The sequence below is a fragment of the Hyperolius riggenbachi genome, chromosome 3 (genome assembly GCF_040937935.1).
Source record: "Hyperolius riggenbachi isolate aHypRig1 chromosome 3, aHypRig1.pri, whole genome shotgun sequence".
NCBI lineage: Eukaryota > Metazoa > Chordata > Amphibia > Anura > Hyperoliidae > Hyperolius > Hyperolius riggenbachi.
The window spans coordinates 5,292,895-5,364,983 of NC_090648.1; the positions used below are offsets into that span (position 1 = coordinate 5,292,895).

General features: G+C 48.5%; 3 protein-coding genes across 7 annotated transcripts in view; 1 reads left to right on the forward strand and 2 right to left on the reverse strand.

The window, feature by feature from the left end:
* The window catches only part of LOC137562460 (phospholipid scramblase 3-like), a 50,125-nt gene extending 37,743 nt beyond the window's left edge, over window positions 1-12,382 (forward strand). For all 4 annotated transcript variants that reach the window (XM_068273823.1, XM_068273822.1, XM_068273824.1 and 1 more), the window contains exons 6-7: window positions 2,575-2,736; window positions 11,952-12,382. In XM_068273823.1, coding sequence (XP_068129924.1) covers window positions 2,575-2,736; window positions 11,952-12,002 — 213 coding nt within the window. In that variant the 3' untranslated portion in view covers window positions 12,003-12,382. The remainder of the gene's footprint in view (window positions 1-2,574; window positions 2,737-11,951) is intronic.
* A 42,386-nt stretch (window positions 12,383-54,768) lies between these two features.
* Window positions 54,769-57,074, reverse strand: LOC137560828 (C-reactive protein-like). The gene has a single exon (XM_068271964.1). It carries the CDS (start codon window positions 56,170-56,172, stop codon window positions 55,471-55,473), a length of 702 nt encoding a protein of 233 aa, XP_068128065.1. The 5' UTR covers window positions 56,173-57,074; the 3' UTR covers window positions 54,769-55,470.
* Window positions 57,075-60,116: 3,042 nt separating this feature from the next.
* On the reverse strand, window positions 60,117-64,843 carry LOC137562462 (C-reactive protein-like). Of its 2 annotated transcripts, none has more exons than XM_068273826.1 (3): window positions 64,263-64,843; window positions 63,467-63,534; window positions 60,117-61,274 (listed from the first exon to the last, which is right to left on the reverse strand). In XM_068273826.1, the coding sequence occupies exons 2-3, from the start codon at window positions 63,528-63,530 to the stop codon at window positions 60,628-60,630; spliced, it is 711 nt and encodes a 236-aa protein (XP_068129927.1). In that variant the 5' UTR covers window positions 63,531-63,534; window positions 64,263-64,843; the 3' UTR covers window positions 60,117-60,627. The 2 variants fall into 2 exon arrangements, with proteins under 2 accessions (XP_068129927.1, XP_068129929.1); XM_068273828.1 differs by having other exon boundaries at window positions 64,201-64,264.
* Window positions 64,844-72,089: the final 7,246 nt, after the last annotated feature.

Consider the following 72,089-nt stretch of genomic DNA (forward strand, 5'->3'; position numbering starts at 1 on the left):
TAATGTTTTGCTACCAAAAAACTTTGCCCATTTGTTCTGGTTATTACACCATTAAATTATGTCCCTATCACAATGTATGGCACCAATATTTTATTCGGAAATAAAGGTGCATTTTTTCAGTTTTGCATCCATCACTATTTACAAGCTTATAATTAAAAAAAATTATTAGTACTATTCCCCCTTGACATGCATTTTAAAAAAGTTCAGACACTTAGGTAACTATTTATGTTTTTGTTTTGTTTTTTAATTGTATGTTTTTTATTTTTTTTGTTACAAAATGTATTTGGGTATTTTTGGGGTGTGGGGGGTAAACAGTTAATTTTAAATGTAATTTATTGTGGTTTGTGTGAAAAAAAAATGTATGTACATGTAGTTTTACTATTTGGCCACAAGATGGCCACAGTCATTTTTATTTAAATTTCATCCTGTAAGCGAGCACTCTTCCTTACAGGAAGTATAAGGAGGATGTGATTTATTTATTTATTTATTTATTTTTTTGTTCAGAAAGACTGCAGCTTCTCATAAGAAGCTGTCGGTCTTTCTACCGGGGACTTAGATCAATGAATGGGAACTATGTTCCCATCCATTGATCTCTAGACTAACGAGAGAGAGTGCAGAGCATGCGCGCGATCGCAGGCAGGAGCGCGCAGCAGCAGCCTTTTGGACATAACATCAACGTCCAAAAGGCTTAAATGGTTAATTAAACATTTTCCAAAAATTACAAATTAGAATTTTTGTGTCATAATTTCAAATGACAATGAGAAGTTATGCAAATGCAACATTTCGGCTGATCACTAATCCTGTCAGATATAATTACCCTTACTGTTGAAGTTTTGGTGTGGCTTTACATAACCTGAACGGATTTTTGGTAACTCAGCGTGGTGGAAAGTGTTCTTCCATGTATTGCCTTCCTCAATAAGAACTAAATTGTGCGCTTCTCAAGGACCCAGTTTGGTAGCTGAGAAAGGTCTGGAATGAAAGAGAGACTAAAGTCTCTAAAAATACAGGGTTTACTTTAAAAAATCTCTTTAACCCATTCGCGTTCCGTCGTTTTCACTTGAGAAATGTTCACCTCCCATTCATTAGCCTATAACTTTATCACTACTTATCACAATTAACTGATCTATATCTTGTTTTTTCTGCCACCAATTAGGATTTCTTTGGGTGGTAAATTTTGCTAAGAGCCACTTTACTGTAAATGCAATTTAACAGGAAGAATAAAATGGAAAAAATTCATTATTTCTCAGTTTTCGGCCATTATAGTTTTAAAATAATACATGCCTCCATAATTAAAACTCATGTATTGTATTTGCTCGTATGTCCCGGTTATGAAACCGTTAAAATTATGTCCCTATCACAATGTATGGCGACAATATTTTATTTGGAAATAAAGGTGCATTTTTTCCGTTTTGCATCTATCACTATTTACAAGTTTAAAATAAAAAAAAATAGAAATATTTCATCTTTACATTGATATTTAAAAAGTTTAGACCCTTAGGTAAATATTTACATGTTTGTTTGTTTTTTTATTGTAATGTTGTTGTTTTTTTTATATTAAACATTTTATTTGGGTAGTTTTGGGAGGGTGGGATGTAAACAATAGATTTATAATGTAAATGTGTGTTTTAGTTTTAGTTTTTTTACTTTTAGTTGTAGTTTTACTTTTTGGCCACAAGATGGCGGCCATGAGTTTGTTTACATGACGTCACTCTAAGCGTAACATACGCTTAGAGAGACGCATGGGGGACGCAACAGCCAGAAAAAGCGCAGCTTCCGAGAGAAGCTGACACTTTTTCAGCGGGGGAGAGGAATCAGTGATCGGACACCATAGCCCGATTCACTGATTGCCTGGCTAACGAGCCGCGGCCGGGAGCACGCGTGCACGTGCGCGATCAGCCGCGGGAGCGCGCATGGTTCCTGGACGTAGTTTCTACGTCCTGGAACTAAAATATGTTAATATCAATGCCCTAACTGAAACGCCGCATCCCCGCGGCTGAACACCATCTAAATCACCCCAAACTCCCCGAGGCACATTGCGGGGAGCGTTTCCATGAAGAGGCAGAGCTTTCGGCCTCAGCTCTGCCTCTCAACGCACCCATCAGCGCGGATCACCATCTCCACCCGCCCCTCTCAGTCTTCTTTCACTGAGAGGGGCGGGGGAGAGGCGGAGACACGTGCGGATTGACGCACATGGAGGCGGAGCTACAGCCCAAAGCTCTGCCTCCTCAGGGCAGCAAAGTCCACGACCAAAAAAGTCGTGAATTTTGCTGGAGAGTTTGGGGTGATGTAGTAAGTGTGCAGCCGCGGGGATGCAGCGTTTCAGTTAGGGCATTGATGTTAAAGAGACTTTTAAAATAAAAACCTGTATTTTGAAAGACTTCAGAGTTTCTTTAAGGGAGTGTTCAATACATCAGAATACTCAGTGTCCAATATATTGGAGTACTCAGTGTCTAGTACATCAGAGTACTCAGGGGCCAATATATCAGGGTATGCAGTACCTCCTGGCAATGAAATCAGGATCCAACCATAAAATGTAATGCTTATCCATTATGTGGTCTCCTACTCTTCCAACAGGTGCTGTCTGTGGACAAAACAACACAAGTCGGGGTCATAACTCGTGTGTGGCGAGGACTAAAAAAAGAGATGTTCAGCATTAAAGACAATTACATTATGAGTTTCCCACTAGACCTCAGTGCCAACATGAAGGCCATGCTGTTGGCCTGCACCCTGTTCATTGTGAGTATGCGTGTCACCTAGAGAGGGTGTTAGGGTGTGGCTGTATGTCTGGAGAGAGAGTTGTGCTGGGAAGGGAAGCACGAAGGGGACACTAGTGTGAACACAGGCTTGGAAAAATATATTGTCAGCAGAACTGAAGAGGACATCCTGATGTCATTGCAGGCCAGGAGAGGAAGCTCTGATGCTAGTGTAGAGCTGCAGAATATATGCCTGGAAAGGACACTTTGGTATTAGTGCAGGCATGGAAAGGTTTCTCTAGTTTAAGTGTTGGCCTTCTGCAAGGATTTTGATGCCAGCGTAGGTCTGGAGAGGGAGAAGCGGCAGTTATTGTTAACCTAGAGATAAAAAAAAAACTGGTGTTAGGGTGGGTCAGGAAATTATGTTTGGGTCTTAGGGCTTGGCACCACAGGAAGGGGGGGGGGGGGGGGGGGGTCTTAGGAATTCTTCAGAAAAATCCGGCAGCCTGGGATTGGTCCAGTGCTTCTAAAGTATTTGGCCAATCAGATATTTGGTAATGTATGAAGGGTGTTCGCATAATAGTGGACACCCCCCAAAAACTGCATATTCCACAAAAACATTTTTTTTAAATTACAAAAATTACAAAAAGGCCCTCTCCGGGGAAATTGGTAATTGTAAATCCTGATTTCCATGGAAATACACAGAATCGATAATTGCCATTTGCAGTAATATCAATTTCTGTAGAAATAAAAATAGGCATATCCAAGGGCGTAGCAATAGGGGTTGCACAGGTTGCAACCGCATTGGGGCCCTTGCGCCTGAGAAGCCCCGAAGGGCCCTCCCTCAACTACAGTATTAGCTCTCTATTGGTCCTGTGCTCATAATAATCACTTCTATAGATACTTTGAATAGTGGTAATCATTAACAAGCTGTTCCCCATCCCCTTCTTGCATCTCTGACACTGTAGTTGCCATTGGCAGGTTTTGGTGCACCGTATCAATTGTTATACATAGTGTGCTTGGGGGGGGAGAGGGCATTGTAAAACTTGCATCGGGGGCCACAGTTCCTTAGCTACGCCACTGGGCATATCTGACCATCCCTGGTAGGTGGCGCCCTCTACTGGGCTATACAGGTAGAACTCGAAAAATGTTAATATTGTGCAAAACTCCATTTTTTTCAGTATATGAAATAGACTCATTACACGCAAAGCGAGATATTTCAAGCCTGTATTTGTTATAATGTTGATGATTATGGCTTACAGCTTATGGAAACCCCCAAATCACAATCTCAGCCCATTAGACTATTGTAAAAATGTTCAATACTCTTGGCCCAAAATCAGACTCTAATCAGCTAATTCCTCCCAAACACTTGCAAAGGGTTCCTATTTCATATATTAGTTTCACCTTTTAAGTTGAATTACTGAAATAAACGGATTCTTGCACGAGATTCTAATTTTCCAAGTTTCACCTGTACTGTGGACTTTGGTAGGAAATGGCAGTGAGTGTATATAGTATACTGTTGGACTCCCAGAGATATCTCAGCAGACATGGTGAGGAGCACACACACCAGAGATATCTCAGCAGACATGGTGGGGAGCAGACAGCCACACCAGACATATCTCGGCAGACATGGTGAGGAGCACACACACCAGAGACATCTCAGCAGGCATGGTGAGGAGCACACATACCAGAGATATCTCAGCAGACATAGTGAGGAGCACACAGTCACACCAGAGATATCTCAGCAGACATGGTGAGGAGCACACAGCCAAATCAGGTATATCTCAGTAGACATGGTGAGGAGCACGCAGCCACACCAGAGAGATCTCAGCAGACATGGTGTGGAGCACACAGCCACACCAGAGATATATCGGCAGACATGGTGAGGAGCACACAGCCACACCAGAGACATCTCAGCAGCCATGGTGAGGAGCACACACACCAGAGACATCTCAGCAGGCATGGTGAGGAGCACACAGCCATACCAGAGATATCTCAGCAGACATGGCGAGGAGCACACAGCCACACCAGAGATATCTCAGCAGGCATGGTAAGGAGCACACAGCCACACCAGAGATATCTCAGCAGACATGGTGAGGAGCACACAGCCACACCAGAGATATCTCAGCAGACATGGTGAGGAGCGCACACACCAGAGAGATCTCTAGCAGGCATGGTGAGGAGCACACAGCCACACCAGAGATATCTTGGTATACATGGTGTGGAGCACACAGCCACACCAGAGATATAATCTCAGCAGACATGGCGAGGAGCACACAGCCACACCAGAGATATCTCAGCAGGCATGGTGAGGAGCACACAGCTACACCAGAGACATCTCAGCAGACATGGTGAGGAGCACACAGTCACACCAGAGATATCTCAGCAGACATGGTGAGGAGCACACAGCCACACCAGAGATATCTCAGCAGACATGGTGAGGAGCACACACACCAGAGAGATCTCAGCAGGCATGGTGAGGAGCACACAGCCACACCAGAGAGATCTCAGCAGGCATGGTGAGGAGCACACAGCCACACCAGAGATATCTCATCAGACATGGTGAGGAGCACACAGGCACACCAGAGAGGTCTCAGCAGGCATGGTGGGGAGCACACAGACACACCAGAGAGATCTCGGTATACATGGTGGGGAGCACACAGCCACACCAGAGATATAATCTCAGCAGACATCGTGAGGAGCACACAGCTACACCAGAGATATCTCAGCAGACATGGTGAGGAGCACACACACCAGAGAGATCTCAGCAGACATGGTGAGGAGCACACAAGACACACCAGAGATATCTCAGCAGACATGGTGAGGAGCACACAGCCACACTAGAGAGATCTCAGCAGACATGGTGAGGAGCACACAGCCACACCAGAGATATCTCAGCAGGCATGGTGAGGAGCACACAGACACACCAGAGATATATCAGCAGACATGGTGAGGAGCACACAGACACACCAGAGATATAATCTCAGCAGACATGGTGAGGAGCACACAGTCACACCAGAGATATCTCAGCAGGCATGGTGAGGAGCACACAGGCACACCAGAGATATCTCAGCAGACATGGTGAGGAGCACACAGTCACACCAGAGATATCTCAGCAGACATGGTGAGGAGCACACAGACACACCAGAGATATCTCAGCAGACATAGTGAGGAGCACACAGACACACCAGAGTTATCTCAGCAGGCATGGTGAGGAGCACACAGTCACACCAGAGATATCTCAGCAGGCATGGTGAGGAGCACACAGCTACACCAGAGATATCTCAGCAGACATGGTGAGGAGCACACAGTCACACCAGAGATATCTCAGGAGATATGGTGAGGAGCACACAGACACACCAGAGATATCTCAGCAGGCATGGTGAGGAGCACACAGTCACACCAGAGATATCTCAGCAGGCATGGTGAGGAGCACACAGTCACACCAGAGATATCTCAGCAGACATGGTGAGGAGCACACACACCAGAGATATCTCAGCAGACATGGTGAGGAGCACACAAGACACACCAGAGATATCTCAGCAGACATGGTGAGGAGAACACAAGACACACCAGAGATATAATCTCAGTAGACATGGTGAGAAGGACACAGCCACACCAGAGATATCTCTGCAGGCATGGTGAGGAGCACACAGGCACACCAGAGATATCTCAGCAGACATGGTGAGGAGCACACAGTCACACCAGAGATATCTCAGCAGCCATGGTGAGGAGCACACAGCCACACCAGAGATATCTCAGCAGGCATGGTGAGGAGCACACAGACACACCAGAGATATCTCAGCAGACATGGTGAGGAGCACACAGCCACACCAGAGATATCCCAGCAGACATGGTGAGGAGCACACACACCAGAGATATCCCAGCAGACATGGTGAGGAGCACACAGTCACACCAGAGATATCTCAGCAGGCATGGTGAGGAGCACACAGACACACCAGAGATATCTCAGCAGGCATGGTGAGGAGCACACAGCCACACCAGAGACATCTCAGCAGACATGGTGAGGAGCACACAGTCACACCAGAGATATCTCAGCAGACATGGTGAGGAGCACACAGTCACACCAGAGATATCTCAGCAGACATGGTGAGGAGCACACACACCAGAGATATCTCAGCAGACATGGTGATGAGCACACAGCCACACCAGAGATATCTCAGCAGGCATGGTGAGGAGCACACAGTCACACCAGAGATATATCGGTATACATGGTGGGGAGCACACAGCCACACCAGAGATATCTCAGCAGACATGGTGAGGAGCACACACACCAGAGATATCTCAGCAGACATGGTGATGAGCACACAGACACACCAGAGAGATCTCAGCAGACATGGTGAGGAGCACACAGCCACACCAGAAATATCTCAGTAGACATGGTGAGGAGCACACAGACACACCAGAGATATATCGGTATACATGGTGGGGAGCACACAGCCACACCAGAGATATAATCTCAGCAGACATGGTGAGGAGCACACACACCAGAGATATCTCAGCAGGCATGGTGAGGAGCACACAGCCACACCAGAGATATCTCAGCAGACATGGTGAGGAGCACACACACCAGAGATATCTCAGCAGACATGGTGAGGAGCAGGGGCGTAGCAATAGGGGGTGCAGCGGTAGCGACCACATCGGGGCCCTTGGGCCAGAGGGGCCCCGAAGGGCCCTCCCTCAACTACAGTATTAGCTCTCTATTGGTCCTGTGCACATAATAATCACTTCTTTAGATACTTTGAATAGTGGTAATCATTAACAAGCTGTTTCCAATCCTCTTCTTCCACCTCTGACACTGTAGTTGCCATTGGCAGGTTTTGGTGCACCGTATCAATTGCTATGTATAGAGTGCTTCGGGGGGCCCCATTGTAAAACTTGCATCGGGGCCCACAGCTCCTTAGCTACGCCACTGGTGAGGAGCACACAGCCACACCAGAGATATATCAGCAGACATGGTGAGGAGCACACAGCCACACCAGACATATCTCGGCAGACATGGTGAGGAGCAGACAGCCACACCAGACATATCTCGGCAGCAGGGCCAGTTTAAGCAACAATGGGGCCCCAGGGCAAAATAAACCTGCCCCCCCCCCCCCCCCCAACATATACCCCGGAACAAAAATCGGCATTAGGGGACCTTTTTTGCAGCTGGTATAGTCAGGGTGTGAAGTCCCAATCGGTCGGAGCTCCACATTCTAGCTATCCCAGCCTGCATGGGGGACAAGGGGTTAAAAAGTTTCAGGAGGGGGGACCCCACATAATTTAAAAAAAAAAAATTCCCACACTCTAAACATAAAAAAAAATTTGTGAAAATAGGAAAAAATGCCAGGGATCTTTATACAGCCATATTGCGGCTGTATAGCGATCCCTGGCCAAAGCGCTGCGGCTGCGTATGGACCCCCTGGAAACCCCGTCAGGAAATGTATTGCTCTTTCTTTTGATACATGTAAAATTACACTACCGTTAGGCTTGCTACTAAAAGTGACATTTACCACATTTAAAAGTATACTTTTTTCCTTCGAAACTTTAAAATCTACTTTCTCAAAAACTATAAGGTCTTTTTGAAAAATTGTTTTTTCCTCTTATTCCTAATGATCTCCTTAACATATCCTGCAAATTTAGGGTTTCTAGCATTTAAGGTGGATTTGCTATTAACCATTAAAGTCGGCAGGTTTTTAAATGTGTATTTTTTTTCCTTTGAAACTTTAAAATCGATTTTCTCAAAAACTATAAGGCCGATTTGAAAAAAAATGTTTTCTTCTTGTAGCCACTGGGGGCCCCTACAAGCTCTGGGGCCCTGGGGCAGCTGCCTCCTTTGCCTCTATGGTAGCGCCGGCCCTGCTCGGCAGACATGGTGAGGAGCACACACACCAGAGATATCTCAGCAGACATGGTGAGGAGCACATAGCCACACCAGAGACATCTCAGCAGCCATGGTGAGGAGCACACAGCCACACCAGAGATATCTCAGCAGGCATGGTGAGGAGCACACAGCCACACCAGAGATATCTCAGCAGACATGGTGAGGAGCACACAGACACACCAGAGATATCTCAGCAGACATGGTGAGGAGCACACAGCTACACCAGAGATATATCGGTATACATGGTGGGGAGCACACAGCCACACCAGAGATATAATCTCAGCAGACATGGTGAGGAGCACACACACCAGAGACATCTCAGCAGGCATGGTGAGGAGCACACAGCCACACCAGAGAGATCTCAGCAGACATGGTGAGGAGCACACAGCCACACCAGAAATATCTCAGTAGACATGGTGAGGAGCACACACACCAGAGATATCTCAGCAGACATGGTGAGGAGCACACACACCAGAGATATCTCAGCAGGCATTGTGAGGAGCACACAGCCACACCAGAGACATCTCAGCAGGCATGGTGAGGAGCACACAGCCACACCAGAGAGATCTCAGCAGGCATAATGAGGAGCAGACAGCCACACCAGAGATATCTCAGCAGACATGGTGAGGAGCACACAGCCACACCAGAGATATCTCAGCAGACATGGTGAGGAGCACACAGACACACCAGAGATATCTCAGCAGACATGGTGAGGAGCACACAGACACACCAGAGATATATCGGTATACATGGTGGGGAGCACACAGCCACACCAGAGATATAATCTCAGCAGACATGGTGAGGAGCACACACACCAGAGACATCTCAGCAGGCATGGTGAGGAGCACACAGTCACACCAGAGATATCTCAGCAGGCATGGTGAGGAGCACATAGCCACACCAGAGATATCTCAGCAGGCATGGTGAGGAGCACACAGACACACCAGAGATATCTCAGCAGGCATGGTGAGGAGCACACAGCCACACCAGAGATATCTCAGCAGGCATGGTGAGGAGCACACAGACACACCAGAGATATCTCAGCAGACATGGTGAGGAGCACACAGCCACACCAGAGATATCTCAGCAGACATGGTGAGGAGCACACACACCAGAGATATCTCAGCAGGCATGGTGAGGAGCACACAGCCACACCAGAGACATCTCAGCAGGCATGGTGAGGAGCACACAGCCACACCAGAGAGATCTCAGCAGGCATAATGAGGAGCAGACAGCCACACCAGAGATATCTCAGCAGACATGGTGAGGAGCACACAGCCACACCAGAGATATCTCAGCAGACATGGTGAGGAGCACACAGCCACACCAGAGAGATCTCAGCAGGCATGGTGAGGAGCACACAGACATACCAGAGATATATCGGTATACATGGTGGGGAGCACACACACCAGAGATATAATCTCAGCAGACATGGTGAGGAGCACACACACCAGAGACATCTCAGCAGGCATGGTGAGGAGCACACAGACACACCAGAGAGATCTCAGCAGACATGGTGAGGAGCACACAGCCACACCAGAAATATCTCAGTAGACATGGTGAGGAGCACACACACCAGAGATATCTCAGCAGACATGGTGAGGAGCACACAGACACACCAGAGATATCTCGGTATACATGGTGAGGAGCACACAGCCACACCAGAGATATAATCTCAGCAGACATCGTGAGGAACACACAGACACACCAGAGATATCTCAGCAGACATGGTGAGGAGCACACAGCCACACCAGAGACATCTCAGCAGACATGGTGAGGAGCACACAGCCACACCAGAGATATCTCAGCAGACATGGTGAGGAGCACACACACCAGAGAGATCTCAGCAGACATGGTGAGGAGCACACAGACACACCAGAGATATCTCAGCAGACATGGTGAGGAGCACACAGCCACACCAGAGATATCTCAGCAGACATGGTGAGGAGCACACAGCCACACCAGAGATATCTCAGCAGACATGGTGAGGAGCACACAGCCACACCAGAGAGATCTCAGCAGGCATGGTGAGGAGCACACAGCCACACCAGAGATATCTCAGCAGACATGGTGGGGAGCACACACACCAGAGATATCTCAGCAGACATGGTGAGGAGCACACAGACACACCAGAGATATCTCAGCAGGCATGGTGAGGAGCACACAGCTACACCAGAGATATCTTAGCAGACATGGTGAGGAGCACACAGCCACACCAGAGATATCTCAGCAGACATGGTGAGGAGCACATAGCCACACCAGAGATATCTCAGCAGACATGCTGGGGAGCACACAGCCACACCAGAGATATCTCAGCAGGCATGGTGAGGAGCACACAGCCACACCAGAGATATCTCAGCAGACATGGTGAGGAGCACACACACCAGAGATATCTCAGCAGACATGGTGAGGAGCACACAGACACACCAGAGATATCTCAGCAGACATGGTGAGGAGCACACAGCCACACCAGAGATATCTCAGCAGACATGGTGAGGAGCACACAGCCACACCAGAGATATCTCAGCAGACATGGTGAGGAGCACACAGCCACACCAGAGAGATCTCAGCAGGCATGGTGAGGAGCACACAGCCACACCAGAGAGATCTCAGCAGGCATGGTGAGGAGCACACAGCCACACCAGAGATATCTCAGCAGACATGGTGGGGAGCACACACACCAGAGATATCTCAGCAGACATGGTGAGGAGCACACAGTCACACCAGAGATATCTCAGCAGACATGGTGAGGAGCACACAGCTGCACCAGAGATATCTTAGCAGACATGGTGAGGAGCACACAGCCACACCAGAGATATCTCAGCAGACATGGTGAGGAGCACATAGCCACACCAGAGATATCTCAGCAGGCATGGTGAGAAGGACACAGCCAGCCACACCAGAGATATAATCTCAGCAGACATGGTGAGGAGCACACAGACACACCAGAGATATCTCAACAGACATGGTGAGGAGCACACGGCCACACCAGTGTAGAGTCCAGGGGCGTAGCAATAGGGGGTGCAGCGGTAGCGACCGCATCGGGGCCCTTGGGCCAAAGGGGCCCCGAAGGGCCCTCCCTCAACTACAGTATTAGCTCTCTATTGGTCCTGTGCTCATAATAATCACTTCTATAGATAGCTTTGAATAGTGGTAATCATTAACAAACTGTTCCCCATCCCCTTCTTGCTCCTCAGACACTGTAGTTGCCATTGGCAGGCTTTGGTGCACCGTATCAATTGTTATGTATAGAGTGCTTGGGGGGCCCCATTGTAAAACTTGCATCGGGGCCCACAGCTCCTTAGCTACGCCACTGGTAGAGTCCATGCATCTGATCTGGTATTGATGAGCTCTCTCTTTGTCTTCCTCAGGATCTTCTTCAGGAAGAGGCGAATCGGAATAACTCTAACTCTTCATCTTAATAACCTGCAGAAGCCGCTTGTTTCAGAAGAGAAAATGGTCTGAGCCGTGTACAGAAGATGCACTGTTAATGAATAGTGGCAATGTGTAGACCCCACCTGACTGCTGGGCATGGTCAGCACAGAGCTCCACCTTACCATACACAAATGCAATGTGCAGAGACTTCTATTAGATTCAGGGGACAACAGGAATCCACACACACCTGATCTCTTGGGATACACATCTGGGAGGAACAATGATACAAATTCTAGATTCCACATTGTAGGTGTAATATGGACAAACTACCGACAAAGTAACAGGAAATGCTACTGGAGTGTACTGGTTATATTATACCCGGGCTTCATCTTGGTAAATGTGTAACAATGAATCATTTTTCAGATTATATTCGTGTTTTGTATCTATATGGGGGGGGAATGTGAGTGTATAACTATATTAGGAGTATACGACTTGTAAAAGAAAGTCAGTGGAAATGACCGGGATATTTAGAAACTATGGCCCATATGCAATCCATTTTGTCTCCCAGGTTACATCTTCACACCTTGTCATAAAATGCCCTTTAAACTATCAGCAAGATAGAAAATACTCAAAATAATTTTGATATGATTTTTTCACCAACTTTTGGGTACCTTTTAAATTGTAACATCAGGGCCGGATTTACCATAAGGCATTTTAGGCACGTTCCTATATGGAAAAGTGGCTCACTCCATTCCCCTAGGACCTCCCTCCTTCCCCTATGCAGAGTCCTGATGAGAGTGTAAATGAGAGTTACTTACCCTGCTGCATTCCACTGCTGAGATCTCCCTTCAGTCAGGGGCACCTCTGGCTACTGAATACTGAGGTTCCTCTAGCTACCGAATACTAAGGGCCACCTGTTGCTACTGAATACCGAGGGTACTTCTTGCTTCCTAATACTAAGGGGCACCTCTAGCTACTTATTATAGTATTAGGTAGCCAGACATAACCTCAATATAAGGGGCACCTACATATGATAGGTAAGGGAGAAGTGACAGCCGGGACAGCCAGCACACTTGCGGTGCAGTTTGGTGATTTGTGAGTTCACAGAGGGTGGAGTCTTGGGTGCCAGGACATCTGTGCCTATAGGCTGCTGTGATGTAAATCCGGGACTGCATGCATGGAGGGTGGAGTCTAGGGTGCCAGGACATCTGTGCCTATAGGCTCCTGTGAGGTAAATCTGGGCCTGGATGCATGGAGGGCGGAGTCTAGGGTGCCAGGACATCTGTGCCTATAGGCTCCTGTGATGTAAATCCGGGACTGCATGCATGGAGGGCGGAGTCTAGGGTGCCAGGACATCTGTGCCTATAGGCTCCTGTGATGTAAATCCAGGCCTGCATGCATGGAGGGCGTAGTCTAGGGTGCCAGGACATCTGTGCCTATAGGCTCCTGTGAGGTAAATCTGGGCCTGCATGCATGGAGGGCGTAGTCTAGGGTGCCAGGACATCTGTACCTATAGGCTCCTGTGATGTAAATCCAGGCCTGCATGCATGGAGGGCGTAGTCTTGGGTGCCAGGACATCTGTGCCTATAGGCTCCTGTGAGGTAAATCTGGGCCTGGATGCATGGAGGGCGGAGTCTAGGGTGTCAGGACATCTGTGCCTATAGGCTCCTGTGATGTAAATCCGGGACTGCATGCATGGAGGGCGGAGTCTAGGGTGCCAGGACATCTGTGCCTATAGGCTCCTGTGATGTAAATCCAGGCCTGCATGCATGGAGGGCGTAGTCTAGGGTGCCAGGACATCTGTGCCTATAGGCTCCTGTGAGGTAAATCTGGGCCTGCATGCATGGAGGGCGTAGTCTAGGGTGCCAGGACATCTGTACCTATAGGCTCCTGTGATGTAAATCCAGGCCTGCATGCATGGAGGGCGTAGTCTAGGGTGCCAGGACATCTGTGCCTATAGGCTCCTGTGAGGTAAATCTGGGCCTGCATGCATGGAGGGCGGAGTCTAGGGTGCCAGGACATCTGTGCCTATAGGCTCCTGTGAGGTAAATCTGGGCCTGGATGCATGGAGGGTGGAGTCTAGGGTGCCAGGACATCTGTGCCTATAGGCTCTTGTGATGTAAATCCGGGCCTGCATGCTTGAAAGGCGCATTCTAGGGTGCCAGGACATCTGTACCTATAGGCTCCTATGAGGTAAATCTGGGCCTGCATGCATGGAGGGCAGAGTCTAGGGTGCCAGGACACCTGTACCTATAGGCTCCTGTGATGTAAATCTGGGCCTGCATGCATGGAGGGCGGAGTCTAGGGTGCCAGGACATCTGTACCTATAGGCTCCTATAAGGTAAATCTGGGCCTGCATGCATGGAGGGCGGAGTCTAGGGTGCCAGGACATCTGTGCCTATTGGCTCCTGTGAGGTAAATCTGGGCCTGCATGCATGGAGGGCGGAGTCTAGGGTGCCAGGACATCTGTGCCTATAGGCTCCAGTGAGGTAAATCTGGGCCTGGATGCATGGAGGGTGGAGTCTAGGGTGCCAGGACATCTGTGCCTATAGGCTCTTGTGATGTAAATCCGGGCCTGCATGCTTGAAAGGCGCATTCTAGGGTGCCAGGACATCTGTACCTATAGGCTCCTATGAGGTAAATCTGGGCCTGCATGCATGGAGGGCAGAGTCTAGGGTGCCAGGACATCTGTGCCTATAGGCTCCTGTGATGTAAATCCAGGCCTGCATGCATGGAGGGCGTAGTCTAGGGTGCCAGGACACCTGTACCTATAGGCTCCTGTGATGTAAATCTGGGCCTGCATGCATGGAGGGCGGAGTCTAGGGTGCCAGGACATCTGTACCTATAGGCTCCTATAAGGTAAATCTGGGCCTGCATGCATGGAGGGCGGAGTCTAGGGTGCCAGGACATCTGTGCCTATTGGCTCCTGTGAGGTAAATCTGGGCCTGCATGCATGGAGGGCAGAGTCTAGGGTGCCAGGACATCTGTGCCTATAGGCTCCTGCAGGGGCGCCTTAAGCCACTGGCACTAAAGGCAGCTGCTTGGAGCGGCATGAAGGGGGGGGGGGGGCGCGCTGCTGTGGGGGAGACTGATCGGCGCTATTACAATCAGCTGCGGCTGCTCTGATCGTGGTTTATTTACACCACGTGCTCTGCTGCCTGTATCCACGCCCCCTGCCCAGGCCCAGCCAATAGACTTGCAGCCAGGAATTCACCTCCTCCTAATCACCTATCCCGCCCCTCTCCTAGCAGCAGCCGAACGATTTGTTTACTGCGTGCGGAGCCTTTAACTCCGCCCCCCCCCCCGCCAGCCAGAAGTTCGGGTCCCTGGGCTTCACGGTGTCTGACCCATTGAAGCTTCCCCTGTGTCCCAGTGTTTCGAGCAGGCAGAGGTGAGCTGCAGGGGGGAGACTGGGATCAGCGCAGCAATGCTGATCAGTACAGAGGAGAGGAGGACGAGGCAGCTGTGCACTGTGAGCCCAGAGCTGTGTATATCGGCAATGTAACGTGAGCAGAACGACGCTGGTATACACAGCTCTGAGCAGCTCACAGTGCACAGCTGCCCGTCTGGAGACTGACACTGACACACATCCCCTGACCCCTGCTCTTATCAGCTCTGCTGCTGCCAGGAGATCGTCACTCATGATAAGAACCCTCACTGACTTCAGGTGCTGGGGGGGGGGGGGGGGGGGAGAAGCTATATACAACTGCATACATGCTGACAGTGGGGGAGAAGGGTGGGGGAGATGAACAAGGGCACACAAAGTAAGAGCAATTATCTAGGACTTTGCTCTGGGTGCCCATACATCATGATAGGCTGATTAAACAAGTGACAGATTTCTCTCTGAACGAATCTGATCAGAGAGAGATCTGTCAGCTGCCCATACACCGCAGGCTGATTCCCGATCAATTTCATGCTGAAACTGATCAGGAATTGGGCTTGTGACGCCGCATCTCACCGCCTGACACTATCCCGTAATGTAAATTGTGTCCCCAGGTTCCCAGTGCAGTATAGGTTACCTGGCAGTGTCCGTCTCTGCCTCACATACATGTGCCCTACGTGGTTGCCGGCGTATACGTGCGTGTGCATGTGACATCACACAGGCACCCATATATACGCTGGTAAGCACCCGGGGCGTGTGTATGTGAGGCAGTGCGGAGACGGAGCCATTGGTGGACACAGACAGGTAACGTATACTGCACGTTACCATTATTTTTTGGTGAAAGATTGCTGCATTAAGATTATTTTCTGCTGAAACATTGCAGCATTATGATTATTTTATGGTGAAACATTGCTGCATTAATGTACGCCTGACGCCAGTATTTATAATATGGTTTCCTCCCTGGTGCTGTGCGACTAGCAAACAGCGTCATCCTCCCACCCCTAGCACTCCCTGCGGCCCCCGTTCTGACATCACATATGGGCAGGGAGGAAGTGGCAGTTCTTCCTCCCTGTGCCCATGCTCAACTCAGCCCCTTCCACCTGCCGCTTTAGTTCCCGTTATGATCTGCTGCAGACAGCGCTCAGGGGAGCTGCGCTGTGTGCGGTCTTGTGGTGATTGAGGTTGGAAGGATATCCGACCTCAATAATCACGTCCACACACAGCGCAGCTCCGCGGCTCGCTGCATGCAGTGTTTCATGAGCGGAACTAGAGCGTCAGGTGGAGGGGCTGCATTATGGATGGGCAGAGGGGACAAGGAACTGCCACTTTCTCCCTGTCCATATTTGACGTTCTGCTCAGTCGAAGATTACGACTGAGCAGAATGGGGTCTACAGGGAGCACAGGAGGGGGAGGATGGTGCTGTGTGCTGGTCACACAGCACCAATAACCTTAAACGATATTAAAAATATCGGGACCAAGGTCTGGGTCAGGGGTACTTTAAGATTATTTTCATGGGGGGGGGGGGGGGGGGGGCGCCACATGTTTTCTTGCCTGGAGTGACAAAATGGCTAGGGGCGCCCCTGGGCTCCTGTGATGTAAATCTGGGCCTGCATGCATGGAGGGCGGAGTCTAGGGTGCCAGGACATCTGTACCTATAGGCTCCTATAAGGTAAATCTGGGCCTGCATGCATGGAGGGCGGAGTCTAGGGTGCCAGGACATCTGTGCCTATTGGCTCCTGTGAGGTAAATCTGGGCCTGCATGCATGGAGGGCGTAGTCTAGGGTGCCAGGACATCTGTGCCTATAGGCTCCTGTGATGTAAATCCAGGCCTGCATGCATGGAGGGCGGAGTCTAGGGTGCCAGGACATCTGTGCCTATAGGCTCCTGTGATGTAAATCTGGGCCTGCATGCATGGAGGGCGGAGTCTAGGGTGCCAGGACATCTGTGCCTATAGGCTCCTGTAAGGTAAATCTGGGCCTGCATGCATGGAGGGCGGAGTCTAGGGTGCCAGGACATCTGTACCTATAGGCTCCTGTAAGGTAAATCTGGGCCTGCATGCATGGAGGGCGGAGTCTAGGGTGCCAGGACATCTGTGCCTATAGGCTCCTGTGATGTAAATCTGGGCCTGCATGCATTGAGGGCGGAGTCTAGGGTGCCAGGACATCTGTGCCTATAGGCTCCTGTAAGGTAAATCCGGGCCTGCATGCATGGAGGGCGGAGTCTAGGGTGCCAGGACATCTGTACCTATAGGCTCCTGTAAGGTAAATCTGGGCCTGCATGCATGGAGGGCGGAGTCTAGGGTGCCAGGACATCTGTGCCAATAGGCTCCTGTGATGTAAATCTGGGCCTGCATGCATTGAGGGCGGAGTCTAGGGTGCCAGGACATCTGTGCCTATAGGCTCCTGTGAGGTAAATCCGGGCCTGGGTAGAATGCTGAGACTTTATTTTAAAGAGAAGATGAAAATGTTCTCCTGGGAGATAACTCAGGAGAAGCAAGTCATTGCATGAGGGCCCATACCTCAGTACTGGAATGGACCAGTCAGTGTTGAAAGGTCTCCTCCCATCCTCCGGCTAGAAACCCCTCCCTAACACTCTGAGGCTCTATAAGGACCATCCCATCAACGCCAGAGATACCTTCCAATTGTAACATCACAAGGAATGGAGATAGTCTCAGGAAGAGTAAAGCAAGAACTTCATTCCAATCCACTTAAAGGACAACTGTAGTGAGAGGGATACGGAGGCTGCCATATTTGTTTCCTGTTAAACAATACCAGTTGCCTGGCAGCACTGCTGATCTATTTGGCTGCAGTAGTGTCTGAATCACACCAGAAACAAGCATGCGGCCAATCTTGTTAGATCTGTGAATTGTGCCAGAAACACCTGATCTGCTGCATGCTTGTTCAGGGGCCAGGACTAAAAGTATTAGAGGCTGAGGATCAGCAGGACAGCCAGGCAACTGGTATTGCTTAAAAGGAAACACATATGGCAGCCTCCATATACCTCTCTCTTCAGTTATCCTTTTAATGGATCCACAACGTCCACAGTAAGCCTAGAGATGGGACAGACAGACACTTAAAGAGGCCCTGTAGTGACACTTAGTAGAATGCAGCTTATTACTCAGGATACTCACGTTTACATGAATGATCCTGGTTTCATCATCGGAAACACTTCCTATAGCTGTATATTGCTGTATACTGCTATGTAGCCCCGCCCACCCAGTGATGTCACATCCTAGGCTATTTAGTTATGTGGCATTCTCCCCCCACTGCATTTTTTGGGAGACCAGTCATTATTTTCAGTGGATTAAGAATTTTCAGAAACAAACATTCCGCCCCGGATCCCCTGGCAGGACTAAGATGTCACCACTTGTGATAAACGTCAGAATGTAAATCAGGGAGAGGAAAGATTATGTTAGACTAGCACTGACTAAATAATCTATATATTAATATTGTAAAAGATAATAAGACATTGCATTCATTATGTTATTTTCACTACAGGTTCCCCTTAGGTAACTCCTTACATGTTTTTCTCTTATATTTACTGTGGACTATATTGTTGGTTTGTGTCTTTTTTATATGAACTTTTTATGCACTATTTTTACTTTCCTAAATAAATGACATAAAATCATTTTAGGCTCGTTTTCTGAGTATTCACAGCATTGACTCCGCCCCCGGCGCTGCTGTAGAAATAATGTGCTTTGCATAGAATGAAGGGTTAAAGTCACTGGGAACCTGTTTAGACAATAAAGCCAGATAGTCGTCTAAGGAGAGGGAGGGCTGCGGGTCCTATAAAGCCTCCCCGCTCCTCTCACAGATCCCTTGTTACAGCGCTGGCTCCTCCGCAGCAGTATTCCACCAATCTGGTCAAATGCTGTTATCACCGCCGCTGAAGGAGGCTTGGGAAAGTCTTTGGGAGCCCGAGTGCTCCAGAACATGGGCTGCTCCATATTACACACATGATCGCACACTCGCACATGCCCAGTATGGAGCCACCTGTCTTTGGGAGGACTAGGGATCCAGAAGACTTCCAAATTCCCCCACGGTGGGGGATTCAAATGGAGGAGCTTCTGCCGCTGCAACAAGGGCTCCGGGAGAGGAGAGGGGAGGCTCTGTAGGACCCAGAGACCTCCGTCTCCTTAGGTAAGTATCTGGCTTTTTTTACATTGAATCCCAATGACTTTAACCACTTGAGGACCACAGTTTTTCTACCCCTTAAGGACCAGGCACTTTTTTTTAATTCAGACCACTGCAGCTTTCACAATTAATTGCTCGGTCATACAACCTACTATCTAAATGAATTTTACCTCCTTTTCTTGTCACTAATACAGCTTTCTTTTGGTGCTATTTGATTGCTGCTGCGAGTTTTACTTTTTATTATATTCATCAAAAAAGACATGAATTTTGTCAAAAAAATGATTTTTTTAACTTTCTGTGCTGACATTTTTCAAATAAGGTAGAATTTCTGTATACATGCAGCACGAAAAATGTGGACAAACATGTTTTTGATTAAAAAAAAACCATTCAGCCTATATTTATTGGTTTGGGTAAAAGTTATAGCATTTACAAACTATGGTGCGAAAAGTGAATTTTCCCATTTTGAAGCATCTCTGACTTTTCTGACCACCTGACATGTTTCATGAGGGGCTAAAATTCCAGGATAGTATAAATACCCCCCAAATGACCCCATTTTGGAAAGAAGACATCCCAAAGTATTCACAAAGAGGCATGGTGAGTTCATAGAAGATTTTATTTTTTGTCACAAGTTAGCGGAAAATGACACAAAAAAAAATGAAATCTGCCACGGACTCACCATAGCCCTCTCTGAATTGTCTCTCTGAATCTCTGAAGTATCTACTTTACAAAATGGGGTCATTTGTGGGGTGTGTTTACTGTCCTGGCATTTTGGGGGTGCTAAATTGTAAGCACCCCTGTAAAGCCTAAAGGTGCTCATTGGACTTTGGGCCCCTTAGCGCAGTTAGGCTGCAAAAAAGTGCCACACATGTGGTATTGCCGTACTCAGGAGAAGTAGTATAATGTGTTTTGGGGTGGATTTTTACACATACCCATGCTGGGTGGGAGAAATACCTCTGTAAATGGCAATTTTTTTGATTTTTTTTACACACAATTGTCAATTTACAGAGATATTTCTCCCACTCAGCATGGGTATGTGTACAAATACACCCCAAAACACATTATACTACTTCTCCTGAGTACGGCGATACCACATGTGTGGCACTTTTTTGCACCCTAACTGCGCTAAGGGGCCCAAAGTCCAATGAGTACCTTTAGGATTTCACAGGTCATTTTGCGACATTTGGTTTAAAGACTACTCCTCACGGTTTAGGGCCCCTAAAATGCCAGGGCAGTATAGGAACCCCACAAATGACCCCATTTTAGAAAGAAGACACCCCAAGGTATTCCGTTAGGAGTATGGTGAGTTCATAGAAGATTTTATTTTTTGTCACAAGTAAGCGGAAATTGATTTTAATTGTTTTTTTTTTCACAAAGTGTCATTTTCCGCTAACTTGTGACAAAAAATAAAATCTTCTATGAACTCACCATACTCCTAACAGAATACCTTGGGGTGTCTTTTTTCTAAAATGGGGTCATTTGTGGGGTTCCTATACAGGCCCGGCCCGCTCATGAGGCGGGGTGAAACTTTTGCCTCAGGCGGCATCTTTCTAGGGGCGGCACCCGCCCGTCCTTGGGTGCGGGGAGCCGGCCGCCGAGCTGGAGGGGTAGCGGGCAGGACGGGGGTATTGGGCCTAGCGGCGGGGGTGGAGAGGGGTCGGACCCCCCCCCTCCCTCGCCTTGGTCCACCGATCTGCGCTCCCCTCCAGCCTTACATAGTGAAGCAGCCAGCCGCTACTCGTAAGAGGCACGGGCGGGGAGGACTCACCTCTTCCTCGTTCCAGCGTGCGCTCCACTGACGTCACTTCCTGCAACGCTGCAGGAAGTGACGTCAGTGGAGCGCACGCTGGGAAGAGGTAAGTCCTGAGTCCTCCCCGCCTGTGCATCGTACGAGTAGCGGCTGGCTGCTTCACTATGTAAGGCTGGAGGGGAGCGCAGATCGGGGGACCCAGGCGAGGGGGGGGGGTCCGACCCCCCTCCCCGCCGCTAGGCCCAATACCCCCATCCTGCCCGCTACCCCTCCAGCTCGGCGGCCCCTCTCCCCATTACGTTCGTTCAATCCTAAGGGGCCGCAAGCTCCAGTTTCAGAGATCAGCTTAGCTTCACATTGAAGCAACAGCTGTTCCTGATTACCCCCCCTGTTGGGTACAGGGACCTGTCTCAAGCCCAGAAACTGCAAAGAGTCAGTATCTCCATTATGGCTCTCGCGCATATGCTTGATAAATCTTCCTGCACCCACACCAGTCACAACGGAATGGACATGCTCCTGAAAGCGAGTGCAAATCATACGAGTGGTTTGCCCTATATAAAAGCGATTGCATGAGCAGACTATCGCATAGACGGTATTCCTAGATCGGCAGTGCAAAAATTGGTTAAATCTGATCGTCTTGGCTCCCAAACGGGCGCTCTTACCAGTTTTGAATTGTGTACAGTGATAACAATTACCACATTTAAAATTGCCAACTGGAATATGTCTCTGCAACCAATTCTGCTCAGGCATCAGTCTAAACTCACTATTAGTGACAATGTCACCAATTGTCCTTGCTCGTCTAAAGGATATAAGTGGTTTATGACTAACGACATCAAGTGACCCCATGCTAGTTTGAAACTCACACCAATGTTTTTGAATAATGGCTTTTATTCTCTCTGACATTGGTGAGTAATCAAACACACACGTGAACGGTTGTGCACCCTGCCTCTGATTTCTTTTGACCGATTTCCGGTTCGACATTAAGGATGACCTTTCAAGGGCATCTGCCCTGCGAAACGCCTGATTCAAATGGTTCATATCGTATCCCCTAACGGACAATCTAATGGCCAACTCTCTACTTTGAAGGATGAAATCCTCCCTTTTAAAGTTGTTTCTTTTGAGTCGGACAAACTGTCCATATGGGATAGATTGGATCGTGTGCGGAGGATGAAAGCTAGACTGGAGGAGCACGGAATTAGTGGCAGTGTCCTTGCGATGGCCCCTACTACGAATGCAACCCTCCTCAACATAAAAAAGTGCCACACATGTGGTACCGCCGTACTCAGGAGAAGTAGTATAATGTGCCATCGGCTGTGGGCGGTCGGCAAGTGGTTAATACGAGGTTGTTTTGTATAAGTGTTCCTTGTCGGGTCACATCACTGTATAGACACGAGGTGGCAAGTGATTGTATGTGTGGGAGTCTGGTTTTTCTGTTAGCCTGCTCTCAGCTGGTCCATAGATTGTGGTCCCGGATGGTGGATAATCTATGTGCATTTGGCCACTGCTGCAACCAAAGAGATCAGCAGGACTGCCAGGCAACTGGTATTGTTTAAAAGGAAACATCCATATCCCTCTGAGTTTAGGTTCCCTTTAAGGGCTTGGCAACCTTTGGTGTTAGAATCACATGATCTGAGCTCAGGGCCGGATTTACCATAAGGCTGTGTAGGCACGAGCCTAGAGGCGCCTCCCTTCTTCCCTATGCAGAGTCCTGAGTGGCGTGTAAATGAGAGGTTACTCACCCAGGTCTCAGCATTCCACTGACCAGATCTCCCTTCAGTCAGCGGCCACATCTAGCTATGTAATGCTGAAAGTACCTCGAGCTACCTAATACTAAGGGGCACCTGTAGCTTCCTATGAAGGGAAGGGGAAGGGAGAAGTGACAGTGTGTTGGCAGGGGGCTTTGCAGGTTCATGGAGGGCGGAGTCTAGGGTGTCGGGACATCTGTGCCTATAGGCTGCTGTGATGTAAATCCAGGCCTGTCTTGGGCTGTTGGTTTCTCATGGGTCACACTGTAGGTCTCACTCACATGGCAGGTGGCACGTAGCACTTGACACGTGCAAAGTGCCATGTGCAAACACGTGCAAAGTGCCACGTGCAAAGTACCACGTGCAAGGTGTCATGTGCAAACACGTGCAAAGTGCCAAGTGCCATGTGCTACTGCCAAGTGCCACGTCCGGCATGTTCCTGGCAGACGTTACACCTGCTGCTGCTGCATTGCCCTGCTCCTGCTGCCTGTGCTGCTCACGCTGCCAGGGTGCCACAGGCCACTGATACCACCTATATTTAACCCAAAACACAATTGCTGCATAATGTTTGGGAGGTGTCTGGGCTGAAAACTGTCATGTCCCAGTTGTGCGGTTGGACTTTGGACACAATGTGGGCTGCACGACCGCTGTCTGGAACCTAGGCATAATGTTAATTGACAGCCATTTTTTTTTTGGGGGGGGGGGATTTTAAGTCCCCACATCATCAATTAGTGTTCCCCTTTAAAAAATAATGATGCTACATGCCTCATTTACCCTAAAAAATGTTTTTAAAGCAATTTAAAGGCCACTTCTGGGTTTTCTATCCAGATGTCCGAATCCGGCCGGATCCCCCGGGTACTGAGGTCGGATAACCAAAAGTTCAAATCCAGAAATCCGATCTGGATCCGGATAACTGGGTATAAAAAAGGCACAAATACGAGAGAGGAATGTAAATCATTTTGAACTGATACAAAGAATTAGTAAGGTTTGATCTTTAGTGACAATTACAGAAAGGATATGTTGGACCTGAGAAGACTCCGTACATTAGGGGCATTGGTGGCGGATAGTATATAGTGACTGCACACTCCAAAACCGCCTCCAGTCGACGTGCCCGGCCAGCAATCCAGCAGCACTCAGGATCAGCAGACAATATAGCAAAGGAGAGGCCGGCACCGTCTGTAAATAGTTTTCTGCTCTTTTATTGCATAAAGGATACTCCAGCAGATTTCAGCAACGTTTTGAAGCTGCACGACTCTTTGTCAAGCTTGCTGGAAGTCAATTACACCTTATACACTAACACATGAGTATTTATACACAGCATGGTTAACAACAGCCAATGAATTTAAATATGTGTACACCAATCACAATAGTCCTGATATGTCGGACCTGATGGGGAACTTACATGCTGTTGCTTTGATAGGACGTAGTAAGTTGGATCCTCCCACCTGTCAGGCCCCTCTTAGCAGACAGCTAACACCCCCTGGGTCCGCCTATCATCACGGAAGCCCCCACCCTTCCGCCCACGGCGGACCTGAGTGAAGCTCCATGTGATGACTCACAGTAGGCGGCGCCAGAGCGCCGCCGCTGTGCGTCTCGGCGGATACTATGGAGACGCAAGCGGCAACACGCCGCTTACGTCACCAGATGACTCTAGGGGGGAGGCAGCCTCCGGCCAATCAGGGTCATCCCCCGGTAGTGCGGCACGGACGTCGCACTTTGTAATACACCATGATGCCATCTATCAGACGCATCTACTTCATATGGCTAATTTACATAGGTAAACAGAGGTGGCCATCCTCATACAGCGCTATCTCATAACACTCTTGTCAAACTACATAGGAGAAGAAAAGTAAGAGGAGGGGACCAGAGGAAAAAATAATTTAATATATAGGGAAAAGGAGGGAAAATAATAAAAAGAAAAAGAAAAGAAAAAAAGAAAAATAAACTAGCTAAATTAGTGAATAAAAAGTGATAGCCTGAAAATGAATAAAATAAATAATAAAGGAATGGAAAAAAATACAATATAAATGTAGGGTAACAGGAACAAACAATATAAATAGCAATATCAATGTACGGTAACAGGAACAGACCAATCCGTTCTAATTAAAGGGATAGCATCTCAGATACAATACACTCACTAAGCCTAACCAGGACATTATCTCATGAAGGAGGCTAGGTACAATGGAGCAGAGGATAAGGATTACATGAAGAAATGACAAAAACGGTAATAAATTAAATTCTCGATTTAATCTCCATTGTATCTAGTCTCTTGATCCAATAAGCTTCCCTCCACAGCAATTTTTTAAGGCGACCCCCCCCCCCCTCTTCTCAAGGGTGCTATTCTTTCAATAACCATAAATCGCAACTGGCTGACATGATGACCTGCTTGAGCAAAATGGAATGCTACAGCTTGATCTGTTAGTCTTTCCCTAATAGTATGTTTATGTGATGACAAGCGTTTTTTTAATTTTTGAGTGGTTTGCCCAATATATAGTAAGCCACAAGGGCATTTGAGGGCATAAACCACATAATCTGAATCGCAAGTATGCCATCCCTTAATTGAAATTTTAGTTCCCTGATGGGGATGTAATATCGCTGGACCCTTAATAGCAGAACTGCAATGAACGCAGTTGAGTCAGGGGTATGTCCCCTTCCTCTGGGTAAAAGTGACATCACTATTAACATTTACGTCAGCATGTACTAGACGATCCCTAAGTATAGGGGGTCGTTTGTAAGAGATAAGTGGGGGGTTCCTAAAATGCGCAATGTCTGGGAAGCTATCGGCTAGCAAGTGCCAATGTCGTTTAATAATCTTTGAAATACTGAGGCTTTGTGTATTATATCTCGTAACAAATGGAATACGATCCCGTATTTGTTGTCTGTTCCTCTGTCCCCCATGTTGTGTATTAGCTCTACTACGTGCTCTCTGCAGAATTACCACTGGATATCCCCTATTTTCAAACTTGTGTTGCATTTTATCAAGTCTCCGCTCCCGTGTCTCCCCGTCCTCAACTATATGTTGTATTCTTTGAAATTGACTAATAGGTACCGAGCCTCTAGTAGCCCACGGATGAAAACTCCGGTAATGGAGAAGGGAGTTCACATCCGTGGGCTTCACATAGAGGTCGGTATTCAACCTGTCTCCACATCTACGGACCAGAGTGTCCAAAAAACTCACTTCCTCAGCAGAAGAATGGATAGTCAGTCGTATGTTGGGGCATCTGCCCATCAACTCATTCACAAAAGTCACAAGGGCCGAATGTGGCCCCGCCCACACGCAAAAAACATCATCATCATATCTATGCCATTGTCTGGCGTATTTTTGAAATAATTCACTGGTATATACGTACATTTCTTCATACACTCCCATAAAGATGTTTGCGTAGGACGGGGCCACATTCGACCCCATAGCTGTGCCCCTGACCTGTAAATAAAAAGAATCCTCAAATCGAAAATAATTAAACTGAAGAACAATCCTCAACAGATCACAAATAAACTTAACCTGTGGACCTGTGAAGTCCGATGCCGTTTCAAGTATATAATGTACCGCCTCTACACCTCCATCATGTGGGATGGAGGTGTAGAGGCTTTCCACATCTAAAGTAACACGTAAACAAGGATGTTGTAAAGGTTCCATGTTACGGATAATATTCAGGAACATTTGGGTATCTCGTAAGTATGATTTTAATCCAGCCACATAAGGTCTTAATATTTGATCTAGATATTTGGCCACTGGAGAGAATACCGACTCTACCCCTGCCACTATAGGGCGACCCGGGGGATCCACCAATCGTTTGTGAATTTTGGGACATACATATATCACAGGTGTGATGGGATATTCCTGTATTAAAAATTTAGCCAACTTCTCATCAATAATTTTAGCTTGCACAGCTGTTGATTGGTGGTGGGCATTGGTGGTGGAACATGGTCAGGGTGAGGGAAGATGACCTTGAGTAACTTTATTTAACTCTGAGAAAAGAAATGTAACCATCATGTACAGCAGAGTAACCAAGCAGCTCGGGGTGACCCAAACCACTAGGAGTGCAGAGGGGGGATACAAGAGACCGAAAAGCCCTCCTACTAATAAGCAGTGCTTGGGGTAATTTGCCATCTTAACTACTTAAGGACCTTGGTAATTGAAATATACACCCTGTTTTGATGGCTATCTGGCTGGCAGGGTGTAGATTTCAACTCACTGCCGCTTTTTTTTTTGTTTTGTCGCCTCCGCCGATCTCGCCGCTTAATCCCCGCTGCCTCTCATTGCAGCTCACTTGTTCTGCCTGTCACTATGACTGCAAAGCCCTGTGTATCAGTGTAAGCAACTCCCATAGGCTCACATTGATAGGCAGGGTCAGAAGCCAATGAAAGAGGCTCCTGACCTGCTCACAGGAACTCTGCCGTCATAGAGACAGCAGAGTGGGTGGCCAAGGTTCCTGATGCGCGCGCGGTGACGACGGTTGTGGCGGGTATGTGCGGTGATCATCAGGATTCCGCCGTTTCTCTACCAGCGAACTCTGGTCCTTAAGGGGGCAGAGACCGCTGGTGCTTCAGTGGTTAAAACAGAAGGAAATTTGCCATAGTTCAGCTATAAGTGAACATTTGTGGTTACCCACAATGCACTACTACTGAATATGCAAATTATCCCTTTTTGCCCCTGTAAGCCAGAACCGCTGGTGTATAGCAAGCCTATAGCTTATACATGTTACAGAGCCACATCAACCCAACATGCAAGGAGTTTTGAATCAGGATGATACCATTTATTGGCTAACTTAGAGATGGATAAACAGTGAGCTTTCGGCTTATAAAAAGCCTTCGTCGGACCCCACATGCAGACAGCCTGTTTCGGACATGTGGGTTTGATATGGCTGTGTAAAATGTAAAGCTATAGGCTTGCTATACACCAGCGGTTCTGGATGCTAGCCTGGCTTACAGGGGCGAAAATAGATACTTTGCATATTCAGTAGTGGTGCATTGTGGGTAACCACAGATGTTCACTTATAGCTGAATTATTGCAAATTCCTTTCTGTTTTATGAAGGCAAATCACACCAAGCATCATGTACAGATGTAACAATGATCCGCACTGACAACTAAATTAAAAGCTCACCAGTTCAAGGTCTCCACAGAAGACTTGAGGGGAGAGCTTCAGGTTAGAGGTAAAGACGTTATAACACCTGATGAGGGGCAGAGCCTGAAACATGTAGTGTGTGCTCACATTGTATTAAACTGAACAAATGTTCAAGCTTGTGGTGCGCCTCCTTTAGTTGTATTGGATTTACACTGTGTGGTGCAGGAGTGGTGTGTACCTGCGCGGAGGAGTGCAATGACAACAGCTCTCCTGAGAGGGATAGAGCGAGCAAGTGCTCACAACGACTGTTGGGTTGTATTCCTTCCTTATGAGAGCTGTGATTAGCAAAATACTCCTCTAACAGCTGCAGCAGATAACTATGAATTACTGCAGTGGTGTAGCTAAGGAGCTGTGGGCCTCAATGCAAGTTTTACATGGGCCCCCCCAAGCAATCTATACATGACAATTGATACGGCACACCAAAACCTGCCAATGGCAACTACAGTGTCAGAGGTACAAGAAGGGGATGGGGAACAGCTTGTTACTGATTACCCCCAAGCACTCTATACATAGCAATCCCTGCCAATGGCAACTACAGTGTCAGAGGTGCAAGAAGGGGATGGGGAGCAGCTTGTTACTGATTACCCCCAAGCACTCTATACATAGCAATCCCTGCCAATGGCAACTACAGTGTCAGAGGTGCAAGAAGGGGATGGGGAGCAGCTTGTTACTGATTACCCCCAAGCACTCTATACATAGCAATCCCTGCCAATGGCAACTACAGTGTCAGAGGTGCAAGAAGGGGATGGGGAGCAGCTTGTTACTGATTACCCCCAAGCACTCTATACATAGCAATCCCTGCCAATGGCAACTACAGTGTCAGAAGTGCAAGAAGGGGATGGGGAGCAGCTTGTTACTGATTACCCCCAAGCACTCTATACATAGCAATCCCTGCCAATGGCAACTACAGTGTCAGAAGTGCAAGAAGGGGATGGGGAGCAGCTTGTTACTGATTACCCCCAAGCACTCTATACATAGCAATCCCTGCCAATGGTAACTACAGTGTCAGAGGTATAAGAAGGGGGCGGGGAGCAGCTTGTTACTGATTACCCCCAAGCACTCTATACATAGCAATCCCTGCCAATGGTAACTACAGTGTCAGAGGTGCAAGAGGGGGATGGGGAGCAGCTTGTTACTGATTACCCCCAAGCACTCTATACATAGCAATCCCTGCCAATGGTAACTACAGTGTCAGAGGTACAAGAAGGGGATGGGGAGCAGCTTGTTACTGATTACCCCCAAGCATTCTATACATAGCAATCCCTGCCAATGGCAACTACAGTGTCAAAGGAGCAAGAAGGGGATGGGGAGCAGCTTGTTACTGATTACCCCCAAGCATTTTATACATAGCAACCCCTGCCAATGGCAACTACAGTGTCAAAGGAGCAAGAAGGGGATGGGGAGCAGCTTGTTACTGATAACCCCCAAGCACTCTATACATAGCAATCCCTGCCAATGGCAACTACAGTGTCAGAGGTGCAAGAAGGGGATGGGGAACAGCTTGTTACTGATTACCCCCAAGCACTCTATACATAGCAATCCCTGCCAATGGCAAATACAGTGTCAGAGGTGCGAGAGGGGGATAGGGGGCAGCTTGTTACTGATAACCCCCAAGCACTCTATACATAGCAATCCCTGCCAATGGCAACTACAGTGTCAGAGGTGCAAGAAGGGGATGGGGAGCAGCTTGTTACTGATTACCTCCAAGCACTCTATACATAGCAATCCCTGCCAATGGCAACTACAATGTCAGAGGTGCAAGAAGGGGATGGGGAGCAGCTTGTTACTGATTACCCCCAAGCACTCTATACATAGCAATCCCTGCCAATGGCAACTACAGTGTCAGAGGTGCAAGAAGGGGATGGGGAGCAGCTTGTTACTGATTACCCCCAAGCACTCTATACATAGCAATCCCTGCCAATGGTAACTACAGTGTCAGAGGTGCAAGAAGGGGATGGAGAGCAGCTTGTTACTGATTACCCCCAAGCACTCTATACATAGCAATCCCTGCCAATGGCAACTACAGTGTCAGAGGTGCAAGAAGGGGATGGAGAGCAGCTTGTTACTGATTACCCCCAAGCACTCTATACATAGCAATCCCTGCCAATGGCAACTACAGTGTCAGAGGTGCAAGAAGGGGATGGGGAGCAGCTTGTTACTGATTACCTCCAAGCACTCTATACATAGCAATCCCTGCCAATGGCAACTACAGTGTCAGAGGTGCACGAAGGGGATGGGGAGCAGCTTGTTACTGATTACCCCCAAGCACTCTATACATAGCAATCCCTGCCAATGGCAACTACAGTGTCAGAGGTGCAAGAAGGGGATGGGGAGCAGCTTGTTACTGATTACCCCCAAGCACTCTATACATAGCAATCCCTGCCAATGGCAACTACAGTGTCAGAGGTGCAAGAAGGGGATGGGGAGCAGCTTGTTACTGATTACCCCCAAGCACTGTATACATAGCAATCCCTGCCAATGGCAACTACAATGTCAGAGGTGCAAGAAGGGGATGGGGAACAGCTTTTTACTGATTACCCCCAAGCACTCTATACATAGCAATCCCTGCCAATGGCAACTACAGTGTCAGAGGTGCAAGAAGGGGATGGGGAGCAGCTTGTTACTGATTACCCCCAAGCACTGTATACATAGCAATCCCTGCCAATGGCAACTACAGTGTCAGAGGTGCAAGAAGGGGATGGGGAACAGCTTGTTACTGATTACCCCCAAGCACTCTATACATAGCAATCCCTGCCAATGGCAACTACAGTGTCAGAGGTGCCAGAAGGGGATGGGGAGCAGCTTGTTACTGATTACCCCCAAGCACTCTATACATAGCAATCCATGCCAATGGCAACTACAGTGTCAGAGGTGCAAGAAGGGGATGGGGAGCAGCTTGTTACTGATTACCCCCAAGCACTCTATAGATAGCAATCCATGCCAATGGCAACTACAGTGTCAGAGGTGCAAGAAGGGGATGGGGAGCAGCTTGTTACTGATTACCCCAAAGCACTCTATACATAGCAATCCCTGCCAATGGCAACTACAGTGTCAGAGGAGCAAGAAGGGGGTGGGGAGCAGCTTGTTACTGATTACCCCCAAGCACTCTATACATAGAAATCCCTGCCAATGGCAACTACAGTGTCAGAGGTGCAAGAAGGGGATGGGGAGCAGCTTGTTACTGATTACCCCCAAGCACTCTATACATAGCAATCCCTGCCAATGGCAACTACAGTGTCAGAGGTGCAAGAAGGGGATGGGGAGCAGCTTGTTACTGATTACCCCCAAGCACTCTATACATAGCAATCCCTGCCAATGGCAACTACAGTGTCAGAGGTGCAAGAAGGGGATGGGGAGCAGCTTGTTACTGATTACCCCCAAGCACTCTATACATAGCAATCCCTGCCAATGGCAACTACAGTGTCAGAGGTGCAAGAGGGGGATGGGGAGCAGCTTGTTACTGATTACCCCCAAGCACTCTATACATAGCAATCCCTGCCAATGGCAACTACAGTGTCAGAGGTGCAAGAAGGGGATGGGGAGCAGCTTGTTACTGATTACCCCCAAGCACTCTATACATAGCAATCCCTGCCAATGGCAACTACGGTGTCAGAGGTGCAAGAAGGGGATGGGGAGCAGCTTGTTACTAATTACCCCCAAGCACTCTATACATAGCAATCCCTGCCAATGGCAACTACAGTGTCAGAGGTGCAAGAGGGGGATGGGGAGCAGCTTGTTACTGATTACCCCCAAGCACTCTATACATAGCAATCCCTGCCAATGGCAACTGCAGTATCAGAGGTGCAAGAGGGGGATGGGGAGCAGCTTGTTACTGATTACCCCCAAGCACTCTATACATAGCAATCCCTGCCAATGGCAACTACAGTGTCAGAGGTGCAAGAAGGGGATGGGGAGCAGCTTGTTACTGATTACCCCCAAGCACTCTATACATAGCAATCCCTGCCAATGGCAACTACAGTGTCAGAGGTGTAAGAAGGGGATGGGGAGCAGCTTGTTACTGATTACCCCCAAGCACTCTATACATAGCAATCCCTGCCAATGGCAACTACAGTGTCAGAGGTGCAAGAGGGGGATGGGGAGCAGCTTGTTACTGATTACCCCCAAGCACTCTATACATAGCAATCCCTGCCAATGGCAACTACAGTGTCAGAGGTGCAAGAGGGGGATGGGGAGCAGCTTGTTACTGATTACCCCCAAGCACTCTATACATAGCAATCCCTGCCAATGGCAACTACAGTGTCAGAGGTGCAAGAGGGGGATGGGGAGCAGCTTGTTACTGATTACCCCAAGCACTCTATACATAGCAATCCCTGCCAATGGCAACTACAGTGTCAGAGGTGCAAGAAGGGGGTGGGTAGCAGCTTGTTACTGATTACCCCCAAGCACTGTATACATAGCAATCCCTGCCAATGGCAACTACAGTGTCAGAGGTGCAAGAAGGGGATGGGGAACAGCTTGTTACTGATTACCCCCAAGCACTCTATACATAGCAATCCCTGCCAATGGCAACTACAGTGTCAGAGGTGCAAGAAGGGGATGGGGAGCAGCTTGTTACTGATTACCCCCAAGCACTCTATACATAGCAATCCCTGCCAATGGCAACTACAGTGTCAGAGGTGTAAGAAGGGGATGGGGAGCAGCTTGTTACTGATTACCCCCAAGCACTCTATACATAGCAATCCCTGCCAATGGCAACTACAGTGTCAGAGGTGCAAGAGGGGGATGGGGAGCAGCTTGTTACTGATTACCCCCAAGCACTCTATACATAGCAATCCCTGCCAATGGCAACTACAGTGTCAGAGGTGCAAGAGGGGGATGGGGAGCAGCTTGTTACTGATTACCCCCAAGCACTCTATACATAGCAATCCCTGCCAATGGCAACTACAGTGTCAGAGGTGCAAGAGGGGGATGGGGAGCAGCTTGTTACTGATTACCCCAAGCACTCTATACATAGCAATCCCTGCCAATGGCAACTACAGTGTCAGAGGTGCAAGAAGGGGGTGGGTAGCAGCTTGTTACTGATTACCCCCAAGCACTGTATACATAGCAATCCCTGCCAATGGCAACTACAGTGTCAGAGGTGCAAGAAGGGGATGGGGAACAGCTTGTTACTGATTACCCCCAAGCATTCTATACATAGCAATCCCTGCCAATGGCAACTACAGTGTCAGAGGTGCAAGAAGGGGATGGGGAGCAGCTTGTTACTGATTACCCCCAAGCACTATATACATAGCAATCCCTGCCAATGGCAACTACAGTGTCAGAGGTGCAAGAAGGGGATTGGGAGCAGCTTGTTACTGATTACCCCCAAGCACTCTATACATAGCAATCCATGCCAATGGCAACTACAGTGTCAGAGGTGCAAGAAGGGGATGGGGAGCAGCTTGTTACTGATTACCCCCAAGCACTCTATACATAGCAATCCCTGCCAATGGCAACTACAGTGTCAGAGGAGCAAGAAGGGGGTGGGGAGCAGCTTGTTACTGATTACCCCCAAGCACTCTATACATAGAAATCCCTGCCAATGGCAACTACAGTGTCAGAGGTGCAAGAGGGGGATGGGGAGCAGCTTGTTACTGATTACCCCCAAGCACTCTATACATAGCAATCCCTGCCAATGGCAACTACAGTGTCAGAGGTGCAAGAAGGGGATGGGGAGCAGCCTGTTACTGATTACCCCCAAGCACTCTATACATAGCAATCCCTGCCAATGGCAACTACAATGTCAGAGGTGCAAGAAGGGGATGGGGAGCAGCTTGTTACTGATTACCCCCAAGCACTCTATACATAGCAATCCCTGCCAATGGCAACTACAGTGTCAGAGGTGCAAGAAGGGGATGGGGAGCAGTTTGTTACTGATTACCCCCAAGCACTCTATACATAGCAATCCCTGCCAATGGCAACTACAGTGTCAGAGGTACAAGAGGGGGATGGGGAGCAGCTTGTTACTGATTACCCCCAAGCACTCTATACATAGCAATCCCTGCCAATGGCAACTACAGTGTCAGAGGTACAAGAAGGGGATGAGAAGTAGCTTGTTAATGATTACCACTATTCAAAGTATCTATAGAAGTGATTATTATGAGCACAGGACCAATAGAGAGCTAATACTGTAGTTGAGGGAGGGCCCTTCGGGGTCGCAACCTCTGCACCCCCTATTGCTACGCCCCTGAATTACTGGATGTTTCCATAAAAGTACAACATATGATAAGTGTTTTACCAAAAACTGGAAAAGATATTTCAACACCTGCTGGTTTCAGACCCATATCCCTGCTGAACGCAGATATTAAAATGTATGCTAAATTAATATCAAGACGTCTATTAGAAATTCTTCCCTGCCTGATCAATTCTGATCAGGTGGGATTCACAAAAGGAAGAGTTGCTGGAGATGGCTCAAGAAGAATAATAAATCTACTGGACCACCTTGATTCCTGTCGAACGCCTTCTCTTCTCCTAACTTTGGATGCTGAGAAGGCGTTCAACAGGGTTCATTGGGGGTTCTTGAGACAGACACTAATTAAATTTGGATTTGAAGGGGAAATTCTTAATGCAATAATGGCTCTGTATACCCACCCCTCTGCAAAGGTCAATGCAGCAGGGTTTCTATCTAAAACATTCCAAATTAGTAATGGCACTCGCCAGGGGTGTCCTCTATCTCCATTAATCTTTGTATTGATATTCAGAAAAAGGTGGTCCGCATCCAAGGTTCTCCACAAACAGTAATGTCTTTATTTGGGACTTATCCCTACAGCAAAAACAGGTACAAAAGCTGACATGTTTCGGGCATGCGGCCCTTAATCATAGCTTACAAACACATAGCTCTTGCCTCTCAATTTAAAATGCTCGGAAAGGTGACACACCCTAGTGTGGCGGAGGCCCAACCCCTCCTAGGAGGAGCCAAACACATGAAGGTAGCCACACTTAAGGTAGTCACCATCGCTTTATAAATGAACAACATTTAAAAGAGATAAAATTTCCGAAATATATAAAACCAAGAAGTAAATAAGGAACAATCAAAAAGAAATAGGAGTACATGATGTCATACAAAATAATTTGGTTCGTTTTGTTATGACAAATGTCCCATAAACCCATTATTAACAGACATAGCCACCCACAACATGTAAGCATAACAGGGGTGTGAGTCAGATTTGGTAGATGGCTCAGTTCGTAACCAAAGCTAGATCCCATCTCGCGTTAAGTCCTTTCGGGGCTCTAGTCCCCAGACGAAATATCCATAAGGCCTCCCTTCTGCGGATTGCTGCCAGTAGGTCCCCTCCTCTTTTTGGCAAAAATACCCTCTCTATGCCCTGGAAGGAGAAACCAGACATATCACTACCATGTGAGTTTCTAAAGTGTTTGGCAACATTCGAGATATTCCTGGTGGACCAGGACGCCCCCAAATAATGTTCGGAAATTCTAGCCTTTAGGGGTCTGGTGGTGCATCCCACGTACTGTACTGAACATAAAGTGCATGTAACCATATAAATGACATTGCTGGTATTGCAATTAATGTAATGTTTTAATGCACATCTATACCCGTTAGATAGAGACTCAACTACCCGTGTTCTGTGGTGCACTACACAGTAATGGCATGAGGGGATGCCACACCTATAGGATCCCTTGGTAGTGAGCCAAGTGGGGGGTCTGTCTGTGGAGCAAAATAGGCTCGGAGACAAAGTGCTTCCAAGTGTTGGTGCTCACCTACTGGCGAATTTAACACCTTCCCGTAGAAAAGGCTGCAAATTGTCATCTGCCTCCAAAATAGGTAAGTATTTACTAATAATACTCTGAACTTCTCGAAGCTCGGAGCTATACGTAGTGACGAAAACAGGCCTCTTTATAGCACTAGCTTCAGAGGCAGACCCCCGTACCAGTTGGCTCCTCTGGACCGAAAGTGCCCGTTGCTTGCCCCTCTCAATTGTCCATCTAGGGTACCCCCTCTCACTCAAAAGCTTTTCAATTAAAGAAAACTCCTGTTGTAAAGTGGAGTCATCCGAGCAATTCCGGCGTGCCCGGATGAACTCGCCCACCGGAATTGCTCGGATGGTGTGCGCTGGATGGCAACTATTTGCTCGCAATGTCGAATTCCCAGCACATTGTTTCCTATATGTCTTAGTTAATACAGTATTGGATTGTAAGCAGCCCGTCACAGTCAAATCCAAATAGTCTATGGAAGATTGATGCCATGTATGTGTAAACCGTAAATTGCATTGGTTGTCGTTAAGGGAAGTCATGAAAGTGTCGACCAGAATCGGATCCCCCCTCCAGACAACCAAAATGTCGTCAATAAATCTACCGTACCACGCAATGCAGTCCCGTAGGCGCCCCCCACCCCCAAAGATGTGGAATTCCTCCCACCACCCCATGTAAAGGTTGGCCAGGGATGGTGAGAATTTGGCACCCATCGATGCCCCACACCTCTGGAGGTAGAAGGCGCCATCGAACATAAAATAATTGCGGGTAAGGAGATAATCCACAGCAGCGCAGATAAATACCCGAAGATCCACGGAGTATTGTGAATATCTTTCTAGATGGTATTGGAGGGCTGTTAAAGCCAGGTGGTGGGGTATACACGAATATAGGGCTTTCACATCAATAGTTAACCAGCTATAATTGTCTCCCCATCCAACTCCCTCTAAACTTGCCAACAAGTGTTTAGTATCTTTGAGATACCCTGGTAATCGTCGGACCAAAGGTTGAAGCATGGAATCAACCCAATCACTCAGGCGCTCCCCGAGAGACCCAATGCCAGCTACAATGGGTCTACCTTCCGGAGGAGCGCCTGGCTTGTGTATTTTGGGAAGATGGTGGAACACAGGTATAGTAGGATGTGACACTTTCAAATAATTCGCTAAGCTGTGCTCCAGCACTCCCAAACTCTCCCCATAACTAATAAGATTCAATAATTGTTTATGATATTCCTGTGTGGGGTTTCCCGGCAATCGGGTGTAAGTGGTTGCGTCCTCAACCTGCCTCAGAGCCTCCTCCCTATAAACCGATCTGTCAAGGACAACCACCGCTCCCCCCTTGTCGGCATTCCGGATAATAATGTCCTTGTTGTCCTCCAAACTCCTAATGGCCATATATTCGGCCTTTGTGAGATTGGTTTTATGTTGTGTACGGGGGGTACCAGAGAGTCTGGTCAATTCCTGTTCCACTAAATCTTGAAAACTTCAACTGGGGTGGTTCTAGCTGTCAGGGGATAAAAATCAGGATTTCTGATTCTAACGGGCTGCACATCTTCTGTCGAGACTAGACCCCCACTATCGGACGCCAAAAAATCGAGCGTCCATTTGGCACAGGTATCCTGAAAGTTCTCAATATCAGGTGTATCTGTACTCTCCTGACTGTCAGGCTGATTCGCTTCCCCATTGGAACCGAAGTGTTTTCGTAAAAGTAAGGACCTAATAAATTTGTTGACATCTAGAAGTGTGTTAAAAACATCAAAATGATGTGTGGGGGAAAAAGACAAACCCTTAGACAATAAAGATAATTGCGATTCTGTGAGTGTGTAATTGGACAAATTGACAACATTAACAAAATTATGGGGTGCATGATTACCTTTAGCTTTATGTTTCACTCCTGCCCTTCTCGTTTTTCTCCTATGTGGTGTTTCTTGTAATATCTCTTGTATCTGCTGTCGTTGGGGGGCCTGTTGTGGGCGTTTTTTGAAGGATGACATTGTTCAAGTTGACTCTGACCTGCATTAACGGAGGATGTGGTTGGTAGAGGGGTGGAACTAAAGTGCCTAGTATCCTGTGGACTAACTGATGTTTCCCTATGTGGATTCTGATTGTGCGTAAAGCTAACCTTCCTTCTATTTCTGGAACGAGAGCGACGTGTGGGCATACCAGGAGACCTTGGTGGAGCTTCCCATTTACCCCATTCATAAACCAAGTTATGTTTATAATCATTGGTATCTCGTAGGTATTTTACCCTTTTATTCTCTGTGATAATAGTTTCCAACTTAGAAATATTTTCACGTAATTTTTCATTCAGCTCATCGTATTGTTGTAGTGTATCATGTTTGGTCAGGTTTACAGTTAATTCAGAAATTTTTAATCTAATATCCACAAGTTTATTCTCCTCATACTTGATGATAAGTTTCATCAAGCTGAGTGAGCAATCAGTCAATATTGCATTCCATTCAATCATAAACTCATCGCAATATGCAGTGGTAGGAATCTTTTTGATGCGTAAACCGCGTGGAATTATTTTCTCCGCCACATATTGCTTAAGAGTAGATAAGTCCCACCAAACTCTGAGTTCCTTGCTCATCAGGTCCTCAAGCTGCAGAAAACAAGTCCTAAGACCCACATCTGGGTGTTTATCACTAATGTCCGCCTTTTTAGAGAAAACCGCAGCAAATTTGTTATAGCGGTCTGAATCAGAATTTAAATCTCGTATAGGAATAATATGATCTTCATGAGAAGGTGGACAACAGTCTAGCATGTCCTTGATTGCAGTTTCCAAAGGGTTAAGATTATGTATATCCACATTGGTACTAGTGAGATCCCCACATGTAACCAAATCGTTGGACACAGGAGTTTCAACCAAAATTTGTTCATTATTTGTAATCACCCCTATATGGTTGTCAGGGGAAGGACCTAAACCATCAATTCCAAAAGCTGGGGCTCGTGCAGTCAAATCAGTAGCAGTGATGGGAAAATGGAGAGACAATCTTTTTACCTGCTTGGATGCCTTGATGCCTCGATCCACATCCTCCAGCAGGCTCTGTACAAGATCCCTACAGTATGGACGTACACTGCCCTTGGCAAGAGTGATGCCGGCTGTAGGGAGATCTGAGCCCCGAGTCTCAAGGTGGCCGAGAAGCTGCTTCCGGCGTGCTCCGAGATCTCTCTGTTCACGCGGCGTCTCAGCTGTGTGCTGGTCAGCGAGAGCCCGTCGGGGATCACGTGCTGTCTTTTCCGGAAGTGCCTGCCGCGTCACCTCCGCTCCCCCTTGGGACTCGCTGTTGGCTCCGTGCGACCCATTGATGCCTTCCAGGGAGCAGCACTCTGCGTAGGGCCCGCGAGAGTCTGCAGGTGTCCGGCTGTCGCTCCTCCAACAGACACCAATGCAGGATGGCTCCCTTCTCCACCTCCAAGGCCCGGACACTTCACAGACTGGGTGAGTGGTAATGGAGGGATTTTGCTGGTGGTGGCTGCTTGGCTGCGGGTGATGTATCTGTACATGTCCGCATTTCCTCCTGATGGGATATTGTGAACGTTGCTCCTCGAGTAACGTTGTTCCTTTGAAGCCATGGTAATATAGTACTTCTCTTGCTGTTTTACTTCTTGGTTTTATATATTTCGGAAATTTTATCTCTTTTAAATGTTGTTCATTTATAAAGCGATGGTGACTACCTTAAGTGTGGCTACCTTCATGTGTTTGGCTCCTCCTAGGAGGGGTTGGGCCTCCGCCACACTAGGGTGTGTCACCTTTCCGAGCATTTTAAATTGAGAGGCAAGAGCTATGTGTTTGTAAGCTATGATTAAGGGCCGCATGCCCGAAACATGTCAGCTTTTGTACCTGTTTTTGCTGTAGGGATAAGTCCCAAATAAAGACATTACTGTTTGTGGAGAACCTTGGATGCGGACCACCTTTTTCTGAATATTGTTCCAGTGTATAGGCCCGGCTGCCTATGGTCCTGCACCCTCCACCACAGTGCAGTTGAGCGGTGACTATCTTTTTCCTTTCTACTACTATTTGCTTATCACCAGCTCCTGCACGTTCTATGGGACTTTACAATTCACCCTACAGCAAGAGGAGTACTATAGTACCATGGCTTCAAAGGAACAACGTTACTCGAGGAGCAACGTTCACAATATCCCATCAGGAGGAAATGCGGACATGTACAGATACATCACCCGCAGCCAAGCAGCCACCACCAGCAAAATCCCTCCATTACCACTCACCCAGTCTGTGAAGTGTCCGGGCCTTGGAGGTGGAGAAGGGAGCCATCCTGCATTGGTGTCTGTTGGAAGAGCGACAGCCGGACACCTGCAGACTCTCGCGGGCCCTACGCAGAGTGCTGCTCCCTGGAAGGCATCAATGGGTCGCACGGAGCCAACAGCGAGTCCCAAGGGGGAGCGGAGGTGACGCGGCAGGCACTTCCGGAAAAGACAGCACGTGATCCCCGACGGGCTCTCGCTGACCAGCACACAGCTGAGACGCCGCGTGAACAGAGAGATCTCGGAGCACGCCGGAAGCAGCTTCTCGGCCACCTTGAGACTCGGGGCTCAGATCTCCCTACAGCCGGCATCACTCTTGCCAAGGGCAGTGTACGTCCATACTGTAGGGATCTTGTACAGAGCCTGCTGGAGGATGTGGATCGAGGCATCAAGGCATCCAAGCAGGTAAAAAGATTGTCTCTCCATTTTCCCATCACTGCTACTGATTTGACTGCACGAGCCCCAGCTTTTGGAATTGATGGTTTAGGTCCTTCCCCTGACAACCATATAGGGGTGATTACAAATAATGAACAAATTTTGGTTGAAACTCCTGTGTCCAACGATTTGGTTACATGTGGGGATCTCACTAGTACCAATGTGGATATACATAATCTTAACCCTTTGGAAACTGCAATCAAGGACATGCTAGACTGTTGTCCACCTTCTCATGAAGATCATATTATTCCTATACGAGATTTAAATTCTGATTCAGACCGCTATAACAAATTTGCTGCGGTTTTCTCTAAAAAGGCGGACATTAGTGATAAACACCCAGATGTGGGTCTTAGGACTTGTTTTCTGCAGCTTGAGGACCTGATGAGCAAGGAACTCAGAGTTTGGTGGGACTTATCTACTCTTAAGCAATATGTGGCGGAGAAAATAATTCCACGCGGTTTACGCATCAAAAAGATTCCTACCACTGCATATTGCGATGAGTTTATGATTGAATGGAATGCAATATTGACTGATTGCTCACTCAGCTTGATGAAACTTATCATCAAGTATGAGGAGAATAAACTTGTGGATATTAGATTAAAAATTTCTGAATTAACTGTAAACCTGACCAAACATGATACACTACAACAATACGATGAGCTGAATGAAAAATTACGTGAAAATATTTCTAAGTTGGAAACTATTATCACAGAGAATAAAAGGGTAAAATACCTACGAGATACCAATGACTACAAACATAACTTGGTTTATGAATGGGGCAAATGGGAAGCTCCACCAAGGTCTCCTGGTATGCCCACACGTCGCTCTCGTTCCAGAAATAGAAGGAAGGTTAGCTTTACGCACAATCAGAATCCACATAGGGAAACATCAGTTAGTCCACAGGATACTAGGCACTTTAGTTCCACCCCTCTACCAACCACATCCTCCGTTAATGCAGGTCAGAGTCAACTTGAACAATGTCATCCTTCAAAAAACGCCCACAACAGGCCCCCCAACCACAGCAGATACAAGAGATATTACAAGAAACACCACATAGGAGAAAAACGAGAAGGGCAGGAGTGAAACATAAAGCTAAAGGTAATCATGCACCCCATAATTTTGTTAATGTTGTCAATTTGTCCAATTACACACTCACAGAATCGCAATTATCTTTATTGTCTAAGGGTTTGTCTTTTTCCCCCACACATCATTTTGATGTTTTTAACACACTTCTAGATGTCAACAAATTTATTAGGTCCTTACTTTTACGAAAACACTTCGGTTCCAATGGGGAAGCGAATCAGCCTGACAGTCAGGAGAGTACAGATACACCTGATATTGAGAACTTTCAGGATACCTGTGCCAAATGGACGCTCGATTTTTTGGCGTCCGATAGTGGGGGTCTAGTCTCGACAGAAGATGTGCAGCCCGTTAGAATCAGAAATCCTGATTTTTATCCCCTGACAGCTAGAACCACCCCAGTTGAAGTTTTCAAGATTTAGTGGAACAGGAATTGACCAGACTCTCTGGTACCCCCCGTACACAACATAAAACCAATCTCACAAAGGCCGAATATATGGCCATTAGGAGTTTGGAGGACAACAAGGACATTATTATCCGGAATGCCGACAAGGGGGGAGCGGTGGTTGTCCTTGACAGATCGGTTTATAGGGAGGAGGCTTTGAGGCAGGTTGAGGACGCAACCACTTACACCCGATTGCCGGGAAACCCCACACAGGAATATCATAAACAATTATTGAATCTTATTAGTTATGGGGAGAGTTTGGGAGTGCTGGAGCACAGCTTAGCGAATTATTTGAAAGTGTCACATCCTACTATACCTGTGTTCCACCATCTTCCCAAAATACACAAGCCAGGCGCTCCTCCGGAAGGTAGACCCATTGTAGCTGGCATTGGGTCTCTCGGGGAGCGCCTGAGTGATTGGGTTGATTCCATGCTTCAACCTTTGGTCCGACGATTACCAGGGTATCTCAAAGATACTAAACACTTGTTGGCAAGTTTAGAGGGAGTTGGATGGGGAGACAATTATAGCTGGTTAACTATTGATGTGAAAGCCCTATATTCGTGTATACCCCACCACCTGGCTTTAACAGCCCTCCAATACCATCTAGAAAGATATTCACAATACTCCGTGGATCTTCGGGTATTTATCTGCGCTGCTGTGGATTATCTCCTTACCTGCAATTATTTTATGTTCGATGGCGCCTTCTACCTCCAGAGGTGTGGGGCATCGATGGGTGCCAAATTCTCACCATCCCTGGCCAACCTTTACATGGGGTGGTGGGAGGAATTCCACATCTTTGGGGGTGGGGGGCGCCTACGGGACTGCATTGCGTGGTACGGTAGATTTATTGACGACATTTTGGTTGTCTGGAGGGGGGATCCGATTCTGGTCGACACTTTCATGACTTCCCTTAACGACAACCAATGCAATTTACGGTTTACACATACATGGCATCAATCTTCCATAGACTATTTGGATTTGACTGTGACGGGTTGCTTACAATCCAATACTGTATTAACTAAGACATATAGGAAACAATGTGCTGGGAATTCGACATTGCGAGCAAATAGTTGCCATCCAGCGCACACCATCCGAGCAATTCCGGTGGGCGAGTTCATCCGGGCACGCCGGAATTGCTCAGATGACTCCACTTTACAACAGGAGTTTTCTTTAATTGAAAAGCGTTTGAGTGAGAGGGGGTACCCTAGATGGACAATTGAGAGGGGCAAGCAACGGGCACTTTCGGTCCAGAGGAGCCAACTGGTACGGGGGTCTGCCTCTGAAGCTAGTGCTATAAAGAGGCCTGTTTTCGTCACTACGTATAGCTCCGAGCTTCGAGAAGTTCAGAGTATTATTAGTAAATACTTACCTATTTTGGAGGCAGATGACAATTTGCAGCCTTTTCTACGGGAAGGTGTTAAATTCGCCAGTAGGCGAGCACCAACACTTGGAAGCACTTTGTCTCCGAGCCTATTTTGCTCCACAGACAGACCCCCCACTTGGCTCACTACCAAGGGATCCTATAGGTGTGGCATCCCCTCATGCCATTACTGTGTAGTGCACCACAGAACACGGGTAGTTGAGTCTCTATCTAACGGGTATAGATGTGCATTAAAACATTACATTAATTGCAATACCAGCAATGTCATTTATATGGTTACATGCACTTTATGTTCAGTACAGTACGTGGGATGCACCACCAGACCCCTAAAGGCTAGAATTTCCGAACATTATTTGGGGGCGTCCTGGTCCACCAGGAATATCTCAAATGTTGCCAAACACTTTAGAAACTCACATGGTAGTGATATGTCTGGTTTCTCCTTCCAGGGCATAGAGAGGGTATTTTTGCCAAAAAGAGGAGGGGACCTACTGGCAGCAATCCGCAGAAGGGAGGCCTTATGGATATTTCGTCTGGGGACTAGAGCCCCGAAAGGACTTAACGCGAGATGGGATCTAGCTTTGGTTACGAACTGAGCCATCTACCAAATCTGACTCACACCCCTGTTATGCTTACATGTTATAGGTGGCTATGTCTGTTAATAATGGGTTTATGGGACATTTGTCATAACAAAACGAACCAAATTATTTTGTATGACATCATGTACTCCTATTTCTTTTTGATTGTTCCTTATTTACTTCTTGGTTTTATATATTTCGGAAATTTTATCTCTTTTAAATGTTGTTCATTTATAAAGCGATGGTGACTACCTTAAGTGTGGCTACCTTCATGTGTTTGGCTCCTCCTAGGAGGGGTTGGGCCTCCGCCACACTAGGGTGTGTCACCTTTCCGAGCATTTTAAATTGAGAGGCAAGAGCTATGTGTTTGTAAGCTATGATTAAGGGCCGCATGCCCGAAACATGTCAGCTTTTGTACCTGTTTTTGCTGTAGGGATAAGTCCCAAATAAAGACATTACTGTTTGTGGAGAACCTTGGATGCGGACCACCTTTTTCTGAATATTGTTCCAGTGTATAGGCCCGGCTGCCTATGGTCCTGCACCCTCCACCACAGTGCAGTTGAGCGGTGACTATCTTTTTCCTTTCTAATAATCTTTGTATTGATAATGGAAACCTTTGCAGAATTTATTAGAACCAATAACGAGATTAAGGGAGTTACTATCGGCTCAATACAGCACAAGATTGGTCTCTTCGCCGATGATGTGATATTATTCCTTGACCGACCCTTTGAACTCTCTGGAAGCAGTAACTCATGCCCTTCAGACCTTGGCAGAAGCCTCCTACTATAAAGTGAACCAAACAAAATCACTTATGCTAGCAATTCACATTCCTAATCCACTCAAAAAAAAAAAAAAAAGATCTCGTCTAGATTCCCTTACCCTTGGGCCAAGAAATCTATAACTTACCTGGGTATCCAAATTCCTAACACTCCCAAGGATCTATATAAAGTCAATTATATCCCACTTCTCTCAACAAGAAACTGAATCCTTAGGGAAGCATGAAGTTTCATGGGCAGGACGACTTAGTATTTTTAAAATGTTTACCCTTCCAAAGATACTCTATTATTTCAGAACAATCCCGTGTTTAGTCAAAAAGAACTTATTTAATGAAGCCAAGCGGATTATTACAAAATACCTGTGGACTGGTAAAAGGCCAAGAGTGGCCCTCTCAGCCCTCACATCATTAAAACGCAATGGAAGCAAGGGCGTCCCAAACTTAGAAGCTTATTACTCAGCAGCCATTCTAGATATGGGTCGCTACAGGTGGTCTAACAAAACATACAAACACTGGTCACAAATCGAGCAGCACAGAGCTCATCAACCCCTCATTAATGACGTACCACATATTGGGGCTGCCCACTCCTAATTCCCAAACAGAAACAACACAAGCAACCTTTAAAGAATGGCAAAGGATTATGTCACCCTCATATGCTGACCCTTCAGGTTCCCCTCTCCAAGTTGACCTAGACTTAGTTGCACCATTAATAAAAGACATTTCCTTTCCACAATGGAAGAGTAGAGGCCTCCACCTTTTAAATGATATCTGGGATGGGGACAGCTTAACCACTTCCCGACCGCCGTATGTACAATTGGCGGCCGGGAAGTGCACCCCGCAAGGACCGCCGTATAGACAAATGGCGGCGGTCCTTGTAGGGGCATGGGCGGAGCGATCGCGTCATCAGTGACGCGATCCTCCGCCGGGATTCGGAAGCCTGGCATTTTGTCTCCGCTCGCCGGCCACTTAGCAGAGCCGGCGAGCGGAGGAATCTGGGGGATCCACCAATCAGAAAGTATAAGGCACTTTGTTAAGTAAACAAAGTGCCTTATACATGCTTCCTCCTCGCCTCGTGGTCTCATTGTTGCAGAGACCACTAGCGAGGAGGAAGCATTTAGTAAGTACTTATCAAACAGCGTTTTTTGCCACAGCAGCCCCCTGATCACCCACCCCAGGCCTCATACCCCCCCTGATCACCCCAGCAGACCCCTGCCCAGCACCCTTGCACCCCTATAAAACCCCCACCCCCCCCACCTGCCACTAACTAGCGACACTGTTTCTTAGTTTAGGTCCCTAACTGCCTCCTAGTCACCCCTGATCCCCCCCCCCTACCTTTAGATCACCCCCAGACCCCATCCCAGACTACCCCCCTGTATACTGTATACATCTGTATACAGCTACCTTACCCCCTGATCCCCCTCTGATCCCCCTCTGATCACCTGTCTATCACCTGTCCATCACCCCTCAGCACCCCCACCCATCAGAGCAGACCCTAACTGCCCCGCGGGGGTAACCGATCACCTGCCCAGGCCCTCGATTGCCCTCATACCACCCTCCTGATTACATCCCCTGCCCTTTGTTTACATCTGTCCTCCCCAGCGATCACTAACTGATTGGCGATCAGTAACCCCCTGTGTCTGCCTCTCATCAGATCAGGACTCAGTCTGCCCCGTGCAGGCTCCTGATCAACCCCCCACCCCCTCAAATCGCCCTCAGACCCCCCCCCCCCTAATCACCGTCCAAGTGCATTGTATTCGACTGTGCTGCGCTTGTATTCGATTGTGCTGCGCTTGTATTTGATTGTGCTGCGATTGTATTTGATTGTCCCGTGATCTGCTTCGATTGTCCCGTGATTGTTTGATTGAGACCCCACTTCCCACCACACCCAACCCCCCCCTCCCCCCCCCCCCCCACCACACCCAACCCCACCCTCCCCCCCACCACCTTCCGAGTGCATCAGATTTGCTTGTGCTGTGATTGGAGTCGATTGTGCTGTAATTGTATTTGATTGTCCCGTTGTCCCGTGATCGTCTTCGATTGCCCCGTGATTGTTTGATTGCCTGAGACCCCACTTCCCGCCACACCCAATCCCACCCTCCCCCCATCACCTTCCGAGTGCATCAGATTTGATTGTGCTGTGATTGGAGTCGATTGTGCTTGTTTGATTGCCTGAGGGTCTCAAATCTGATGCACTCGGAAGGTGATGGGGGGAGGGTGGGATTGGGTGTGGCGGGAAGTGGGGTCCACTTCCCGCCACACCCAATCCCACCCTCCCCCCATCACCTTCCGAGTGCATCAGATTTGATTGTGCTGTGATTGGAGTCGATTGTGCTGTAATTGTATTTGATTGTCCCGTGATCGGCTTCGATTGCCCCGTGATTGTTTGATTGCCTGAGACCCCACTTCCCGCCACACCCAATCCCACCCTCCCCCCATCACCTTCCGAGTGCATCAGATTTGATTGGGCTGTGATTGGATTCGATTGTGCTGTAATTGTATTTGATTGTCCCGTGATCGACTTCGATTGCCCCGTGATTGTTTGATTGCCTGAGACCCCACTTCCCGCCACACCCAATCCCACCCTCCCCCCATCACCTTCCGAGTGCATCAGATTTGATTGTGCTGTGATTGGAGTCGATTGTGCTGTAATTGTATTTGATTGTCCCGTGATCGGCTTCGATTGCCCCGTGATTGTTTGATTGCCTGAGACCCCACTTCCCGCCACACCCAATCCCACCCTCCCCCCATCACCTTCCGAGTGCATCAGATTTGATTGTGCTGTGATTGGAGTCGATTGTGCTGTAATTGTATTTGATTGTCCCGTGATTGTTTGATTGCCTCTGAGACCCCACTTCCCACCAACCCCAATACCTCTCAAATACTCCCTTTTTGCTAGGTAGGTGCTCTTTTTTTCTGGGTAGTCTCGGAGGAAAACCCCATAAATTTAGCAATCCAAAATGGCAAGAAGGGGGCTTTCCGATGACGAGGTATACAGGTACATGGACCAGTCGGATGAGTTCTTTTGGGAAGAATCATCCGTCGAATCTTCCGGGTCCGAATTTGAACCTGTAGAAAGCAGTGGTTCCCTGACCGATAGTGATGACGAGGCTTTGGTCCCGGCTAGAGCCAGGCGTACCAGACCCCAAGTCGTTAGACCGCAGGTGGCGCAGGATCCGCCTCAAGGGCAGCAGGGTGGTGCTAGCGCTGTTGATAGTTTTCTTGGTGAGGCAGACACCAGCAGCGCAGCATCTCCTGGACTTAGTGCCAGTGCTTCCGTAGACCCTGACGAAGTGGTGAGCGTCAGCATGGAAGTTGAAACTGGTACGGTGGCAAGTGCAGTAGTACCCCCATCGCAGCCACCAAGAAGAAGACGGGCCCGTAGTACCCATAGACTCCCAGAGGTGCTGGCACATCCAGATTGGCAATCCCCTGATTCCGCCGCACCCGTAGTGCCCCCTTTCACCGCCCAGTCTGGAGTCCAGGTGGCGACAGCTCATCTAGGAACGGCCCTAGACTTTTTGCAGCTGTTTATCACCCAGGTTCTCTTGGACTTAATTGTGGTTGAGACCAACCGTAAAGCCACACAATTCATCACCGAGCACCCGGAGAGCATGTATGCCCAGCCTTTCGGGTGGAAACCAGTCCAAGTTTCCGACATTAAAATCTTTTTGGCCCTTATCCTTCACTTGGGACTAATGATACAGAATGTACTGCGGTCGTATTGGTCTGCGAACCCAGTAAATCATGTTCCCTTGTACCCTGCTGCCATGTCCAGGACACGATTTGAGTCCATCCTGCGCTTCCTGCACTTCAACGACGACGAAACCTGTCATGAAAAGGGCCACCCTGCTTATGACCGGCTCCACAAAATTCGGCCCCTCATAGACCACCTGTCATCAACATTTGCAGATGCTTATATCCCTGAACAGAACATCTGCGTAGACGAGTCCCTCTTACGCTTTACCGGGCGCCTTGGCATCAAACAGTACATCCCAAGCAAGCGCGCCCGGTATGGGGTGAAACTGTATAAGCTCTGTGAAAGGGCCACAGGCTATACATGTCGTTTTAGGGTCTATGAGGGAAAAGACTCAAAATTGGAGCCGGTCGGATGCCCTGACTACCTGGGGAGCAGTGGAAAGGTTGTGTGGGACTTGGTGTCACCCTTGTTCCAGAAGGGGTACCATCTTTTTGTGGACAATTATTACACAAGTGTGGCCCTCTTTCAGCACTTAAAGTTAGAAGGAATCCGATGCTGTGGCACTGCGCGGCCTAGTCGCCAGGGCTTCCCCCAACGGCTCGTTACCACCAGACTTTTACGGGGGCAGAGGGTCGCCTTGCGTACTGAAGACCTGCTCGCGGTGAAATGGAGGGACAAGAGGGACATTTACTTTCTGTCCACCATTCACACAGACACGACAGTCCTAATTCAACGGGCAACTGCGGTCATTGAAAAGCCCCTTGTCGTCCACGAATATAATGTCAACATGGGAGGGGTGGACTTCAATGACCAGAGGTTAGCGCCCTATTTAATGACCCGGAAAACAAGACGCTGGTATAAGAAAGTGTCTTTTTATCTGATTCAATTGGCAGTTTACAACAGCTTTGTTCTCTACAGTAAGGCTGGGAGAACTGGATCTTTCCTCCAATTTCAGGAACAGATCATTCTGGACATCCTGTATCCAGGAGGTGCCAGGCCCCCCCCCCCCCCCCCCAGATGCAACTAGCCGACTGCATGGTAGGCATTACGCCTATCAGATTCCGTGTGCCCCAGGTCAACGCATCCGAAGAAAACGTTGTCGTGTCTGCAGCAGGACTGGAAGAAGGAATGACACCAGTTTTTATTGTCCCCGCTGTCCTGACCAGCCTGGCCTATGCGTAGGGCCGTGTTTTGAGAGGTACCACGAGCAGGTACACTATTAGAACCTAGGGAACTCCAGACACAGGAGTAGGCACACACTCAGTGGTCTTTTGCACATTGTCGCAGGGAGAGAAGAGGTAAGCTTGAAGACCAAACGGGTAAGCATAAAAGTGGGAAGAAGGATCGGTTTCCATGCTTGATATTGCTGATCTGTCCTGGGTTGGCGATATAAGACGGCATGTTTGAATTTCCCTTGAGTGTGGACACCCCCGGTTTATATGTGATTTGGGCCTATGATGATGCTTTAATGCCACACAGAGTCATCTCTATTGGCAGGCATATTGCTGTATCCTACAGGCATAATGCTGTACACTAAAGTTCTGAGGCCCAGTCACATAAGTTGGTGGCTCACCCTGAGTGCAGGGTGGCACGGGGTGTCTCTCTCCTGAGGTTATCACTGCCATTGATGTGGAGGAAGATCTGCCATTCATGTGGAGCAAGGTATGTTTGCCGTTCATTTTTCCTTTCAGCCCAGAGTGCATTACCCGTATACCCAATATAAGGAGTATAGCAGAAACTCCTAATACTGGCCATACATGTAATGATTGCAGAGACCCTAAAATGCCAGGACAGACTCCACAAATGACCCCATTTTGGAAAGAGGACACCCTAAAGTATTATGTGAGGTGCACGGTGAGTTCATAAAAGATTTTAGTTTTTGTCACAAGTTAGCAGAATTTTTTTTTAATTTTTTTTTAACAAAGTGTCATTTTCCGTTTACTTGTGACAAAAAATAAAATTTTCAATGACCTCACCATTACCCTCATGGAATACCTTGTTGTGTATTCTTTCCAAAATGGGGTCATTTGTGGGGTTTGTTAACTGTCCTGGCAAGTGGGCGGGGTGCTAAATTGTGAGCACCCCTGTAAAGCCTAAAGGTACTCATTGGACTCTGGGCCCCTTAGCGCAGTTAGGGTGCAAAAAAGTGCCACACATGTGGTATCGCCGTACTCGGGAGAAGTAGTATAATGTGTTTTGGGGTGTATTTTTACACATACCCATGCTGGGTGGGAGAAATACCTCTGTAAATGACAATCTTTTGATTTTTTTACACACAATTGTCCATTTACAGAGTTATTTCTCCCACCCAGCATGGGTATGTGTAAAAATACACCCCAAAACACATTGTACTACTTCTCCCGAGTACGGCGATACCACATGTGTGGCACTTTTTTGCACCCTAACTGCGCTAAAGGGCCCAAAGTCCAATGAGCACCTTTAGGATTTCACAGGTCATTTTGCGGAATTTGATTTCCAGACTCCTCCTCACGGCTTAGGGCCCCTAAAATGCCAGGGCAGTATAGGAACCCCACAAATGACCCCATTTTAGAAAGAAGACACCCCAAGGTATTCCGTTAGGAGTATGGTGAGTTCATGGAAGATTTTATTTTTTGTCAAAAGTTAGCGGAAAATTGATTTTTATTGTTTTTTTCACAAAGTGTCATTTTCCACTAACTTGTGACAAAAAATAAAATCTTCTATGAACTCACCATACTCCTAACGGAATACCTTGGGGTGTCTTCTTTCTAAAATGGGGTCATTTGTGGGGTTCCTATACTGCCCTGGCATTTTAGGGGCCCTAAGCCGTGAGGAGGAGTCTGGAAATCAAACTCCGCAAAATGACCTGTGAAATCCTAAAGGTGCTCATTGGACTTTGGGCCCTTTAGCGCAGTTAGGGTGCAAAAAAGTGCCACACATGTGGTATCGCCGTACTCGGGAGAAGTAGTACAATGTGTTTTGTGGTGTATTTTTACACATACCCATGCTGGGTGGGAGAAATATCTCTGTAAATGGACAATTGTGTGTAAAAAAATCAAAAGATTGTCATTTACAGAGGTATTTCTCCCACCCAGCATGGGTATGTGTAAAAATACACCACAAAACACATTGTACTACTTCTCCCGAGTACGGCGATACCACATGTGTGGCACTTTTTTACACCCTAACTGCGCTAAAGGGCCCAAAGTCCAATGAGCACCTTTAGGATTTCACAGGTCATTTTGCGGAATTTGATTTCCAGACTCCTCCTCACGGCTTAGGGCCCCTAAAATGCCAGGGCAGTATAGGAACCCCACAAATGACCCCATTTTAGAAAGAAGACACCCCAAGGTATTCCGTTAGGAGTATGGTGAGTTCATAGAAGATTTTATTTTTTGTCAAAAGTTAGCGGAAAATTGATTTTTATTGTTTTTTTCACAAAGTGTCATTTTCCACTAACTTGTGACAAAAAATAAAATCTTCTATGAACTCACCATACTCCTAACGGAATACCTTGGGGTGTCTTCTTTCTAAAATGGGGTCATTTGTGGGGTTCCTATACTGCCCTGGCATTTTAGGGGCCCTAAACCGTGAGGAGTAGTCTGGAAATCAAATTCCGCAAAATGACCTGTGAAATCCTAAAGGTGCTCATTGGACTTTGGGCCCTTTAGCGCAGTTAGGGTGCAAAAAAGTGCCACACATGTGGTATCGCCGTACTCGGGAGAAGTAGTACAATGCGTTTTGGGGTGAATTTTTACACATACCCATGCTGGGTGGGAGAAATATCTCTGTAAATGGAAAATTGTGTGTAAAAAAATCAAAAGATTGTCATTTACAGAGGTATTTCTCCCACCCAGCATGGGTATGTGTAAAAATACACCCCAAAACACATTGTACTACTTCTCCCGAGTACGGCGATACCACATGTGTGGCACTTTTTTGCACCTTAACTGCGCTAAAGGGCCCAAAGTCCAATGAGCACCTTTAGGATTTCACAGGTCATTTTGCGGAATTTGATTTCCAGACTCCTCCTCACGGCTTAGGGCCCCTAAAATGCCAGGGCAGTATAGGAACCCCACAAATGACCCCATTTTAGAAAGAAGACACCCCAAGGTATTCCGTTAGGAGTATGGTGAGTTCATAGAAGATTTTATTTTTGGTCAAAAGTTAGCGGAAAATTGATTTTTATTGTTTTTTTCACAAAGTGTCATTTTCCACTAACTTGTGACAAAAAATAAAATCTTCTATGAACTCACCATACTCCTAACGGAATACCTTGGGGTGTCTTCTTTCTAAAATGGGGTCATTTGTGGGGTTCCTATACTGCCCTGGCATTTTAGGGGCCCTAAACCGTGAGGAGTAGTCTGGAAATCAAATTCCGCAAAATGACCTGTGAAATCCTAAAGGTGCTCATTGGACTTTGGGCCCTTTAGCGCAGTTAGGGTGCAAAAAAGTGCCACACATGTGGTATCGCCGTACTCGGGAGAAGTAGTACAATGCGTTTTGGGGTGAATTTTTACACATACCCATGCTGGGTGGGAGAAATATCTCTGTAAATGGAAAATTGTGTGTAAAAAAATCAAAAGATTGTCATTTACAGAGGTATTTCTCCCACCCAGCATGGGTATGTGTAAAAATACACCCCAAAACACATTGTACTACTTCTCCCGAGTACGGCGATACCACATGTGTTTTGGGGTGTATTTTTACACATACCCATGCTGGGTGGGAGAAATATCTCTGTAAATGACAATTTTTTAATTTTTTTTACACACAATTGTCCATTTACAGAGTTATTTCTCCCACCCAGCATGGGTATGTGTAAAAATACACCCCAAAACACATTATACTACTTCTCCCGAGTACGGCAATACCACATGTGTGGCACTTTTTTACACCCCAAGTACGCTAAGGGGCCCAAAGTCCAATGAGTACCTTTAGGATTTCACAGGTCATTTTGCGACATTTGATTTCCAGACTACTCCTCACGGTTTAGGGCCCCTAAAATGCCAGGGCAGTATAGGAACCCCACAAATGACCCCATTTTAGAAAGAAGACACCCCAAGGTATTCCGTTAGGAGTATGGTGAGTTCATACAAGATTTTATTTTTTGTCACAAGTTAGTGGAAAATGACACTGTGAAAAAAAACAAAAAAAATCTATTTTCCGCTAACTTTTGACAAAAAATAAAATCTTCTATGAACTCACCATACTCCTAACGGAATACCTTGGGGTGTCTTCTTTCTAAAATGGCGTCATTTGTGGGGTTCCTATACTGCCCTGGCATTTTAGGGGCCCTAAACCGTGAGGAGGAGTCTGGAAATCAAATGTCGCAAAATGACCTGTGAAATCCTAAAGGTACTCATTGGACTTTGGGCCCCTTAGCGTACTTGGGGTGTAAAAAAGTGCCACACATGTGGTATTGCCGTACTCGGGAGAAGTAGTATAATGTGTTTTGGGGTGTATTTTTACACATACCCATGCTGGGTGGGAGAAATAACTCTGTAAATGGACAATTGTGTGTAAAAAAAATTAAAAAATTGTCATTTACAGAGATATTTCTCCCACCCAGCATGGGTATGTGTAAAAATACACCCCAAAACACATTATACTACTTCTCCTGAGTACGGCAATACCACATGTGTGGCACTTTTTTGCAGCCTAACTGCGCTAAGGGGTCCAAAGTCCAATGAGCACCTTTAGGCTTTACAGGGGTGCTTACAATTTAGCACCCCCCAAAATGTCAGGACAGTAAACACACCCCACAAATGACCCCATTTTGGAAAGTAGACCCTTCAAGGTATTCAGAGAGGGGCATGGTGAGTCCGTGGCAGATTTCATTTTTTTTTGTCGCAAGTTAGAAGAAATGGAAACTTTTTTTTTTTTCTTTTTTTTGTCACAAAGTGTCATTTTCCGCTTACTTGTGACAAAAAATAATATCTTATATGAACTAACTATGCCTCTCAGTGAATACTTTGGGATGTCTTCTTTCCAAAATGGGGTCATTTGGGGGGTATTTATACTATCCTGGAATTCTAGCCCCTCATGAAACATGACAGGGGGTCAGAAAAGTCAGAGATGCTTGAAAATGGGAAAATTCACTTTTTGCACCATAGTTTGTAAACGCTATAACTTTTACCCAAACCAATAAATATACGCTGAATGGGTTTTTTTTATCAAAAACATGTTTGTCCACATTTTTCGCGCTGCATGTATACAGAAATTTTACTTTATTTGAAAACTGTCAGCAGAGAAAGTTAAAAAAATCATTTTTTTGCCAAAATTCATGTCTTTTTTGCTGAATATAATAAAAAGTAAAAATCGCAGGAGCAATCAAATCGCACCAAAAGAAAGCTTTATTAGTGACAAGAAAAGGAGCCAAAATTCATTTAGGTGGTAGGTTGTATGAGCGAGCAATAAACCGTGAAAGCTGCAGTGGTCTGAATGGAAAAAAAGTGGCCGGTCCTTAAGGGGTAGAAAGCCCTAGGTCCTTAAGTGGTTAAAAGAATTTGCAGATATACAAAACCAATACAACCTACCCAATAATCAAATATTTACCTATTTAAGATCAAAACACTGGACCATTACCTTACAATATACCGCACTCTATGGCAAAAAAAGCGTAAATGAAATTGTGACGTGAGAATATAAACTTCTGCAATTAAACACATTTGGGCTCAATTCAAATCACTTTTCCCCTAAGTTTTCTCCTAGGAGATAATTTTACAACTTCTGTATAAATATATCTTTTTAGGATTCTTCACTTGAAAAAGTGCCAAAAAGTAAGTGAAAAAGTTTTGTCAAAATTAGTATTTTTTTGCTGGTTGGTGGCTTAAAAGACATTTTATTAATGTGTGAAAATATCTCCTAGGAGAATAAGGAAATTGTATTGGGCTCATTAACTTGTCAATGTTTTCCATTTTTTGTTTAGTTTTTCGCATGTATGGTTTCCATAATTCCCTCTCATGTTGAGTTGATATTATAATAGAAGGAAATAGTTGTTATCTCAGCCATGTTCCAGGTCAGACAGCAGAAGGAACTCACTGACACGGAGTATAGAGCGAGCTGATGTCCCCCCAAGACTTGCACTGCAGTTTGGACTGAACAATGATGTCTCCTTTAATTGCGTAGTTGAAAGACTTCCAGTTCAGGAGATTCCCGTTGTGATCCCCGTAAAAAACTTTTTGTATATCTTCTGGTGACAGAACATCATTCCACATGTGGATATCACTCAATTCACCAACAAATGACTGAGAAGTCTGAAATTCCCCCCCAAAAGAGTCCTGGTCCTGTCCAAGGACTGTGCTGCTCTCGCCCGCTATAGAAGACACTGTAGAGGTTACTTTCCTGGGGTAGAGCTTTCCATTGACCCAAAGTTGGACAACCCGAGTCTGAGAGTCCCAAGTCACACAAATGTGCTTCCAATCTAAAACCTCTGCTTCTGTCTTAAATGTGACTGCTTCTTGGTTTATGCCTACATAGAAGGTATGTGGAGGTTCTAGGAAGATGATAAAGGCATTGTCCTTCCCAGGAGTAGCTAGAGAAAATGGAGTATAGCCGCGTGTCAGGTCTGTGTAGTAACGGAGGCAGACAGTGACTTTGTGCAATGGCTTCAAGATTTTCAGATTGACAATGACATGATCAGTGCTGGTTTCTTTTGGGAAGAGAAAGACTTTACCACTCAAGTCTAGAAAAACAATCAAACAAGAGAAGATCACAGAACAGATGAGCAGTGCACACATGAAATGAATAAAATAATCACCACATCATAATGACCTACAGTCAGAGTTCATCAAGAGTGGGGTTCATTAGCAGTGGCGGCGCCACGCTGGGGCTTACCCAGGCTTAAGCCCCAGCTGGCAGCTCATTAGCCCCCCTCAAAGCCCCCCCGCCGCCGCCGGCTGTGTCCGACCCGACCTGGCTCAGCTGCACTGCAGTGAGCGAGGGCTGCCTGAAGTCTGGGAGGAGGGCGACTGGGCAAGAGCTTGGGCTGGCACCCACCCCAGCAGCGATCCCACGGACCCACCCACCCTGGCTGGCCGGCCGGCCGACATCTGTCCTGGGCCGGGCCGGGCGCAGGCTCAGCTGAGTGAGTCATGCAGAGCGCGGCCCGCCCCAGGGGTAACGTCGTGGTGGGTGGCAACTCGCCGGCGCCGCGTAGTATAGCGGCGCCGCGTTATAAAAGTGTCTGCGTCACAGACAGACTCTCTCTGCGGGGTGGCCGGGCTAGTCACGCTGCCTGTCACTGTGTGTCACACTGACACAGACACGCCACCGACACACGGACAGCGGCAGCGGGGCTGGACTCTCTGGACCCTCTGGACCTCACCTGGCTGACACACTGACACAGCCAGGCTAGCCAGGCAGCAGCCAGCAGGAGCAGGAGGACTCGGAACTTCGCGACAACTCCAGGTGGGTGCGGTGGGCGGTGGCTCCTCTCCCAGAGTCCCAGTCAACTGCCAAATTGTCTCTTTCTGCCGCAGCCCCCCCAGGCCTCCTGAGCCTAGCACCAGCAGCACCACCACCAACAACCCCCAGGCCCCAGGCCTGACTCTGGGGCCCCAGTCCACCAGCCAGGCCTGAGCTGCCCTTGGGCCCCCCATCCCACCACCACCAGCCAGGCCTGAGGTGCCCTGGGCCCCCCATCCCACCACCACCAGCCAGGCCTGAGGCCTTCCCACCAGGCCTGAGCTGCCCTGGTACCCCCATCCCACCACCACCAGCCAGGCCTGAGGTGCCCTGGGCCCCCCATCCCACCACCACCAACCAGGCCTGAGGCCTTCCCACCAGGCCTGAGCTGCCCTGGGCCCCCCATCCCACCACCACCAGCCAGGCCTGAGGTGCCCTGGGCCCCCCATCCCACCACCACCAGCCAGGCCTGAGGCCTTCCCGCCAGGCCTGAGCTGCCCTGGGCCCCCCATCCCACCACCACCAGCCAGGCCTGAGGTGCCCTGGGCCCCCCATCCCACCACCACCAGCCAGGCCTGAGGCCTTCCCACCAGGCCTGAGCTGCCCTGGGACCCCAATCCCACCACCACCAGCCAGGCCTGAGCTGCCCTGGGCCCCCCATCCCACCAGCCAGGCCTGAGGCCTTCCCGCCAGGCCTGAGCTGCCCTGGGGCCCCCAGCCCACCATCACTAGCCTGACTACATATACTGGGGACACTGGCTGTCTGTCATTATGTGCATTAACTGGTGAAACGCTGTCTCTCATTACATGCATTTACTAGGGAAACGCTGTCTGTCATTATGTGCATTAACTGGTGAAAAGCTGTCTCTTATGTGCATTTAATGGGGAAACTCTGTCTGTCATTACGTACATTAACTGGCGAAAAGCTGTCTCTTTATGTGCATTTACTGCAGAAACGCTGTCTGTCATTACGTGCATTTACTGGTGAAAAGCTCTCTTATGTGCATTTAATGGGGAAACGCTGTCTGTTATTACGTGCATTTACTGGTGAAAAGCTGTCTGTCATTACGTGCGTTAGCTGGTGTAAAGCTGTCTCTTATGTGCATTTACTGGTGAAAAGCTGTCTCTTATGGGCATTAACTGGTGAAAGGCTGTCTGTCATTATGTGCATTAACTGGTGAAAAGCTGTCTCTTATGTGCATTTACTGGGGAAATGCTGTCTGTCATTATGTGCATTAACTGGTGAAAAGCTGTCCCTTATGTGCATTTACTGGGGAAACGCAGTCTATCATTATGTGCATTAACTGGTGAAAAGCTGTCCCTTATGTGCATTTACTGCGGAAACGCAGTCTATCATTATGTGAATTAACTGGTGAAAAGCTGTCTCTTATGTGCATTTAATGGGGAAACGCTGTCTGTCATTATGTGCGTTTACTTCATTTTTTTTCCATGTAACTACGTTAGCTGGTACAACTACATTACAGTTAGCCCCGCCCACATGACATCATGACCACGCCCAATTTTTAATCCCCCCCCCCCAAGCCCGGCCTGCCAGCCCTCGTGCCCCCTTTGAGCCCCCCCAAAAATCTAAAGCTGGAGCCGCCACTGTTCATTAGACTTACTAAGCAAAGGATGAGTTCCGTGTCCTCCACAGTATAGAGTGCACGTAACGCCGCCTCCCGAAGTCACATGATGCGGTGCGAGTGAGGAAGATGAGCGGGCATGGCAACCAGCGCTGGAAGGGAAATGACTTAGCTTCTGCTACGATGTTTCTCTGCATTCAATTACACACGGGGAGGTTAGTGAGAGGCGGCTGCACTTTGGGTGATGGAGGGAGGGAGATAAAAGTCTCCGGTAACCACTTCACTACTGCGGCGATTACGGAAGCTCTAATTACCCAGCCACTAGTGCACAGCAGGGAGGGAGAGAGAGAAAGGTGCCCTCTCATTTGGGGCATAAGTTGTTAAATTTACAACTACTATGGAGGGAGGGAGGGAGGATTAAAGTCCACGGCAACCACTTCACGTCTGCGGCAGTGTTACTCTACGTGTAAGTACATGGGGGGAGAGGGGGATAGAGAGAGGTGGCTGCCCTTTGGGTGATGGTGGGTGGGAAGGAGGATCAATGCTCCCTGTCACAAGTGCCATGCAGTGTGCAGGGTGGGGGAGAGACAATGCATGGCTGCACTTGGGGGCCAGGAGGGATTAATGGTCCCAATACTTTATGCAGTGCAGCCATTAACCCCTCCTAGTCCCCAACTGCAAGTCATTAACTTTGAGGGGTAGACTTGTACTTGAGCCTCTAAAAAAATCCAGTTTAAGAGGCTCAAATATTGGGGTCGACTTGTACATGAGATCGACTTATATCCGAGTATATACGGTAAATGTATACTATTTTTCTTTGAACCTTTAAAATTGATTTTCTCAAAAACTATAAGGTCTTTAAAAAAAAAAAATCCCCTTGTTCCCGCTGTTCTACTTAAAGGAGTTAACAGGCAAAATAAAAAAAAAAAAGCGTTACTCACCTGGTGCTTTCTCCAGCCCCTTGCAGCCGACTGTCCCACGCTGACAGCTCCGCTCTCGGCCGCCGTCCCAGTCTCCGTGCATGGTGCAGAGGCCGACCTCGAGGCCGTCCTTACTGCGCCTGCGTGAAGCGCCACTGTCAATCATGGCCACATTGCCCGCGGCTTACTGTGCAGTACATTGTGGGGAACGTGGCCATGATTGACTTCAGCGCTTCACGCAGGCGCAATAAGGACGACCTCGGGGTCGGCCTCTGCACTGTGGCCGAGACCGGGACTGCGGCTGGTAGCGGAGGTGACAGCCTGAGACAGTTGGCTGCAAGGGGCTGGAGAAAGCCCCAGGTGAGTAAAGCTTTTTTATATTTTACCTGATAACTCCTTTAACATATCCTGCAATTGGTGTTTCTAGCATGTAAGGGGGCTTTGCTATTAACCTCTACAGTCGGCGGGTTTAATCACTGATATTTTCCGTGATCACAGGCCGAATACGCGGGATAACGGCTGAATCCGTGATTGAATTCTGTGATTAATTCCCGATCACAGTTTCGGTGTTGGATAGTGAAAACATGCCATGATCACGGATTGTATCCAAGCAACACTGACTGCCACTGCCAACACTGCCTGCGTCTCTAATTCCTGGTAACGTGGTTCCTGGGGCCCCTGACATGGTGCCTTTTTTTGATTAATATTTTTTTCCCCTCACCCAGGAATCATTAAGAAATCAGGCCTAAGGGCATTTACAAAATGTGTTCTGAATAAATCTAAATGGCATTACATTTTATTGTGTATTTTTACATTGTTTTCATCCCAGTTGTCTTACAATATACCGCACTCTATGGCAAAAAAAGCGTAAATGAAATTGTGACGTGAGAATATAAACTTCTGCAATTAAACACATTTGGGCTTAATTCAAATCACTTTTCCCCTAAGTTTTCTCCTAGGAGATAATTTTACAACTTCTGTATAAATATATCTTTTTAGGATTCTTCACTTGAAAAAGTGCCAAAAAGTAAGTGAAAAAGTTTTGTCAAAATTAGTATTTTTTTGCTGGTTGGTGGCTTAAAAGACATTTTATTAATGTGTGAAAATATCTCCTAGGAGAATAAGGAAATTGTATTGGGCTCATTAACTTGTCAATGTTTTCCATTTTTTGTTTAGTTTTTCGCATGTATGGTTTCCATAAATCCCTCTCATGTTGAGTTGATATTATAATAGAAGGAAATAGTTGTTATCTCAGCCATGTTCCAGGTCAGACAGCAGAAGGAACTCACTGACACGAAGTATAGAGCGAGCTGATGTCCCCCCAAGACTTGCACTGCAGTTTGGACTGAACAATGATGTCTCCTTTAATTGCGTAGTTGAAAGACTTCCAGTTCAGGAGATTCCCGTTGTGATCCCCGTAAAAAACTTTTTGTATATCTTCTGGTGACAGAACATCATTCCACATGTGGATATCACTCAATTCACCAACAAATGACTGAGAAGTCTGAAATTCCCCCCCAAAAGAGTCCTGGTCCTGTCCAAGGACTGTGCTGCTCTCGCCCGCTATAGAAGACACTGTAGAGGTTACTTTCCTGGGGTAGAGCTTTCCATTGACCCAAAGTTGGACAACCCGAGTCTGAGAGTCCCAAGTCACACAAATGTGCTTCCAATCTAAAACCTCTGCTTCTGTCTTAAATGTGACTGCTTCTTGGTTTATGCCTACATAGAAGGTATGTGGAGGTTCTAGGAAGATGATAAAGGCATTGTCCTTCCCAGGAGTAGCTAGAGAAAATGGAGTATAGCCGCGTGTCAGGTCCGTGTAGTAACGGAGGCAGAGAGTGACTTTGTGCAATGGCTTCAAGATTTTCAGATTGACAATGACATGATCAGTGCTGGTTTCTTTTGGGAAGAGAAAGACTTTACCACTCAAGTCTAGAAAAACAATCAAACAAGAGAAGATCACAGAACAGATGAGCAGTGCACACATGAAATGAATAAAATAATCACCACATCATAATGACCTACAGTCAGAGTTCATCAAGAGTGGGGGTCATTAGACTTACTAAGCAAAGGATGAGTTCTGTCGTGTCCTTCACACTATAGAGTGCTGAAACCACAAACCCAACCACCACCTCCCCCCTTCCCCCAAACCATTGTACCCACATTGCTCTCATCTCTCCAGTCTCCACTGCAATAGAAACTCATTGTTGGTCATCAGGTCAATGCAGCCATGATGAAATCTATAGAGAGAGATGAATGGACTGATGGCATCATGAGTCTGTCTGGAGATAACATATATCAGTCCTAAAATGGCTCCCAACATAGAAATAAGGTGCATGACTCAATGACATTCCTTGGTAGAAATTTCAAATCATCCCAGGTGGGAAATGCCATTTTGAACAGGGTTTATTTAAATTTTCTCTCAAGGCTTCCTATATCAATGCTTGCTGGTTCCCCCTCCTGGCCATCCAGCCCACATGGGTTAATAAATCTATGGAGAGCTCACACTTTTTACATGCTGGCTATTAAATAGGGGACTGGTATCACATTATAGGGGCACCCATATTTTTATGCTAAATAGGCCAATGTGAAGTGATGAATCTTATACTTACCCAAGGCAAATTATTTACTACATGGCCATTCCTCATAAATACATCATTCATTAGAGCCATAGTGCAATCAACAAGACAGAAGCCATAGTGCAATCAACAAGTAATAAGACATAGTGCAATCAACAAGAAATAAGACATAGAGCGATCATCAAGAAAGAAGCCATAGTGCAATCAACAAGAAATAAGACATAGTGCAATCATCAAGAGAGAAGCCATAGTGCACTCAACAAGAAATAAGACATAGTGCAATCAACAAGACAGAAGCCATAGTGCAATCAACAAGTAATAAGACATAGTGCAATCAACAAGTAATAAGACATAGTGCAATCATCAAGAAAGAAGCCATAGTGCAATCAACAAGAAATAAGACATAGTGCAATCATCAAGAGAGAAGCCATAGTGCACTCAACAAGAAATAAGACATAGTGCAATCAACAAGACAGAAGCCATAGAGCAATCATCAAGAAAGAAGCCATAGTGCAATCAACAAAAAAAAAGACATAGAACAATCAACAAGAAAGGAGCCATAGTGCAATCAACAAGAAAGAAGCCATAGTGCAATCAACAAGAAATAAGACATAGAGCGATCATCAAGAAAGAAGCCATAGTGCAATCAACAAGAAATAAGACATAGTGCAATCATCAAGAGAGAAGCCATAGTGCACTCAACAAGAAATAAGACATAGTGCAATCAACAAGACAGAAGCCATAGTGCAATCAACAAGTAATAAGACATAGTGCAATCAACAAGTAATAAGACATAGTGCAATCATCAAGAAAGAAGCCATAGTGCAATCAACAAGAAATAAGACATAGTGCAATCAACAAGACAGAAGCCATAGTGCAATCAACAAGTAATAAGACATAGAGCAATCATCAAGAAAGAAGCCATAGTGCAATCAACAAGAAAGACGCCATAGTGCAATCAACAAGAGAGAAGCCATAGTGCAATCAACAAGAAAGAAGCCATAGTGCAATCAGCAAGAAATAAGACATAGAGCAATCATCAAGAAAGACGCCATAGTGCAATCAACAAGAGAGAAGCCATAGTGCAATCAACAAGAGAGAAGCTATAGTGCAATTAGCAAGAAATAAGACATAGAGCAATCATCAAGAAAGACGCCATAGTGCAATCAACAAGAGAGAAGCCATAGTGCAATCAACAAGAAAGAAGCCATAGTGCAATCAACAAGAGAGAAGCTATAGTGCAATCATCAATAAAGAAGCCATAGTGCAATCATCAATAAAGAAGCCATAGTGCAATCATCAATAAAGAAGCCATAGTGCCATTATCAAGAAAGAAGTCATACTGCAATCATCAAGAAGGAAGCCACATTGCAATCAACAAGAAAGAAGACACAGTGCAGTCCAAAACAGAAGAAGGAATAGTGCAGTCCACGAGAAAAACAGCCATAGTGCAATCAAGCCTCTTGATTTGTTTCCAGAGAAAAAACCCTAAAACTGCACAAAAAAATACTACAACAAACTCTGCTGTATTGGCCATACACTGACCTTGCTGTGCCTGAGATCCGGGGGCCGGGATAAGGAGCAGCAGTAGCAGCGCACACAGCTTCATTATGCTGAAAAGACAAAAAACAAAAAAACAAAACAATATTAGTATCTGTTATCCAAATTCCTATCTATCTATCTATCTATCTATCTATCTATCTATCTATCTACCTACCTATCTATCTCTCTCTCTCCTCTCTCTCTCTCTCTCTCTCTCTCTCTCTCTCTCTCTCTCTCTCTCTCTCTCTCTCTCTCTCTCTCTCTCTCTCTCTCTCTCTCTCTCTCTCTCTCTCTCTCTCTCCCTCTCTCTTCCTCTCTTCCTCTCTCTATCTCTCTCTCTCTCTCTCTCTCTCTATCTATCCATCAGTATGCTTATTGTGTGGTGATTATTATTATTATTATTATAAAGATATATGGTATTGAGCTCTTTCTGCATATAGTATGATTGCCCTGTCGCTGTGTGTATAGTCCGGCAAGTCTCTCCCACACCCCGGCATACACTGAGGAACATGAAGACTGTTGCACAGCAAGTAAAGCAGATAGACAGGAAGTGTGCAGCACATGCAACATGTCAGAGCACTGTGAGTAATACTCCCCCCCCCCCCCCCCCCCTATCCAAAGCACTACTTCTAACTCCATGTCCTCCTCCTCACATGTGTCTCAGGTCCGGGCATGTCATGGAGAGATACAGGAAAACAGATCACACAGACAGGCAGGACTACCAGCCCATAGCTCACCTACAGCTGACTATTATACTGTCTTCTCAGTAAATCTCCCCCATTCCCCAGGCTAGGATTACCTGGTCTCTGTATGCTGTCGATGCTTTGCTTCCTAATCTCAGAATATTCTGCTGACGGTGGGAGCAGGTGGTGAGTTCCATCCCGGATAGATTCTTTTCCTCACGTGCCCATAATACCGGCACCAGCCATGCCCTTGTAAGGAAGACAGAGGCCCAGAGCACAAGCCCATAACTGGAAGAAGAGCTGGAAGGAGACAGACTGGGGGCATTTATCAGGAGAGATGCTCCTGAGACTTGGCACTGATCCTGGTATTGTATGTGGGAATGTACAGAAACACAGACAAGTGTTTAGTCTGCTAATGTATCCAGCCTCACCGGAGAGCAGAAAGAGGAACACTAACATCTACATGTAATACGGAGATACGAGGGTCACATTTCTAGGGCCGTGCGGCCCGTGCGGCCGCCCCGAGTGCTGAGGGAGGGGGGGGAGGCGCCATGATGGAGGGTGAGCTGCAGCTGTGGGGAGGGCGGCCGACTTCTCCCTGGGGCTGCCCTCTGTGCTCCCCCCTCCGCTGCAGAGTGAACGCAGCAGGAAGTGATATAGAGAGCAACTCACCTCCCTGCGTTCCAATCGCCAATCACTTGCCTCTGGTCTCCTCCTCTGCATAACCGAGGTATACACACTCTACTTCCTTCTAAACAGGAAGTATAGACTGTGTATAAACGTCAATGCAGAGGAGGAAACCAGCAGCAAGTGATCGAATAGAATGCAGGGAGGTGAGTTGCTCTCTATGGGCTTGATTCACAAAGCGGCGCTAAGTGTAACTCTTAGGGCACACTAACTGGCTTAGCGCCGGTTAGTGAATCAAGCCCTATATCGCTTCCTGCTGCATTCACTCTGCAGCCGAGGGGGGAGCACAGAGAGCAGCCCCAGGGAGAAGACGTGCCACCCTCCCCACAGCTGCGGCTCCCCCTCCATTATGGGGGGGCACCTACCTATCTATTCAACCTATATTGCGGGTACCTACCTATCTAACCTATATTGCAGGTACCTACCTATCTAACATGAACTGGCGGCACCTACCTATCTAACCTGTACTGGGGGATCCTACTTATCTAGCCTATACTGGGGGCACCTACCTATTCAACTTATACTGGGGCACCTACCTATCTAACCTGTACTGGGGGCACCTACCTATCTAGCCTATACTGAGGGCACCTACCTATCTAACCTATACTCAGGGCAGCTACCTACCTAACGTATACTGGGGGCACCTACCTATCTAGCCTATACTGGGGCACCTACCTATTCAACTTATACTGGGGCACCTACCTATCTAACCTGTACTGGGGGCACCTACCTATCTAGCCTATACTGAGGGCACCTACCTATCTAACCTATACTCAGGGCAGCTACCTACCTAACGTATACTGGGGGCACCTACCTATCTAGCCTATACTGGGGGCACCTACCAATCCAACTTATAATGGTGGCACCTACCAATCTAACCTGTACTGGGGCACCTATCTATCTAACCTATACTGGGGGCACCTACCTATCCAACTTATACTGGGGCACCTACCTATCTAACCTGTACTGGGGGCACCTACCTATCTAGAATATACTGGGGCACCTACCTATCTAACCTGTACTGAGGGCACCTACCTATCTAAACTATACTCATGGCAGCTACCTACCTAACTTATACTGGGGGCACCTACCTATCTAGCCTATACTGGGGGCACCTACCAATCCAACTTATACTGGCGGCACCTACCAATCTAACCTGTACTGGGGCACCTACCTTTCTAACCTATACTGGGGGCACCTACCTATCTAACCAATACTGGGGGCACCTACCTTCCTAACCTACATTGTGGGCACCTACCTGGCTAACCTATACTATACTGCCAGAGGGTCACCGCAGCAGAGACAGAGCTCTCCAGCCTCCCGTACCTCCCTGCTGGTGCCTCTCCTGTGCTCCCTGCAGGCAGGCACACACTGATGAAGCATGGTGGAAGGTCACCACAGCAGAGACAGAGCTCTCCAGCCTCCTGTACCTCCCTGCTGGTGCCTCTCCTGTGCTCCCTGCAGGCAGGCACACACTGCTGAAGCATGGTGGAGGGTCACCGCAGCAGAGTCAGAGCTCTCCAGCCTCCTGTACCTCTCTGTTGGTGCCTCTCCTGTGCTCCCTGCAGGCGGGCACATACTGATGAAGCATGGCGGAGGGTCACCACAGCAGAGACAGAGTTCTCCACCCTCATGTATCTCCCTGCTGGTGCCTCTCCTGTGCTCCCTGCAGGCAGGCACACACTGATGAAGCATGGCGGAAGATCACTGCATCAGAGACAGAGCTCTCCAGCCTCCTGTACCTCCCTGCTGGTGCCTCTCCTGTGCTCCCTGCAGGCGGGCACACACTGATGAAGCATGGCGGAGGATCACCGCAGCAGATACAGAGCTCTCCAGCCTCCTGTACCTCCCTGCTGGTGCCTCTCCTGTGCTCCCTGCAGGCAGGCACACACTGAGGAAGCATGGCTGAGGGTGACCGCAGCAGATACAGAGCTCTCCAGCCTCCTGTACCTCCCTGCCGATGCCTCTCCTGTGCTCCCTGCAGGCGGGCACACACTGATGAAGCATGGCGGAGGGCCACCGCAGCAGAGACAGAGCTCTCCAGCTTCCTGTACCTCCCTGCTGGTGCCTCTCCTGTGCTCCCTGCAGGCAGGAACACACTGATGAAGCATGGCGGAGGGTCACCACAGCAGAGACAGAGCTCTCCAGGCTCCTGTACCTCCCTGCTGGTGCCTCTCCTGTACTCCCTGCAGACAGGCACACACTGAGGAAGTATGGCGGAGGGTCACCGCAGCAGAGACAGAGCTCTCTAGGCTCCTGTACCTCCCTGCTGGTGCCTCTCCTGTGCTCCCTGCAGGCAGGCACACACTGATGAAGCATAGCAGAGGGTCACCGCAGCAGAGACAGAGTTCTCCAGCCTCCTGTACCTCCCTGCTGGTGCCTCTCCTGTGCTCCCTGCAGGCAGGCACACACTGATGAAGCATGGCGGAGGGTCACCGCAGCAGAGACAGAGCTCTCCAGCTTCCTGTACCTCCCTGCTGGTGCCTCTCCTGTGCTCCCTGCAGGCAGGCACACACTGAGGAAGTATGGCGGAGGGTCACCGCAGCAGAGACAGAGCTCTCCAGGCTCCTGTACCTCCCTGCTGGTGCCTCTCCTGTGCTCCCTGCAGGCGGGCACACACTGATGAAGCATGGCTGAGGGTCACCGCAGCAGAGACAGAACTCTCCAGCCTCCTGTACCTCCCTGCTGGTGCCTCTCCTGTGCTCCCTGCAGGCAGGCACACACTGAGGAAGCATGGCGGAGGGTCACTGCAGCAGAGACAGAGCTCTCCAGCCTCCTGTACCTCCCTGTTGGTGCCTCTCCTGTGCTCCCTGCAGGCAGGCACACACTGATGAAGCATAGCAGAGGGTCACCGCAGCAGAGACAGAGTTCTCCAGCCTCCTGTACCTCCCTGCTGGTGCCTCTCCTGTGCTCCCTGCAGGCAGACACACACTGAGGAAGCATGGCGGAGGGTCATCGCAGCAGAGACAGAGCTCTCCACCCTCATGTATCTCCCTGCTGGTGCCTCTCCTGTGCTCCCTGCAGGCAGGCACACACTGATGAAGCATGGCGGAGGATCACCGCAGCTGAGACAGAGCTCTCCAGCCTCCTGTACCTCCCTGCTGGTGCCACTCCTGTGCTCCCTGCAGGCAGGCACACACTGATGAAGCATAGCGGAGGGTCACTGCAGCAGAGACAGAGCTCTCCAGCCTCCTGTACCTCCCTGTTGGTGCCTCTCCTGTGCTCCCTGCAGGCGGGCACACACTGATGAAGCATGGCGGAGGATCACCGCAGCAGATACAGAGCTCTCCAGCCTCCTGTACCTCCCTGCTGGTGCCTCTCCTGTGCTCCCTGCAGGCAGGCACACACTGAGGAAGCATGGCTGAGGGTGACCGCAGCAGATACAGAGCTCTCCAGCCTCCTGTACCTCCCTGCCGATGCCTCTCCTGTGCTCCCTGCAGGCGGGCACACACTGATGAAGCATGGCGGAGGGCCACCGCAGCAGAGACAGAGCTCTCCAGCTTCCTGTACCTCCCTGCTGGTGCCTCTCCTGTGCTCCCTGCAGGCAGGCACACACTGATGAAGTATGGCGGAGGGTCACCGCAGCAGAGACAGAGCTCTCTAGGCTCCTGTACCTCCCTGCTGGTGCCTCTCCTGTGCTCCCTGCAGGCAGGCACACACTGATGAAGCATAGCAGAGGGTCACCGCAGCAGAGACAGAGTTCTCCAGCCTCCTGTACCTCCCTGCTGGTGCCTCTCCTGTGCTCCCTGCAGGAAGGCACACACTGATGAAGCATGGCGGAGGGTCACCGCAGCAGAGACAGAGCTCTCCAGCTTCCTGTACCTCCCTGCTGGTGCCTCTCCTGTGCTCCCTGCAGGCGGGCACACACTGAGGAAGTATGGCGGAGGGTCACCGCAGCAGAGACAGAGCTCTCCAGGCTCCTGTACCTCCCTGCTGGTGCCTCTCCTGTGCTCCCTGCAGGCGGGCACACACTGATGAAGCATGGCTGAGGGTCACCGCAGCAGAGACAGAACTCTCCAGCCTCCTGTACCTCCCTGCTGGTGCCTCTCCTGTGCTCCCTGCAGGCAGGCACACACTGAGGAAGCATGGCGGAGGGTCACTGCAGCAGAGACAGAGCTCTCCAGCCTCCTGTACCTCCCTGTTGGTGCCTCTCCTGTGCTCCCTGCAGGCAGGCACACACTGATGAAGCATAGCAGAGGGTCACCGCAGCAGAGACAGAGTTCTCCAGCCTCCCGTACCTCCCTGCTGGTGCCTCTCCTGTGCTCCCTGCAGGCAGGCACACACTGATGAAGCATGGTGGAAGGTCACCACAGCAGAGACAGAGCTCTCCAGCCTCCTGTACCTCCCTGCTGGTGCCTCTCCTGTGCTCCCTGCAGGCAGGCACACACTGCTGAAGCATGGTGGAGGGTCACCGCAGCAGAGTCAGAGCTCTCCAGCCTCCTGTACCTCTCTGTTGGTGCCTCTCCTGTGCTCCCTGCAGGCGGGCACATACTGATGAAGCATGGCGGAGGGTCACCACAGCAGAGACAGAGTTCTCCACCCTCATGTATCTCCCTGCTGGTGCCTCTCCTGTGCTCCCTGCAGGCAGGCACACACTGATGAAGCATGGCGGAAGATCACTGCATCAGAGACAGAGCTCTCCAGCCTCCTGTACCTCCCTGCTGGTGCCTCTCCTGTGCTCCCTGCAGGCGGGCACACACTGATGAAGCATGGCGGAGGATCACCGCAGCAGATACAGAGCTCTCCAGCCTCCTGTACCTCCCTGCTGGTGCCTCTCCTGTGCTCCCTGCAGGCAGGCACACACTGAGGAAGCATGGCTGAGGGTGACCGCAGCAGATACAGAGCTCTCCAGCCTCCTGTACCTCCCTGCCGATGCCTCTCCTGTGCTCCCTGCAGGCGGGCACACACTGATGAAGCATGGCGGAGGGCCACCGCAGCAGAGACAGAGCTCTCCAGCTTCCTGTACCTCCCTGCTGGTGCCTCTCCTGTGCTCCCTGCAGGCAGGAACACACTGATGAAGCATGGCGGAGGGTCACCACAGCAGAGACAGAGCTCTCCAGGCTCCTGTACCTCCCTGCTGGTGCCTCTCCTGTACTCCCTGCAGACAGGCACACACTGAGGAAGTATGGCGGAGGGTCACCGCAGCAGAGACAGAGCTCTCTAGGCTCCTGTACCTCCCTGCTGGTGCCTCTCCTGTGCTCCCTGCAGGCAGGCACACACTGATGAAGCATAGCAGAGGGTCACCGCAGCAGAGACAGAGTTCTCCAGCCTCCTGTACCTCCCTGCTGGTGCCTCTCCTGTGCTCCCTGCAGGCAGGCACACACTGATGAAGCATGGCGGAGGGTCACCGCAGCAGAGACAGAGCTCTCCAGCTTCCTGTACCTCCCTGCTGGTGCCTCTCCTGTGCTCCCTGCAGGCAGGCACACACTGAGGAAGTATGGCGGAGGGTCACCGCAGCAGAGACAGAGCTCTCCAGGCTCCTGTACCTCCCTGCTGGTGCCTCTCCTGTGCTCCCTGCAGGCGGGCACACACTGATGAAGCATGGCTGAGGGTCACCGCAGCAGAGACAGAACTCTCCAGCCTCCTGTACCTCCCTGCTGGTGCCTCTCCTGTGCTCCCTGCAGGCAGGCACACACTGAGGAAGCATGGCGGAGGGTCACTGCAGCAGAGACAGAGCTCTCCAGCCTCCTGTACCTCCCTGTTGGTGCCTCTCCTGTGCTCCCTGCAGGCAGGCACACACTGATGAAGCATAGCAGAGGGTCACCGCAGCAGAGACAGAGTTCTCCAGCCTCCTGTACCTCCCTGCTGGTGCCTCTCCTGTGCTCCCTGCAGGCAGACACACACTGAGGAAGCATGGCGGAGGGTCATCGCAGCAGAGACAGAGCTCTCCACCCTCATGTATCTCCCTGCTGGTGCCTCTCCTGTGCTCCCTGCAGGCAGGCACACACTGATGAAGCATGGCGGAGGATCACCGCAGCTGAGACAGAGCTCTCCAGCCTCCTGTACCTCCCTGCTGGTGCCACTCCTGTGCTCCCTGCAGGCAGGCACACACTGATGAAGCATAGCGGAGGGTCACTGCAGCAGAGACAGAGCTCTCCAGCCTCCTGTACCTCCCTGTTGGTGCCTCTCCTGTGCTCCCTGCAGGCGGGCACACACTGATGAAGCATGGCGGAGGATCACCGCAGCAGATACAGAGCTCTCCAGCCTCCTGTACCTCCCTGCTGGTGCCTCTCCTGTGCTCCCTGCAGGCAGGCACACACTGAGGAAGCATGGCTGAGGGTGACCGCAGCAGATACAGAGCTCTCCAGCCTCCTGTACCTCCCTGCCGATGCCTCTCCTGTGCTCCCTGCAGGCGGGCACACACTGATGAAGCATGGCGGAGGGCCACCGCAGCAGAGACAGAGCTCTCCAGCTTCCTGTACCTCCCTGCTGGTGCCTCTCCTGTGCTCCCTGCAGGCAGGCACACACTGATGAAGTATGGCGGAGGGTCACCGCAGCAGAGACAGAGCTCTCTAGGCTCCTGTACCTCCCTGCTGGTGCCTCTCCTGTGCTCCCTGCAGGCAGGCACACACTGATGAAGCATAGCAGAGGGTCACCGCAGCAGAGACAGAGTTCTCCAGCCTCCTGTACCTCCCTGCTGGTGCCTCTCCTGTGCTCCCTGCAGGAAGGCACACACTGATGAAGCATGGCGGAGGGTCACCGCAGCAGAGACAGAGCTCTCCAGCTTCCTGTACCTCCCTGCTGGTGCCTCTCCTGTGCTCCCTGCAGGCGGGCACACACTGAGGAAGTATGGCGGAGGGTCACCGCAGCAGAGACAGAGCTCTCCAGGCTCCTGTACCTCCCTGCTGGTGCCTCTCCTGTGCTCCCTGCAGGCGGGCACACACTGATGAAGCATGGCTGAGGGTCACCGCAGCAGAGACAGAACTCTCCAGCCTCCTGTACCTCCCTGCTGGTGCCTCTCCTGTGCTCCCTGCAGGCAGGCACACACTGAGGAAGCATGGCGGAGGGTCACTGCAGCAGAGACAGAGCTCTCCAGCCTCCTGTACCTCCTGTTGGTGCCTCTCCTGTGCTCCCTGCAGGCAGGCACACACTGATGAAGCATAGCAGAGGGTCACCGCAGCAGAGACAGAGTTCTCCAGCCTCCTGTACCTCCCTGCTGGTGCCTCTCCTGTGCTCCCTGCAGGCAGACACACACTGAGGAAGCATGGCGGAGGGTCATCGCAGCAGAGACAGAGCTCTCCACCCTCATGTATCTC

Coding starts and splice junctions, on each gene's coding strand:
- LOC137560828 (XM_068271964.1), bottom strand. CDS start 56,172: ATGTGTGCACTGCTCATCTGTTCTGTGATCTTCTCTTGTTTGATTGTT.
- LOC137562462 (XM_068273826.1), bottom strand. CDS start 63,530: ATGAAGCTGTGTGCGCTGCTACTGCTGCTCCTTATCCCGGCCCCCGGA. Junction 61,275..63,466: donor CGGATCTCAGGCACAGCAAG/GTCAGTGTATGG, acceptor TTGTTTTTCTAG/ACTTGAGTGGTAAAGTCTTT.